The following is a 72,089-nucleotide window of genomic DNA, read 5'->3' as shown; positions in this document are numbered from 1 at the left end:
AATTGTTTCATTTTTTAGTTTTTAGTCCTTAATCCGACATTACAGATATGATCAATATGGTTTGTTTGGTATGAACACACTTTGGGATGTGAGTAGGTTTTTATAAAGTTTCAAAACTCAACTACTCAAAATTTACATAAATTTCAGAAGCCATGAAATTCAACTATGATGTCTGATTTTGCAAAACATGACTTGTAACCGTGGAAATCAGCACTGTCCACACTGACCACAGTAGGAGAAAATAATTTCTTGATATAGGGATGATGATCCGAAGGCAGAAGTTTTATTTCAGCGTGACACATAAGCAAATCCCCTAACAGTTTGAGAGCAGATGAGTTCATGTTGTATATTCCCGATTTTTTCCTTCACCACACATTTCACTTCATCATTTGTTTGGGCCTCACTATCACGTTCCCTGAGCAAGACACACACTTCTCAAGTTAGTTGTGTGGTGGGGATTGAAAACAACCAACAATCATATATTTAGATATGCGGACATTTTTATGCAGCTGCGCTGCGTGCACAGGTTTACTGCTGATGACCATCCATCTCAACATTTCTCGAGATGCACACTACTCCCATGTCATGAAATACATAGGTGTATGGCCGTCGAGAGGGTCGATGCATGACCACCCCTAGCTAATCAAGATTGATATATAAATATAGAGTAGGAAGTAGCTGCCTACCACCTTTGTAGCTTACTACTAACCTATCAAGCGTTTTTTTTTCATGTTAGCGTTTATAACCGATTCCGACATGCAGATAGAATTTTATAAAATTTAAAAATAAATGGTATAAGATTTCATAAATATGCAATGCTTAAAAAATCATATTTTTTTGTGAAAACATGATCAAGTATCAATTCTTAACAAATCGCACAACTGCAGGGTCAGAATTGCAAAAAACAACTAGAAAATACCCATTCACTTATGATAGGCTTGGGGTAGCCTAGAAAAGTGGTAGGCTATGTATGTGTGTGTGAGAGAGACCTGCCTCAAGCAGGCCGGCAGGGCAGAGGGGCTTCCAAACATCTTGAAGAGTTGGAAATAACATGAATCCCAACTGCTTGTTTCGGCAACCAATGGAAACCTTGTTTCCAACCCAACACAAGGTTCTCAAACAGTCTTAATGGTACTCGAATACTGGATCCACTTCCCAATTATTGACGTGACTCTTTGACCACCAACGAGCTTGCTAAAAGTCCCAATGATGCATTTTGTTTTTTAGTTACTGATTAAGTTATTCAAGCAAAGGATACATGTATGACTACTGTACATCTATAAAGGGTTTGTAATTTTATAAAAGATTACTCCAGGAGCTGTTGACAGGAACAAACATGCATTCTGCAACTTAGCTGAATGGATGAGAGATTGATTAGATTTGACTCAACCTTCATCAACACCCTAAGCTCATTTCTTATCCACGAGCTCCAAATCTGGTTGCTGCTGCCTTGTTGGAGAATATGGAAAAATGACTCCCGCGATGTTTCCTGGCCTCACTAATCTGTAATCATCAATGTTTCTTCTAATCCCTAGGTATGTGATAATAGAAAATAAACTCCATTTTTTATTATTGATAAGTTGATAACATGCACAAGTTCCTGGTCAGAAGGTTACCTCTATAAAGTCTTGCCTCCAACAACTATTCTTCACAATCTCGTCAAAAAAACAAAACTATTCGTTACAATGAGAACAAACTTCAATCTACTTAGACGACCAATAGCATGGGGTATGAGCCCACAAACAACGCAAAACCATGCGAACATTTGACTAACCTCATGGTGGACTGTGTGGACCTTGTTGTACATTCATGAGTCAAACAAAACCTTACCTGGACATTTACAAAACAGAAAACATCCAACGTTAATGAGAGAGCTAGCTCCTCTTTGGGGTCAAGAACAAGAATAAATATATAGCAAAGCATGCTTGAGGGCATACCCGATTCAAAAGAGTGAAGCTAAAACAAATGCAATCTCAAAGCAATAACAAGAGTGAGCATAGAAGCAAAAGGTATGTCATGTCAAAAAGGACTCGAGAAAAAAAGTGAGGAAGAAAAGCAAGAATGAGAGGCACTAAATGAGCGGAGGAGCTCCCTTCAGTCCAACCGGTGGACGATGAAAGCGGAGGAAACAGCACCCGCACCATGCATCTTGCCATGCCAAGAACAACATGCCATCCATGTCCATTTCTAAGCTTAACCAAAGGCATGGGGCGGAGGCTCTAACCGCCTCTCCGCTCCCTAGATTGGACTGAATGGAGCTCCCTGTTCCCCTCACTTCCTCTCCCTCCCTGCACACATTACATGTTTCTTTCAATCATGATTGCTTCTTTCATGCGACACCATTTGAAGCATATATGAGTGCATGTGCTTGGCTGGTGGTGCACATATATATAGAACGGAGAGAATATATGCTTGATCCAAACCATTGTTTCCCTCTTGAGTTGCACCTATCACTCCCTTAAATAAAGTGGGGTTCCACTGAGATCTTGATCACAGAGAAGCGCATCTTATCGGTGTAAGAGGCAAACAAGCACGAGCATTGGTGCTTGCCCACAACCAAAATTGCGAAAGATTGCAGAGCCACAGGCTGTGATCATTGAGATCATCATTCAAAATCCTCCACTCCATGCCATAAAGGGCTAAAGACAAACGCCAATGGCAGGGCTCATAATAAAGAGCTCACTGGTTAACACACTGCAGCCTGCCTCGGTGCAACAGGCTAATAGCTAGGCTGGTTATTTAGCAAGTTGACAGAAACACCGGTCAAGTTTTGAACACCAAGTGGTGCACTAATTCATGAAAGAGAAGCAGTGATGATGGTGTTTACGTTATCGGATGGCGAGACGGTCTACATCGCCCTTTTGTTTGAAAATTAAATGGTACTGTCTTTGACCGAGTTGAGGATCACATCTAATCCGGTGGTTCCACGTTCATCCATCTTTTTATTGATGTAATGTCTCATCCTGTCAAGTGGGCCCCAGAATTAACATCTCTTTACCCTTGAAATATCCAAAGTACAACCTGCGCAATCGGGTAGAGCCAATGTACTTTGGATATTGGACCGCTCAGTTTGTCACTCTAGTTAGGGTTTGGTTTTTGGTGAGTTAGCTTTGACAAGCTAGTCTCGATTCATTAAAGATTACATCCTTATCCGTGAAAGATTTCGCATTATTTGGATTAATTGATTTGTAAGCAACGAGCCGTAGCTTCTCACCATGGTCCGATCATGGAAACAATTGCAAGGATTGGGAAGTAAATGGTTGATTCAGCTCAGTTTTCTGCTATTGTATCGTTCCTGACCAACATTAGCCTTAGGGCGCCTTTGTAACGCGGAAGGGGACTCGGTGACACCTTCCTTGCTGGGTCCCCCTTTTTCTGTATGGGAAGGAAACGCTTATCATAATCTTGTAGACTCCTAGACAATGGCTTTCATTTAATCGATCTTAAAACTTGTTCTAAAAGTACTGGCTTAAATGGATCCTAACCTAAGACCAGTCGGTGAACATACTGGATCTTACTACCCTACCCCCCACAAGGTCAAGATTTCAAAAGGCATTAACATGGCACTATACCTGCGCAAAAGTTTCCTTGAATACAACCTCCTAGAAAAAAGATAAAAGAAGGCACATTTGGAGAATGGATTCCTCTCTAGCAAACCACGGACCGACGTGGGGGATCTCAGATCACTTTTCCAAAATGATTTGGCAGATCGCTTGATCTGCTCTTTGGCAGGTGGACAGTTTCTCTGCCAGCATCCTGCAGATATGTCATCATTAAAGTTTTACAAGATTCTATGATATGCCAGCATTGTACTTTTATTTATACTGATAACTTGATTTCTCTCTTTTTAATTTTCTTTTTGGATTTTCGTGTGCTTCTTCGTAGATGCTCATTTACTCTAGTGCTCGGCTGTTCAAGCTTGGCTTGGACCAAGTTTGAGTTAGGCTCGGCTTGGTTAGGCTGTAATATTTATTTTATAAAACAAATATGAATGAATTTTGATGACCTCGTGATGAGATAGGATGAGGTTCGAGGGACCTTGGATGCTCTTCGTCACTAAGATGAACGACACCCATTGTTTTTTTTTTCTGCAACTGTAACATGAGTTATACTGTATGAATGTACCAAAGGGCTTGTCCGGTAGGAGGAGCTAGTGCACGTCACCTTGTGTTGGGACGTTGCAGGTTCAAAACCCAATGGTATAATCGTATAACTGGTAGAGGTCGGTCCAACCCCAGCTTGCTTTTCAAAAAATAAAAAATGTACACATGCTATCAAGGGCGAATCAGGTGCAATCACGTTGCACACTTTCAGTGTACCACTGCACCTGGTTGCGCTCCATTTTTGGCTGACACTGTCAGGCAGGTGCAGTGGCATACTCAAAGTGTGCAATGTAATTGCACATGATCTGTCGTCCATGCTATCCCGAGCTTTATCAAATCAAAGTTTAACCACAATCAAGCTTCGATTTTAATAAGCAAACCCAAACCATGACCGAGCTGAGCTTTAATTGAGCCAAGCTTGACCAACTCGGATTGTTGGGCACGCCAACTCATGACAACATATCTGAAAAGGACATGATTCGCCCTCCTACAAACCAGTCTATGAGAGAATTAACTTTGTGCCATTCATTGAAGCTATGTCACACCATATTGAGGAAGCAGATCAGGTCATGCTGAACATGAGCATTTTTAAAACACTATAGCTACAACGTCGGCATGTATGCAAACAGACGGCCACGATGTTGGCATGAGCAAAAACGCTCATGTTCAGCATGACCTGATCTGCTTCCATATATTGATGGCTAGTTTTTCATGCATGCATTACATGACAATTCAAGATAAAGTCTCTCATAGACTGGTTTGTAGCTCACATCTACAAGAACCTCACATCTATCCCTCCGGCCCTCCAAAACACTATTCAAAGCTGTCCCAATTAAATCAGGGTGACTGTTTTGAATTGCAATGTTATAGTTCATGTATGCATTTTCCAAAATTTGCAACCTACTTATCCACTCCTAGTCCTCCTTGGGCTGATAAAAAAAACCCACCTCTATAAATCTCCATTCATGGTCTTTAAGGGGGTGTTTGTGTCACGGAAGAGAAATCCGCGGTAGCTTTTATCGTGGAGCTCTCTTCTGCAGAAGATGAGTCCGACCCCGCCCCGCACCACACCCACCAGAACCATTACCGTGGAAAGGGAATCCAACGTTGAAAACAAGCATTCTCTTTCCACGGGAAAAGAGGAGCTCGTGTTTGTGTCATGGTAGTGGGGCCCATGTAAATGCACGGGGTTGCATGCATTTTCACAAAAAGCCTCAATTTTCCGTAACATGCAAACGCCCCCTAAGAGTATAACCAATATACCATCTCTGGTTAAAGATCGCATGAATATTCTTGTGGCAGCCTCTTTGAGGGGGTCCAAGAATTCCAGATTCCACCATCGGGTTGGAATTGTATGATTTTTTTCCTTCAAACGTCTTGATTATTTATTGCGCACCTGTTACCTCCTTCATAACTATTATCACAAGCGACCATCCATCATATCGATGTTCTTCAAAGGTCGTATGGTTACATAACCACTAAGGTTTCCACACTACTAAGCTGAAAAGCAACTCATTGGATTACCCCATCAATCAGAATGATTGGCCTCAACTTGAGAGGAAGAGCTGGTAATAGGCACAAAACCGTCCATTCTGGTTCTACATTTGTATAAAGAAAATGCTTAGCCAATTCCATGCATCTAACCAAAAAATCTTTTTCCATTCAAATTTTCTATCTTCTTGGTCATTCTCGATTGATCCTTCTCCCATTTCCTTCTATTCTACCAATGAACGATGTTATCGTGAGCTGTGAGGACCCTTATCTCTCCACGATTTGAGGAGTCCATCTTCAGCAAGAGTGGTTATCGTTTTGGATTTTATTTCCACAAAATGTGGTGCCAGCATTATCGTGTTTCCTATCTTAGCTATTTCATGTTTCATTTGGTTGAAATTATGTCTATCTCTAGCAAGACCTAGCTGGTATTTTCTATATATATTGTGTAAACATGTATCCAACCAGGTGATAAATAAAAGTTTGAGAGAGAGACTGTCAATTAATCTCGTGGATGTAGGCTGTCATAGCTGAACCACATAAACATTTGTTCTTGTGTGAGCGTGTTTGTATTCCATAACATGGTATTAGAGCGAAAGAGCGAAGCTCTTTGCTGTGATTAATGAGCATTAGATCATATGGCAGAAGACGCAGGAGTTACTGCAAGTAATACTGATCATGGGTTGACTTCTTTTAGTGCTGCTGATGCCAAGGTTAGTTGCCATGATCAAAGTCATTTTCTTAAAATCACCAACACTCTGTTATTAGGGACTGACTACCTAAGTTGGGCTAAGGCCATTAAGTTGTTTCTTAGTGGTAGGTCCAAATTAGGGTACAATCACTTAAAAAAACCAAAAGCCTGGATCCCGTCTATAATAAATGAGAATCTGAGAATGATATAGTAATGAGCTGGATGCTAAACTCTATGAAATTGGTCATTGCTAAAAGTTTTTATTTATGAACACCATAAAAGAAATCTGGGATGCGGTTAAAGAAATCTATGGTGAACAATTCAATCTCACAAGAGTTTATGCACTGCAACTGGAGATTGCTAAATATACCCATGATGACAAGCCATTTAGTGTGTACATAGGTACACTCAGAGAAATGTGGGATGAATTAAGTCAATATTGACCCCCGATCGGTGACATTCTTGAAAATAATTTGAGAAAGATAAGGTTTTGAAAGTTTTCATAGGTCTTGACCCTGACTATGAAAATCTGCAAAGCCAGATATTGATGACGATGCCCATGCCATCTTATAACTCGGTGTGCACTATGATCCAAAGAGAGAAAAATCGCCAGAAAGTCATGAATCTGGCTCTTAAAAATAAAGAAGAATCGACAAAACAAATGACATGTCAAGTTGGCTTCAAGAAAAATCAAACTGAGTTACCAAATAGCTTTATTCAAGATCGTCCCAAACCAAGGCCGAAACTCAAGTGCACCTATTGTAAAAAAATGGGTCACTCCAAAGATCGATGTTGGGATCTTGTAGGTCGCCCTAACCATGACAAGGAGACTAGCATAAAGAATGATTTGGCAATTTTTATCACCAAAGAAGACTTGATACATTTTTTTCAATAGATGACTAAGACAAACTTAGCATCTACCACTCCCATCAGTGATGCTCCTACCGATCAACAAGGTAAAATTCATGCCTTACTTTCATGTGTTTCAAACAACGAGTGGATTATTCTGGAGCCTCAGACCATATGACAAACCATGATGACGGCTTGACTTTTTTGAGTAAACCGGTATATATTGCCGATGGATCAATCATGTTGGTCACAGGCACCAAGAATGTTAAGCTCATAAATCAAGATATTGTTTCTAAAGCTCTCATTGTTCCTAAACTTGCTGCTAATCTCATATCTGTGAGTAAGATCACAAAAACTCATGACTGCTTGGCTATTTACTTTTCAAAGGATATGGTTTTTCAGGATAGGAGAACGAAGAAGGTGATTGGTAGAGGTATCAAACGTGATGGATTATATATCTTCAACCAACTGACAGAAGCATTGTTGAGTTGTGCTCAATCAAGTAACGTTTATAGCCTTTGGCACTCTCGTCTTGGACATGCTTCTTCTAGAATCATAAAATTGTTGCTGCTAGAATTAAATAATGATAGGTTATCTTGTGATGCTTGTGAGTTCGCTAAAGCTAATCAGCTTCCGTTTTAAAACTTGTCTAATAGAAGTAACACATTGTTTGAATTAGTTCATTCTGACATATGGGGTCCTGCCCCCATCAACTCTGTGTTTGGTTTTGAATATTATGTTACGTTCATTAAAAATAAATATCGTGTTACTTGAGTATATTTTTTGAAGCATAAGAATGAGGTCGCCAGAGTTTTTAAAATCTTTTATAATCTTGTTTTTAATCAATATGACTGCAAGATCAAGCGGCTGAGGTCTTATAATGGAGGGGAGTACATTAATGAAGTTCTTGGTGAGTTTTTTTACTCAGTAAGGGATATTACCTCAAACTACGTGTGCTGAGACTCCCTAACAAAATAGGGTCGTAGAAATAAAAACGGTCACCTCCTCAATGTAGCATTCCTCAACAATATTGGACTGATGCTATAGCTACAACTTGTTACATCATAAACGATGTTCCAAGCTCTAGTTTAAAAAATGGAATTCTTATGGAAAGCTTGAGAAATCAAAAAATTTCCATAAATCATTTGAAAGTGTTTGGGTGTAAATGTTTTGTTCATCTTCAAGACAAGTTTCGAACCAAACTTGAGAAAAGAGTTGTCAAATGTGTTTTTGTAGGATACTCGTCCTCTAAGAAGGGTTTCAAATGTTTCAATCTGATCACAAGAGAACTTTACACATCAAGAGATGTGAGATTTTTTTTAAATGAACCCTACTTTCAGTATCCAAATAAGGGGGGGAATCAACTAGATATGCCAAGTCCCATCCCAAGTTCCATCTTACCGATTCCTGAGGATCTTATTGATTCCGGTCCCAACGGTTCAAGACCTAATGAACCAGTTGACTCTTCTATCCAAGAATTCGGTCTCATACCAGATCCAAATGTCTCTTCTACAAAACCAAATTCTGAGCCTAACCTAAACTCGAGTCAGTCTATACCTTCGTCCAATCCAGTGCAAGAAATTGGTAATACTAGGAGATCAACTTGACCCACTAGGCCTTCAGTTAGACTTAGTGATTACTACTCCTATTGTACCACCGAAGCGCCTAATGCCCATTCTATAGAAAATCTTTTTGACCTCTCCAAAACTATCCATGTCTTATCGATCATACCTATCTAAGACCTATTCTCATCATGAACCATCGAGTTTCAAAGAAGCTCTTGAAGACCCTCAATGAAAATCGACAATGAATGATGAGTTAAAAGCCTTACTAAAAAACTCTACGTGGACTCTTGTTGAGCTTTCTCAAGGAAAGAAAATTGTGGGATGTCAGTGGATATATAAAATCAAATATAATAGTGATGGCTCAGTAGAAAGGTACAAAGCAAGACTTGTGACAATAGAGTATACGCAGAAAGAAGACATTGACTTCACTGAAACCTTTGCACCTATTACAAAGATGAGTTCTATCTGTATCCTTTTGTCAGTTACCACTAATAAGCAGTGGGCATTTTCCAATTAGATGTGAAAAACACATTTCTTTATGGTGAGTTAGAAGAAAAAGTGTATATGGATTCTCCACCTGGATATAAGTGTGATCTTGAGAAAGTATGCAAACTCCAAAAATCTATCTACGGTCTCAGACAATCTCCTTGGGCCTGGTTTGCCAAACTTAGTGAAGTTTTTATTAAAATAAGATTTAATCTTAGTACTGCTGACTATACCATGTTTGTGCATCTTTCTTCTCAAGGCACGGTGATTCTATTAGTTTATGTTGATGAGATAATTTTGACAGGAGACAATAAAGCTATGACACAAAAAACAAAAGAGATCTTACATGCCAAATTCAAAATCAAAGACCTTGGAAGACTAAGGTACCACTACAAGAAAAACATGGATTAGCGACAGACATTTGCAATGGATTTTTTCTGTCGTAAATGTGTGATGGATTAGCGAGAGAAAACTATTTGTCGTTAACATTCAAAATATTTGCAAAATTACTGACATAAATCTCTCTCTCGTAATTCTGTCGCTAATGAGCGACAAATTAGCAACAAAATTTTTCCATCACCAAACACTAAAAGAAAAAATGTTAATTACCGACGAAATTAGCGAGGGAATTATTCCCTACCTAAACCCTCGCTAATTTTTTATTTAAACCGTCCCATCTAAGGTGCGAAATTTTCCCTCTCTCCTCATTCAAATTTTTTTGATTTAAACCGTCTCCCACCACTCCCCCTGCGAGGTCATCCACTGCTTCAAAGAGCTCGATTGGCTCTGCATCGAGCTCCCTGATGACAAGCTTGACGTTGACGACGACACCCTCCTCAAGTGATAGACCAAGTTCGGGAGCTCACTCGAGAGTTGCGCCATACTCGTCGCCCCCTCCTTCCGCTGCTGGCCCGCTATTGGCTACGATCTCCCCATCGATCCCGCCATTGAAGCCGAGAGGGACCCCAATTACGGCTCTGAGGACCAAGGAGGCATCCCGGAGTCATTTTACATGAACGACGAACTGAAGCTGCATGTCGTCTGGACAATCACCTCACTGATCACTGCCTCCGCCGGAGAGCATGTCAGCTCTGTGCAAAAGACCCCGCAGTGGCGGGCCCACTACAAGAAAATTGTTAATTAGCGACAGAAATTTGCGACAGATTTTTTCCGTCGCAAATTAGCGACAAATTAGCTAGAGAAAACTTTTTTCATGAATCCGTCGCTAATTAGCGGCGGATTAGCGATGAAAGTTGTTTCATCGCTAATCCATCGCTAATTAGCGATAGATTAACGACAACAAATTTTCGTCGCTAATTCTCAATACAAGAAAACCATTTTAGCGAGGGAATTTTTCCGTCGCTAATCCGTCGCTAATTAGCGACGGAAAAATTCTCTCGCTAAATCCCTCGCTAATTTTCGATTTAAACTGAGCACGAAATTTTCCCTCTCTCCTCGTTCGAAATTTAAATCGACCGCGCGATTTAAACCACTCTCTCCCCGTCAAAGAGCGCGCTGGAGAGCATGACGGCGATGAGGCAGATTGTTGGAGGACGGCGATGACGGAGGACGGCGACGATGGAGGACGGCGACGACGGAGGACGGCGACGCCGGAGGACGACGACAATGGAGGACGACGACAATGGAGGACGACGACGATGGAGGACGACGATGACTTCGGAGGACGCCGTTTCACGAAGGACGGCGACACCATTGGACGGTGACGACGTCGGAGGACGGCGACGGTGACGACGGAGGACGGCGACGAATTCGGAGGACGCCGTTTCACGGTGGATGGCGACGAGGCTGAGCAATTGTTGGAGGAAGGCGACGCCGGTTCACGGAGGACGATACAAGTCTGTGAAATGCCTGTCGGGTGCAGTATAAGTCCGGCTTATTGCTGCCGGAATACCGCCCGACAGGGATCAATTTTTTTTTATTTTTTTTTTTAAATTTAGCGACAGATTAGCGACGGATAATATTCGTCGCTAATCTGTCGCAAATTTGCGATGGAATTAACGACAGATAAGTTTTTTGCCAATTAGCGAGCAAAAATTCGCGATGGCCTCTATCCATCGCTAATCCGTCGCTAAGCCGTCGCTAAACTGTTTAGCGATGGCTTCGCGATGGATTAGCGACGGATTTAGGTCGTCGCTAATCCACAGGTTTCTTGTAGTGGCCGGGCCGCTCAGGTGCAATGCATGTGTGGTGCGGTACAAGTCCGGCCTATTGCTGCCGGAATACTGCCCGACAAGGAGCAATTTTTTTAACTTTTTTTTTTAATTTAGCGGCGGATTTTATCCGTCGCTAATTTAAAATAGCAACGAACTCGCGATGGATAATATCTCTCGCTAATTTAAATAATGATGTATTTGCGACGGATCATGTCCGTTGCTAATCTGTCTCAAATTAGCGATGGACATAGCGACAGATAAGTTCTATCGCTAATTAGCGACTAGGATTATGCGACAGATGCTATCCATCGTTAATCCGTCGCTAAACTTTTTAGCGACGGATAGTGTCTGTCGCTATTCCACATTTTTCTTGTAGTGTACTTTCTTGGCATTGAAGTTGTTCATTCTAACAAAGGAATTTTCTGTGCCAGCGAAAATACACTTTAGATCTTATTAAAGATATTGAAGTGATTGGGGCAAAGACAACAGACACTCCTTTTGAAGCTAACTGCAAACTAAGGAAAAATAATGAAAAAGGTGTTGTTAACACAGAGTTTTCAAAGACTCGTGAAAAAGTTAATATATTTGACCATTACTTGTCCTGATATCACATATGTTGTAAGTGTAATTAGTCAATTTATGCACCAGCCATGATATGTTCATGTTGAAGCTGCTCACAAAATTCTTTGATATCTTAAAGAAATCCTAGACAAGGGGGTTCTTATGAAGAAGAATGAATCTTGACATCGTGGGATTTACTTACACTGATTGGGCAGGAGACCCTAATGATAGAAGATCTACTATTAGATTTTGCTCGTTTGTTGGTAGCAACCTGGTTACCTGAAAGAGCAAGAAATAGTCTGTTGTTGCTAGATCCAGTGCTGAAGCGGAGTACCATGCCATGGCTGCATATACTTGTGAGCTTATTTGGATTAAGACTCTTATTATCGATATGTGCATTAAAATCACTCAATCGATGGAATTTAAGTGTGAAAACATTGGAGCTAATCCAATATTCCATGAGAGAACCAAACACATTAACGTCGACTGTCATTTTCTGCGGGAGGAGATTCACGCTAAAAAAAGTTTACATGTCATATGTTGAAAGCCAAGAGCAGTTGGCTGATATATTCACCAAGTCTCTAAATCGTGAGAAGCATCACAAGTTGAGCTGCAAGATGGGACATATAGACATTTGTGCACCAACTTAAGGGGGGGAATGTTATCGTGAGCTGTGAGGACCATTATCTCTCCACGATTTGAGGAGTCCATCTTCAGCAAGAGTGGTTATCGTTTTGGATTCTGTTTCCATAAAATGTAGTGCCAACATTATCATTTTTCCTAACTTAGCTGTTTCTTGTTTCATTTGGTTGAAATTATGTCTATCTCCAGTTATTAGTTACTGTTGACCTTGCTAGTATTTTTTAGATATCGTGTAAACATGTATCCAAGCAGGTGATGAATAAAAGTCTGCGAGAGAGACTGTCAATTCCCATGGATGTAGGTTGTCATAGCCGAATCACGTAAACATTTGTTCTTGTGTGTGCGTGTTCGTAGTCCATAACACGATCTATAATAATTTGCAAATCCAAATCGGCTAATTGTTTTTTGATAACGGTAGCTCCAATAGATATTTCTCAATTTCTAAATGTATCGAAGCCTTGAGTAGTAAAAAAAAGTGGGATGTTGTATTTTGGGATTGGATTTCATAAGTTTTTAATTTTAACAGCAGACCATATCTTAGAGACATTGTTTCATGTTGCTACCTCCCTTCCACCTCGAACTGTTACACGATTCCATACTTGCCACTTTCTAGGAATAGATAAGAAGAGGAATTTTCTTTCTTTTTGTAGGCAGTGCACCAGTTGGACAAATACTGGTCCCAACCTCTTAAGTCTATCATGGGTTGCTGTTGCCCTGGGGTAGCAATTACCTTTCCAAATCTCCTTGTAAATGGGAATCAAAGGGAAGTTTTCTTTGATAAGGTTCCAAGCAGGCTTTAGGGAGAAGCTTTTTTATTCAGTCCAAATCAACTAGTCTTGGCCTTGGGGATCCCAAACTTCAGATTGAATAGAATGAAAATTTGAGTCTGGGAGTCGCAAATTGGGGGATCTAACAAGGCAGCAAGGTCAAACTTCTTGAACAATAAGATCATCCAAGTAGTCCCTCTGCATACTATCATACATCACTAAGATTGCGTTAAGGGGGAGGTGTTGGTATAATAGTCCTATGGAACACCATGGATCAAACCAGAAGTTGATCCTAATCCCATAACTTATCTTCCACTTGACCCTTTTAAAAGATTTGAGGCACCCTCTCTAAACCTTCTCAACCCAAAAGAGACCATCTGGTTGGGTCGGGGACACCATATAGACTTTGATTCCAGGTACTTGTATGTGACAAGGTCTATCTTGGGATTATTTTACTGGGTGAAAATGGATGATGCCAACTTAGCTAATCTAGCGACATTAGTTTCCCCTAGTCTCCTAGTCTCCTAAGCCCCAAACCCCCCTCTTCAACAGGTTTACACAACTGATTCCACCTGAGCATATGCATATGTTTGTGATATTCTGAATCATACCATAAGAATCTCAGAATAATGAACTCCATTTCCTTTAAAGCTGTTGTCAAAATTTTAAAACACAACCACCAAAATAAAGGAAAAGAGGATAGGACGGACCTTATGAGGGTGATCCGTGCTGCTAGTGAGAGGAAACGCCCATCTCAGGTAACAATCTTTGTATTGAATGTCTTGATAAAGGTTTATGCATAGCCTTCTTCAAGGTCCCATTCAATAATGGCACACCAAGGTGGGTAGGATGGTCGGCTTCCAACCACTCTTTTGCTGCTGGTCCACAATCCTATGCCTTCAGAGATTAGAAGGCACGAAAACAATCTTCTCCTTGCTTACTTGTAGGCATGATGCCTTTTAAAATGAGTGCATGACTTCTATAAAATTCTTTATTGATTGTTTCTTGTCTCACAGAAAGAATAGTGCATCATCCGTGTATAGCGAGTGATGTTATTTAAATCCTCTCACTTTTATTGCTGCAATTGCTTCCTCAGCTTTTGCTTGGTATAAAGCTCTCGATAGTCGCTCCATTACCATTAAATTAGTTTAAATGTGCATTATGTGAATATCTAACTTATTTTTCTATAGATGATGTTTCGCCTGCACATGACCCACCTACAGCAGCTATTCATGCATGTCATGAGACAACGTCGGATGTAGAGTCTTCTCAGTCTGACACACGATGACTCATTCAAATAGTGTATATTGATAGTCGACCATAAGTATTTCATTTTCACTTATCCAATACTTATCTTATAAATAGTGTATATCGATAGTCAATTGTTAATGTGTACCAATTCATATGCAGTGCGAGGTTCGAGCCACAAGAAGTAATACGAGAAATTATGCAGTCACTAGTTCAACATCTTTCAGGATCGATCACTCAATGGAAAGAGTACTTGAAAGAGGTGTTGGACAGATTGTGGTCCTCCAAAATCCATTGCTAAATAGTGTTGGATTAGCGACAACAAAATTCTATCGCTCATCCATCGCGAAGTTACGACGGAGTTTGAGACAAAACGTTTTCGTCGCTAATCTGTCGCTAATTAGCGATGAATTTTAAGACAAAATTTTTTCGTCGCTAATTCTGCAACTAATTCTAATTTTAGAGATTACTAGTTTTCTCTAGTTAATCCATCGTAAATTTGTGATGGATTATTTCTGTCACAAAATTTTATCGCTAATTAACGTTTTTCTTATAGTGCTCGTTGTTGGAACTCTTGGATCATCTTCATAGCTCCACATGTACATGTTGATATCTCATCCCACATTCCTTTCAACTTGGTGAAATATGTCACCGCCGAGGATTGTGCTTGTCTCAAGTTGATAATCTCTGGTTGGATCGGATAGATCCTGAGTGTGTTGGATTGAAAGTAATGTTCTCAGAATTCTACCAACTTTAGCTGCAGACTTCGTGTATATCACACTCGTCGCAAGATCCTTCTACATTGAGTTCAATAACCAAAAAAACATCATGTTGTTGCAACGCTCTCACAGCAAAATTCATAGCCGTAATATTGGGTTTGGTGATGTTCCATCAACAAACCCCAATTTGTTCTTGGCACTTAATGTCGTGACCATTAGCCCCCCTACTCCACGTGGAGTAGTTATTATCGGTAAGTTGCGATGAGACCAGTGAGATTTCAAGATTGTCAAAATGATGGACGACAAATGGGTGCGAGGTTGATTCTGTCAACCCATTTCAAGACATATCATTAGTATTGCTGATGTTTTTTAATGTCATTGGTGATGGAATCATCAACTAAACCTTAGGGATTGAAATGAGACGATGACCAGTAGACTAGACATTGTGAACCCCAGCTTAAATCGAGTAGATCTCGCTCGATTCTAAAAGGAAAACTGACTGAATGATTGCTGGACACAACATGCGTTAATTATGATGAGGTCAGATGAATTTCGATCTACTGATTACCAAGATGGTTCAGATATGCTCTAATACCTAGAAAGGAAAACACGATAGAGTTGAAAGGGTTTCACGATTTTTTTACTCAATTAAAATAAGAAAACAAATGCTACATATAGGCAGTTGTGATTCCTTGAACCCAGTAGATTGCCTCTACAATATCGACCTCTATGACTGGTAACTCCCTCTTTCCTTAAGGATTTACCGACTATGGAGAACAATAAAACAAAATGGAAACATAATCAGAAATGTTAGCGGTAAGTGACATGGTAACTATGTGATATTGCTAACATCCACCCTAACTCCTTTATGCACCTCATTTACTAACTCTCTAACTTCTCCCAACTACCTCTGCCTGAGATTGGCTTGAGCGCACTGATGTAGCAGAATGATTTGATAAGATTCGTACCTCTCACAGCAAGAGGGAGATCCTGAGGGACACCCTTGCGACTCTATGGCAACTAGGGATGGCAGTGGACCGGGGGAAAGCCGGGCCCCACCCCGCCTCGCCCCGTTTGGACCGGGGGGATGAAGGGTATGAAACGGGGATGGAGGTGGGGACGAAGGTTAAAATCCATCCCCGTCCGGGGGTGGAGGCGGGGATGGACGTGCACTCTTCCCCGCCCCGCCCCGTCCCCGCCACGACCACTTTTCCCCGCAATATCCCCGCCCCGCCCTGCCTCATCCCCGTTTGAACCGGGGATGGAGGACATGAAACGGAGATGAAGGCGGGGATGGAGGATAAAATTCATTCCCCACCGGGGATGGAGGCGGGGGTGGAGGATAAAATCTTGAGGCTGGGCGGGGGTGGAGACCTTGTCCCCCGCCCCGCCCCACTGCCATCCCTAATGGCAACTCTCCCCGCCTCTATGCAAGTTGTCGGTGAGAACTCGTTCTCTGCCATTAGGCCAAGTTGAGCTTGTGGACTTTTTCTTTTGTTGTTTTGTTGTTATTTCTAGAGGTAAGTTTCACTAGGGGGCGTTTTTATGTCATGGAATGGGGGTGCCGCACCCCCTTTCGGTTGATTCCACTGCTGCCCCTCGATGTGTGTTCGAGGAAAACAACCCACTTTCGGTGACACACAAACGCGCCCTAGATGGGCAGCGCCTCAGAAGGATAGTGTTTTCTTTCTTCCCTTTTTTATAGTCCGCGTTTTTTCCTTCGCACTCTCTTTCATGGGACATAAGGACTTTCTTACATAGAGTGTGAACCAAACATGTCTATCAAAAAATATATGGTGGGACCCATATAATAAATGCAAATTTTTTTTTGTCACAATGGGTTCATACCCTCTTCCTAAGATGCACTTTTCCTTCAAAATGACCCTTTCAAAGGAAAGAGACTTCCCTTGAGTGGGAGTATAACAAACACACCATAGCTTTTAAAGATAAGCCACGTAAGAAAGGGTGGTCGTGGTGGGGCCTCACCCGGGTTTTCCAAGCTTTGGAAAGGGTTTTGCGTCATAAAAAACAAAAAACAAAACAGACGCCGAATTTGCATCAGTTAATCTAAAAAGAACTAGTAACATGATCGAGTGAGACATCACAAAGACATACAAACCCGAACTCAAACTTTCAGGTATTTCATTGTAATATGAGAAATAGAATTAGGATGACTCTGAAACAGTAAAACTGTTCTTGCAACTATAGGTTGAAATTAAAGAATGAATATGTCGCATAAAAAAATTTCCCTGAAGATAGAGAAAGAGTAAAAAGGAGATTGAGAAATAGTGGTAAAACCATAAAGATTAGTCCTTCACTAGAAGAATAAAAATTGGAAGTACTATATATCAGGAAAAATATGTTCAAAAGCACAACTAAGAACAAAAATTTGCTAAATGTTATTCATCACAAAAGCAGCTACTTCATTCACTCTGTCAAAGAGGGGACCGAACGTGATAATTAAAAAGCCATATTCATATGGTGCTTACACAATTTATAAAATAGTTTACTGTCAATGTAATCCTACCCAAACCGGATCGTGTCATACCCGACCCATTGACACCCTTAGGTGTGGGCCATGAGGGCACCACACACTCCTGGCTATCTCAAGTTGAAGAGAAGATGAGTTTGATGCTCATGAGGCGTGTCCCTTGCTGCAAGGCTGAAGCTGCGGACCACTTGTTAGGCAAGTTGTCTCCTGGTTCTTAAGTTGAAGTCGTCAATAAACAGACTTGTGTAAATTATAGTACCTGCCGGTAATCAGAAAATTGGTATTCTCCCGTCCTGGAGAGTAAGCCTTTTTTTTTCTCATTTCCATGAGGATTGATCAACGATCGAGCATATTGGGTATGACCCTAACCTGATAAGAAGCAAGAGGGAAACTTTAAGAAAGGAAACTAAGTGGAAGTGGGCTTCCTATAAAAAGGAATCAATTTTCCCATATTTTGGAAGTGGGTTTTCCAAAGCCTCCCTAACTTTCCAACAAGCGAGAAGTTTTCCGCTTCCAAAGAGTTTCCCGTATAGCAAGAAGCTTTTGGTAACTATGGTTCGGTCAGAACACAGAACGACGCCCCCCATTCAAAATGTGCACCATAACTCCAAAATTACTTTCCAGACATGAGCCAACGTACTGATATATGGGCATCATATGCTTGTTTTGAGAGAGAGAGAGAGAGATTTTCATGATGAATTACAGAAAATATAATTCCTAATTAAATTTCCGTCTTCTTACTCTTGGATAGTCATGCCGTGGGAATAACCTAAACGAAATTCGAACAGGAGACCCCTTAGTTATGATAATATTGCAGATTAACTATTCAGCCATCTCGTGCAACCCCTATTGTTAAAATGACATTCAAGAATAAGCTTTTGCAGGCACCAAAACAGACACAATATCTCACAGCTAAACACATCTGCGCTAAACAAGGACCATCATTCTCCAGACTTATTTTATATTAGTACAACCTTTCCATGTACTGTAAGAACACAAGTTCGCAGTATCTATAATTAGTCTTTGTTCCATGGTTAGTAACTTAGTCAGCACTAGAACTTCAGTGGCCACGCCAGAAAGATTGCAAATCAGATGGAACGAATGCATTTAAATACCCATCGATTGCTTCTGCTTGCTGATGATAGTTGCTCATCATGTTCACCTGCGTTGACCTCAATATGTTTGAACTCGACGAAGAAGTAAAGTTTAGGTTAAAGAAGCTGTCATTGCTCGGCAGTGAAGAGAGAGGATTCTGCATTTCAGTCTCCCTTCCAAACGCTAAACTTGTATCCGAATTTAAGTGGTTACCACAAGCAATATCTGTGGTGATGGTGCTGCTGGTCGTGTTGTTAATATTATTATGTCTATTATGATCGAATTTGGATGCAGTTGAATCTCCAATTATCCTGAATATCTCTGATAAATCTGAATTAGATTCCCCCAAGTAATCATTTTCCAAATGTTCTATTTGTCTTTGCTCCATTGTGAGATTGGTTGCATTGGATGGAGACGTCTGTAAAGGTGGGAGGGCTACCAGCTTCCTACCACCACGGCTCTTTTGAAACACCCTACAGACCACCCATTCCTCCTGCAAGCAATCAAATAATGAAAGAATTTAAGATGTTGATAAAACCAAGTGTTCAATGGATTCTTTTGTGGCACATATCGACTGGTAAACGAGCCAAACAAACTGAATTAAGAGCAGGCGTTCAAGCCTCATTCATTCCTGTGGGGTGCTTAGCCGAGCTTGAGTTCATAGCTAACCAGAGTTAAGTTGAGCTTGAGCTGGCTCATTAATTGAAACAATATGTTTTTTGAAATTGAAACTAATTGAAAGTAGGCCCTAAACCTATTAAGCCAAGCTCAACGGACTCGTTTACAAAATAAATTCATTGTTTCAAAGGTGTAACCAATAGGATTTGAACTCTAAACTTGTATTGCTTGCAAGCCAGACACTTCAACCATCTACACTTTATGATATAAAATATATACATAATAGATTTATTACTAGTGGCTCTGCTTGGCACATACCCATTGTTCGTGTTTGGCTTGCCGAGCTTATTTAATGAGTTTGAACATGCTCTTTACGATACGAATACCAGCCAAGCCACGAGTGGCTGGCCTCGTTTTCCTGCCCTAGCTTGGCACATACATACCTTTGGGAGTTTAGAAGGAAATTTGGAAGTGAGCCGGTATTCATGAATGACCCAGTTGGTCTTCAAGCCCTTGGGAGCTCTCCCTTTGTAGAAGACCAGGGTTTTCTTCATACCCACAAGCACTCCTGTTGCTGTTGATATTTCTTTGTCTTTGCCCGTTGTCTTCCAGTAACCTGCTTCTGTTGCTCTGTTTGTCCTCAGACCAGTTGGGTACTTTCTGTCTCTTAGGCTAAAGAAATACCAATCCCTCTCTCCCATGCTGGCTTTGCCTGCACCACAAAACCATGGTGCTCAATTCACTTCAGTGATTCGGCAAGTATGAGCCTTAATCAAACCAAAGGAAAACAGAGAATTCAAAATTTCAAATTCAACTAATTGAAAATTAAGACTAATCAACAAGTTTAACCACATAGCTAGTAGTAAACTAAGGATAAAAAAAGAACTAAAAATTAAAATGAGGTTATGCAATTACCAGGCAAATCCCAAGGCTCGCACCTATTGAGATCAACGACGTTGATGGCTCTGGCAATAAAACTAGAATCTGTTGCCTTGTGAGTGAGATAATAGGTAACTAGTTCCTCATCTGTCGGGTGAAATCTAAAGCCAGGAGGAAGGTTCACCATTTTTTGGGACCTTCTCTTGGAAAGTTGTGGCCCTAGTCCACAGAAAAGCAAAGGAAGAAGGTAAGCTTAGTGATGATGAATGGGACAAAGCCTGAAGTAGGAGATGTTGGCTGTATATATAAATGGTGAAATGAGGAGAGAAAGGCCACCCACTCTCCGTTTTCGTTGGCAGCAAATCTCCTAATAATCTGATCTAACACTGAAAAAGATGGTGTGAATCTATTTCTGGTCCACCAACAAACAGTCATGTCATAATCTTATGTGAGGGGGAGCGGTCACACCCACCACCAACGCTTCTTATTTCTTTAACACGCTATCGATTGAGAGGGTGCCTGATCATGCGAAAAATCAACGATACATGCGTCACTTGCTGAGCTGACATCTGCTGCTGCTTTTTTTCAATATAAATGGCCATCCCACATTCATCCTTTAAAGCCGTCCGATCAACGATTCTCATTAGTCCATATTTCTGGTCGTGGACTAATTATAATTAACTTTCCAGTTGCATCACTTGAACGGCCAGGATCAATATGGGTACTCTGACGTATGACGTCAGAGGATAGGATATCCTTTTTTTTTATGTGAGAACTGAGAAGAGAGAGATTTGGCAGAAAGTTGGTGAAATTCAACGGGAACCAAACACATGTTCAGGTGTCGACACGTCTTTTATATATCTTCTATATCACCAATTTTTGGTGATAATGAATATGACCGATTTTTTTTGAAAGGAAAGCTGGGGTTAGGCAGACCTCTACCAGACACCATTATCAAAATAAACAAAATTACAGTAAATGTTATATGTCCCTTCTATCAGGGGAACCAATCTCGGGGTGGCCCTTCCAGGACATGACAATACCCACTTAGCAATCTTGGATAACAGTTTCGCTGTACAGTTAGAATTGTATTTAGAACTTTGTATAAAACATATACAAAAAAGGTTTACCGTATCGAAAGACCTGACTGCCATGACCCCTCCCTCCCTTCTAGCTCTTCTCTCGTTTTAGCCACAACATCAAACGTACCTGATTCCATAATGACTTTGTGCCTTAGGATCAATGATGTTTAAGACTTTTAGCCAACCACACCATTCCATGGCTTTTATACCTTTGTTGACTGAAAAGAAGCCAGCTCTCAAAAAGTGACCCACATGGTTTCTAATTGTGTATCCAAAATGCCATTGTGTAAAATATGATGCAGAAATTTACCAAAGTCCAACTCTTGATGGGAAACCAACAAACAAACGCTGCCACCTTATCGCTATAGCCTCTTCTGAACTCTGAAGGACTTTCAGAATTGGCCCCCTAATGTTCCACATTAATACCTTCATTGGAGCTAGTCTGGCGAGGGAAGAAGAAGCTGCACAAAGATTCAAGAATGATAACTTTTTTGGAAGCAGGGTCCTGAGATTCCGTATGGATCTTTTCTACCATCTTTCGAACATTCAAAGGATCCCGATGATTAGTCACCCATTCTTTAAAGTCAGTAGTGTTTGATATTTCTCTCATAAATAACTTCTTGAATGTATGTATGCCCTTCTTCGATTTCTATTGTCATTGAAGGTTGTGGTTTGAAGTCCAAGGAGATTTCCATATGAATGCGAGCGAACTAACACATTTCCTTCATCTTAGTGTAGGTGTCTATGCATGTGTATTTTCCTTCTAAAGTCGTTGCAATACCTTCAAATGCAGCTCTAGGGACAACTCCGGTAGCTGGAACCACGGAAAAACTTTTGTTGTCACCTCTAGACGGATTAGAGACCACAGTTTTCATGTATTGTTCTTTTGACTGAACGAAAATTAGAAACAACTCGTCCTTCAAGATATGGACAAGGTCCTTCCTGGCATCAGGGGTCATTGAGCATTTAGGGCTAGGTGAGCCTCTTGTCTCCAAAATCTCCCAGAAACCCTGCAATAATTGTACACTTCGGGGCCTCTCTATTTGCAGGTATCTTAACTTTTGGTGTTTCATAAGGAGATTGAGCTTTAAGAGAAACGACCGTGTTAGCAAGGAATTAAATCCTTCCTGCCTTCAACCACTCTCGTCCAAGAGTGAACCTCTGGGATGTTGCCCGATGAGGCCGCACAGCTCCCAACATTAACTGGGTAGTGGGTGATGGTTGGAGCTGTTGCATTAATCACCACAGATGGACCTAATGGGGGCCAACCCCTGGGACGAAGCCGTTTCCTCCATCGCCTTCCTCCATTACAGTTGTCTCAAATCATCCATAGATTTTTTTGGATTCAAGAGATCAATGACTGTCATTAGCGCTCCTGCTGATGACGCCATCTGGACATCAGTATAGGCCCTGCCTGTTGCACAATTAATGAACGATGGGGGATAAGGGAATGGATAGTGGCAAGGACAAAACACTGGTTTGGCATATCATCTGATCCATTCTCGAGAATATTTTGGACATAGCATTTTTTTTTGCAAGGCAAGCTGGGGTTAATTAGGCAGGCCCCACCAATTATTATTCAACGAACCACTGGGGTTTGAACCTACAACGTCCCACCACAAGAAGACGTTTGCACTGACAGCTCCTAGCAACCACGCGGATTTCCCGTTGGTTTGGAGTCTGGACATAGCATTTACAACAAATGAACTTTTTGCACCTAAAAATTATAAGATGAAGGCATTTTCTGTGGACTCGCATCATATTCACCTTCACAGGAGATTAATGTATGCTGCAATTAAGTCATTTATACTACAGTGCTTTGTTTATTTTTATTTCTATGGCATTCCTTTCTTGAAGACGGCCTTAAAGTGTGAAGGGGGTCAAAAGTTTTTAAGTACAATCCCCCATTCAAGAATGGGACTGCAAATCCTGTCTCCCAAGTTCAAATCAGAATGTCACCTGATCATGGATCGGAATCCTGCTTCGATGATCTAAGATAACTAGCATGATTCTTGCCCACTGAAAACAAAGAATTGCTGATATTTTATTTTATTCATTTTCAGAATCAGCTTCAAAATGTGCAAGTTCTATGAAGGAACGACTGTAAATCTTTGCTTTGAGGATTAGGGGCTTTATATAAAAGACTATAATACTTTACCCTACCAATACCCTAATGTGTCCAAAAAGATTGGGTCAGAGGAAAATGCCATTTTAAACTTTTATCAAAAAATTGCTTGTGTAGATGGGGATGCATTTTTTCCTGAGTTTTTATGTAAAGAATTACAAGAGAATTTTTTAAGCAAATATGTGAATTAGGAAGTACTAGTAGACAAAATAAGTAACAGAGACCTGAATCGTGATATACCCTAGGACAATAGATTTTTGTAATCACGAGATGTATTGGTCGTTGCCAATAATTTGATTGGAATGAAATTTAAAATAGATACATTTGACAATATGAATCACTTGAAAAATAAATGTACTTTTTTTAGCAAATCTGTTACAGGATCAATTTGGATTGGCTTTAGTTCACTTGGAAAATGTGGTTCGGTGGACTATACGTGGAGCAATTCAACATAAATTGAAACAGACTCCTCATAATTTAGTAACTTCAACTTCATTAAAAAAACTGCATTAACAACTTATAAATCATTTTGTGGCCCAACCTTTATTTCAAGTATTGGATCGAACTAATCCATTGACACATATCTCGTGCAAAAGTTGACTTATTTGAGACTCGGGGGATTGACAGGACAAACTGGTCTCAGACTTGATTTTATGATTGTAAAGGACATCTCTCTCTCTCTCTCCATAGTCATAGGTTATGTAAAATAAAGATATACAAGCCCTTTCTAGAACATCATTCTTGACATCACATGACCATACCCGTTAAACTGCCCCCCTACATGATTATACTAAATCAATCTATCAAGTTTTAACTACAATATTTTGATGGGTATTATTGCTAACTACCAAAAGGAACAACTACCAGAATTGATCATGACGTGAATGCTGATTTGCTGATGGGACTGCTGATCCGTTTCCCTATAATAACGGCAAATTTTAACGGGCATTAGCATATTTGGAGATCTTCTTTCAATTGAAAATTGAGAATGGTGATGATATATTATTCCTAAAAAAAGAGAATGGTGATGATATAAAAATAAGAAAAAGGGAATATTCCATTTAATGTGCTACCTTTTGCTTTGTAATCTAAAAAGAGCCCCGAGCTTTCTGAAAACGCAATTGCATTTTAGGACCCAACTTTAAACATAAACTGTCAAATAAGGGCCTGAGCTCCATAGAATGTCACTTTTAACCTTTGTTTTGAAAAGATATGTTTTGCCTATTTTACTATGCAAAGGGGGGCAGCTTAGTACCACTCATGGTTAGACCGAGTTTTTACCTAGTTTCTCCAATAGAGGTATCTGTTTAATAGATTCAGTGAAAAAATGGCCTTCAAATCTTTTTCCAGAAAATATGAGATTTATTTTGAAAAATCAGGCGAATGATGAGAAGCTAAACGGAACTTTTCCTTGAAAAGGAAAAAAGGAAATTTCCATTTGGAGATCTACCTGTTGCCAGCAGTGGCGTAGCTAGGATTCATGTGAAGGGGGGGGGGGCAAACAGGGGTGTAGCAAAAAAAAAAACTTGGTGTGATAGTGGGGGGTTTGGGGGAAGTGTCCATGATTTTTTTTTTTTGAGATAAAATAAAAAATGGCTACAATTACTAATAAAAATCTATTTCATATGGACAAATCAAACTATTTGCTGCAGTCAGGGCTGGGCTAGGACTGGACTGGGCTAAACAAAGTGGATAAAAATCTATTTGATATGGAATCAGGGCTGGGCTAGGACTGGGCTTTTAAAAAAAAAAATTAACTGCTACAGCCCTGTCCTGCCCCCCCCCCGCTCCCCCTCTGGTTGCCAGATATACCAAAAGAGTCTCATCAGAATCAGAGAACAACAAAGAGAAAGAAAGAGAACACCAAAGAGAAGGGCGGTCCAGCCAAGCATAAAGTTCCTTCCGTCAAGAATCCAAGACAGACCCGGCACTGTCCAGCAGAAACAGCACCCGTTCAAAACAGCTCCAACTGAATGCCCTTGTGCTGCAGCAAGCCAAACAGCTTGACAGAGACCAGCATTCCGACCTGCTTTTTGGCACTTTTCATCCTTAGATATGTTTTTCAGGTTTCCTCTGTCTGACAAAGAGAAAACCAGTTCGGCCTAGCATAAAAAGCCATCTCAGGACTCAAGTTTTTTTTTTTGACAGAGAAAGCTGGGTTAGGTAGACCCTTACCAGTTATACAACCATATACCATTGGGATTCGAACTTGCAACGTCCTAACACAAGGTGACGTGCACTAACTGCTCCTGCCAGACAAGAGGAGGCCCCGATGGTAGGACTCAAGCTTTTAGTTTTGCAGAGGGACCTGAAGTCAAGTTCATGGTTTAGATGCATCTAAAATATCAATTTGAACCTTTGGTTTGAAAAGGTGTGTAAACCTCCTCCGACGATTTCGTCGGAGGGGATGACCGTTAAAAAAAAAGAGAGACGGTTCCCTATTTAGAAAAACCGCCTTCGATAAACTGAAAAGGGGTGAGGATAAACCTCACCCCCAAAATTCGTGGGAGGGGGTGAGGTTTATCCTCAACCCCCTCACCCTACGTGAGGGCTATAAAAACACTCACGCAGGCCCTCTTCCCCCACCCTGCATCGAGAGTGAGAGAGAGAGGAAGCGGCAGAGAGCGAGGGTGAGAAGAAAAAAAATGTAGGGCACTTACCGGATTTTGGCACCGGCGATGAGGTAAGCCTCCATCTCTTCTCTTCTTTTTCTTCTTCTTCTCTGTTTTCCCTTTTTCGCTCTCAACAAAGGGGGGACGACAATCGTGGCTGCCAGTGAGCTTCTGTTAAACGAAAAAAAAATAGAGGTTTAGGAGCACGCGAGAGAGAGAGAGAGAGAGAGGAGGGGGGCAGTTGGACGACGCCTGTGGCCAACCCCTCTGCATATGTGAAAACAGAAAGGGCTCTTCCCCTTCCACTTTTAAGTTTTTTTTGATAGGGGACCGGGTCGGTTCAGGTGTGACCCGGACTGAACCGGGTCGTGCTCGAACCGGGTCGGTTTGGGTACGACCCAGACCGAACCTGTCAGCCTGGGCCGCCCCCAGACTGAATCAGATATTAAAAAAAAAGTTAAACCAGTTCAGACTGAATCGGTTCAGGTTGAGCCGGTTCAAACTAAATCGGGTTCAGATCTGGTTATTTCAGATCAAACCGGTTCTAGCCAAACTAGTTCAAGTTAGGTCAGTTCAGACCGAACCGATTTGGATCAACCCAATTCGGTTTGACTGGGTCTCGATTCTCAATTTGGATCTAGTTTGAACTGGATCAGAGCAATTCTAGATTCAATTAACTTGGACAGATCCAATTAGAACCATATTCAAAGAAATCTGAGTCTGGATACAGATTGACTATTCTGGATCCAAAATAGAATTGGATTTGGTTGAGATCAGTTCAGAATCCAGATCAGAATTAGATCTGATTGAATCAGTTTTAGATCCAGATCAGAACTAGGTCTGGATCTGGATCCAGTTAGATAGCTTTGGATCCATATCAACATTAGACCTGAATCAAGTTGGAATTATTTTTGAATTTTAAAAATAAATCTAAAATAACCAAAATACCCTTAAGCGTACTTGAGATATATTTTTGGTAAAATGAACATAACTTTCAACTCCAAACTCAAAATTGAGTGAGGTTTGGTGCGTTGGACTCGTATTGTAAGGAGGAATCTACTTGTCCATTGATTTTGGTAAAATTAGTAACACAAAAATTGAGGTCTCATGAGTCAATTTAGAAGGGTTATTTTGATAATTTTATGAAAATATAAAAGGTTTTGTGCATTAATACAAATATGCTTATTTGATGACCAGACTCTACTATCAGGATACCATGAAACTCGATTACAACTAGAGCACAGTATTCACACTCGGGGTAAGGGATATTATAAGTAATTTTAGATGTGAATAAACATTTTTATGTTGCACGTTATTGTAATATTGTAAATTAGCATGATAGCTTTTGAGTGAAAACATGATATGCATTGAATAACCCTGCATGATATTCTGAGATGATTGCATACACATATGAGTTATGATGTACATGTTAATTATGGTATGTCATGTATATTAGAAAGTTATTATGTTTGTGATAGCGTGTTAGTGTGATTGATAATAACAGGTATTGTGATGAGATTGTGTTTAGATTAGAGTCTTATTTATTCTATTCATGTTGTATGCAAGGATATATTGATATTAGCATGCATAACCCCTTAAATCCTAGAAGTGGTGACCTGTGGTAAGGGCTACCTGGTTCGCGGCTAGAGTACAACCACCATGGTGAGTGGGCTGCCAGTGATTTAACGATATGAAGACCCTATATTTTTGTGTGCTTAGTGTGAGTCCTAATATTATCATGAGATTAAAGAGTGAGATCTGTCATGGTCAATTCACGATATCACTCATGAGAGATCGAGTGAATTACGAGTTTGAAAATGTGGTTCAATGTATTGAACTTAGATTATAACTTAGGATTACACTCACACAGTGGTTGGGACTCCGAAGGACCATGAATGGTTGAGAACCATCATGGTTCGGATGTAGCATGAACCATATCGAGATTGAAATTAAGCCTGACCTCCTGGTTAGCTACTAATAGGGTTCCCTTTTTATTTCACTGCAGTGCCTGGTGGTTCGAGGATCACTGGAAGTGTATGGTTTATTATTTGGCCAACATGTAGATTTGGGGTGTTCTACGCGGGTTGGTATGCCCATAGATGACTATGCTCGGTATAGCCGACCTAGGATTAGTTTGGTGTAACAGAGTGTTTAAGAGAGTGAATGGGGGGTAATTAAAACATACAAACTTGTGTGGTGTGTCAAAAACTAAACTCGGACTAGGGGCTTAGAGACTACTACACTTGTAAGTTTAAATGTTTATTTACTTATAATTATTTCTTACTAGGTTGTAGACTCACCCTCTTGTTTAATTACAGTTGTAGGTTTTAGGCATACTAGCACATACAATACTTGATCAACTACTTATTCATCAAAGCACTTGATAGTTTTTATTTCCTTGTCATTGAACATATATGTAATTGTTACTCTCTTTTGTTATGAATGATGAACTATGTAAAGAAAGTGGGTTATTGAAATAATAATAATAATAATAATAATAATAATAATAATAATAATAATAATAATTTAGCCATGTTTTCTCTGTATAAACTCTGTACATTTTTCCTCTAGGAAGTAATGCCAACTAAACTCGAACGTTTGAGGTCTTAGATTGAGGTGTTATAAAATAGTATCAGAGTCAGGTTCACATAAAGAAGTTCATCATTTATAACAAGTTCAATGGCATAAAATATGATATAAGTCCTTGCTCGATAAAAATACACTAGTAACTAGGTTGTTTTATGATTAGGAAATAGCTAGCGAGCGCAACAAATATGAAGACTCTAGAGTATAAGACCTTTCGGAGCCACCTGGCATAAGAAAAGAGGAGTTTGTCACTGCAATGGTGATGGCCACTGGAGTCATGGCAAGAATGACTCAAATAGTTAGAGATCTAACACCACGACCCCCACCGATTTATATCATAGCCGAAGAGAGATACGCTCATCGAGAGGACAATCCTGACACTACTCAGGTGTGATAGACACAGTCTTATGGTCAAGAGACTCACCGGTTCCACCATCAGAGAGCTCAATCAGAACGTGATCGGATGACGAGAGATTGGATGACGGCTCGAGGAGGAGTCGTAAGAAGAACATCCTCTAGCGCAAACTTTGTATCTCAGGGAGCATCTCGTATGACCACTGCACTGAGATAACATATGTCTCGATCCAGTTATGCAGCTGCAATGAGTGCATCCAATCGAGGAGCTTCACATCTAGTTGGAGAGTTTCTTTCTGAAAAAACTAGGAGGGCACCAATTCAAGTCGATGAAGCAGCATGGCAAGATGCTGAAGCAAATAGGAGTGGACCAAGATTACGGCAGGGATGGACAATATTGGGGAGTTTGAGAGAAGGAGACAAGAATGAAGATCCCACTAATGATCATGCCTCACCTACCTACACTCCTGCTTCACCGACCTACACTCCTGCTTTGCCTTAGTATGACCTAAATGCTTCTCCTACGACTCACCTTAATTAAACACGAAAGAGTTCAAGGAGAGAACCAAGCTTTGGATGGACTGAAGAATAATATAGCAAAACATTTAGGAATACTTAGCTTATTTAGTTTAATTTAATTATCTTTTATCTGGCATTGTTTTTTTTTTTTTTGCTTGCTAGAATTATATTTCCTTTTCATGTAATGAAATGAAGAATAAAATAAATATTTTCCTATATGAGTGTCATAATTGTTTGCCTGTGATGAAAATCTCGTGCGAGTATAAATAATGCAAATGAGGATAAGTTATTTACATGATAATTTAAATGTAGCATACATGGCCACTCATAGGGAAACTCTCTATCTATCTAAGGACTCTATGGCTGCAAGAAGAGAAATGAGTTTGCTCGATACAACAGTTGGGGATGGAGAGCGTCTTGTTAGATCATCTTGAATGGTGCCTTCATCATTTGCCACCTTGAAAGGTGTGTAAGTTCGTAGAGCACGTTCATCTCTTCGTACTCCTGAGAGGCATGCTCCACATGAGGGTGGAGAAGAGAGTATATGGACATCCCTCAAGGATCGCCAATGGAAAGCATCGTAAGAGAAAGCACAAGGATACTGCTAGAGTATTCCACGAACCACATTCTATATGAGCTCTTGCAAATGACTCAAGCTCAGCAAAATCAACCCCAACCGATTATTTCTGTCATCCCTTTGTGGGCCAAAAGATTTAAGATCATGCAACCTCCACTTTTCGATGACACTACTGATGGTGTTGTAGCAAAGAATTGGCTCATATAGGTGGAAAAGGCCTTAGATGCTATTCACTATCTAGAGGATCAGAAGATATGGAAAGTTATATCGAATTTGACCAGCGATGCAAAGCACTAGTTGAGGTCAATAAGGGATACCTTGGAGCAGGACACGTATTTGCCTTAATCTACTTTTATGAGGAGATTATATAGGCAATTCTTTTTTAAGTGCCAAAGGGTAGAAAAGAAGGAAAATTTCAGGAAGCTAAAGCAGAGCGATATGACTGTAGCCCAGTATGCAACTCACTTCAACTCTCTTTCTCATTTCTCCAAGTCCTTGGTGGCAAATGAGAAAAAAAAGTGTAAGTGATTTGAGAGAGGCTTGAGACCCAGAATTCTGAGGTTGGTAGGGCCACAACAGATAAAGAAATACAGTTGGCTCATGGACTACACCTCAAGGTATGAATTTTGGGAATTGAGGATGAAAGAGAAGCCTAAGAATGAAGATAAGGCCAGGCATAATGGTAATGATGTGGCAGAGTCCTCTAAAAAAAAAATTAGAATAAGGAGAGATTTCAGTGAGAGCACAAGAGACAATACGAAAGTCAAACCTCTGGTCAGAACCAGGGTAAGCAAGTCAAGAATGTGGGAGGCCAGCAAGCTAAAAGGCAAAAGATCCAAAGTTATCCCAGTCGGACAGCGCATCCAGGACTTATGGTCTCCAGAGGCACGAGGGCAAATGTGACCTAAAGAATGTCAGGTGCTTCAACTGCCAGCAGATGGGTCACTATGCCAACGACTGCACGTAACCTGATCGAAGAAGCAGTGCACCTCTGAAGCAAAATCTCATGGTACCAGGTCGTGCTTATGTGGCTGGCTGCTCTTGAAGAAGCTCTTGCTAGCCCTGGAGTGGTTGAAGGTACACTCCTGATTTCTGGTATTCTAGCACATGTATTGTTCGACTCTGGAGCTACACATAGTTTCACCACCTCAACTTTTGGGAAACGGTTGTTCCTTGAACCTTCTCGATTAAGTGTTTCTTACTTGATAGAAATACCTATAGGCGAGTCCACCATTGTGGACATGGTATATAGCAATTGTATAGTGAAAATAGAAAATTATGAGTTGTCTATGAACTTATTGCAACTCGGTTTCAAGGACATATACATTGTTCTTGGCATGGATTGGTTGTCGAACCATCATGCCACCATTGATTGCAGAAAGAAGTGTATCAGTTTTCAAACCCCCCAAACTCCAACTTACATATATCAGGGTGTTAGGAAACTACCCAAACCAACGATCATATCTTATACATTCAAGAAGGATGCATGGGATTTTTTGGCCTACATGAAGACTGAAGAGAGAGACGACCTCACCTTATCTGATGTGGATATAGCTCGTGAATATGCTGATGTTTTTTTAAAGGAACTTTCAGGTCTCCCACCCGATCGAGAAATTGAATTTCAGATCGACCTTATCTCAAGGATAACTCTCATTTCAAGGCTTCTTATCGGATGGGACCTTCAGAGCTTAAGAAACTCACGTATTATCTGCATGAATTATTGGAGAAAGGTTTTATTTGACCATCAGTATCTCCTTGGGGTGCTCTAATTATATTCATCAGGAAGAATGATGGATCACTACGGATGTGTATAGATTATCTATAACTGGATGCAGTGACCATCAAAATTAAATATTCATTCTCGTGGATTGATGATTTGTTTGATCAACTTCAAGAAGTTGCATGTTTCTCAAAGTTGAATGTGAGATCGGGTTATCAACAACTGGAGATTAAGAAAGAAGATGTGACTAAGACAACGTTCAGATCAAGATATGGCCATTATGAATTTATGGTTATGCCTTTTTGTCTGACTAATGCACTAGCAGCCTTCATGGATACAATGAATAGGGTTTTCAGACCATATTTGGATAAGTTTATGGTAGTATTTGTTGATGGCATCCTCATTTTTTCCACCATGAGGGAGCAATATGAAGAACACCTGAGGATAGTTCTGCAGACACTAAGAGAACATCAACTTTATGCCAAATTCTCTAAGTGTGCCTTTTTGTTGAAACAAGTATCCTTCATTGGACATATTTTTTCTAAAAACGAAATCACGGTAGACCCTGCGAAGATTAAAGCAGTCATCAATTGGTCTAGACCTAAGAATCCTACTAAGATTCATAGTTTCTTGGGATTGGTGGATACTACTGACGATTTATGGAAGGGTTTTCTCTGTTGGCAGCTCCAATGACAAAGCTCATGAAGAAAGACATAAAGTTTGAGTGAAATGACAGGTATGAGCAAAGTTTCCAGAAGATAAAGAAGTGTTTGACCATTGCTTCAGTGTTGGTCTTACCTTCTGGATCCGAATGTTTCATTATTTATAACGATGCCTCTTATAAGGGATTGGGTTGTATTCTGATGTAACATGATATAGTGATAGCTTATGCATCTTGCCAACTCAAAACACATGAAGTCAACTATCTGACACATGACTTGAAGCTTGCAGCTGTCATTTTTGCCCTTAAAATATAAAGACACTACTTATATGGTGAGCAATTTAAAGTTTTTATCGACCATCAAAGCCTCAAATATTTGTTTTCACAAAGGGACTTGAATTTGAGGCAGAAGTGCTAGCTAAAATTTTTAAAAGATTATGACTTTGAACTGAAATATCATCTGAAAAAAGTGAATATAGTCCCTAATGCTCTTAGCGGAAAGTCATGAGCATTAGCCAGACTCGCAGATTGGGGTTCATTTTCTTCGATCGTGCATCAGAAAGCAAAAGCTCAATGCTTACTAGGTCGGTTATTATTTGTGCAAACTACATTGAGGTCAGAATTATGGAAGCAAATTAAGGAAAAGCAACCCTTAGATCCAGAGTTGGCCCAAGTGTGGCAAAAGATTTCAGAAAGTGAGGAGTCAGACTTCAAAGTTGATAATCAAGGACTTCTCAAATTTTGTAATAGAGTGTGCATTCTTAAGGATAATCAGCTCGAACATCAGTTATTGGGCGAGGCACACCACTCTAGACATGCCATCCACCCGGGCAACACTAAAATGTATCAAGATTTGAAAGATATGTTTTGGTGGAGTGGAATAAAGAAGGATATTGCTGAGTTTGTAAGTAAGTATCTGGTGTGTCAGCAAGTGAAGATTGAACACCAATGACCCTGTAGATTACTGCAACCACTTCCTATACCTGAATGAAAATGGGCAGATGTCACTATAGATTTTGTCTGAGGACTCCCAAGGACCAAGAATGAGGTGGACTCAGTATGGGTGATTGTTGATAGGCTAACTAAGTGAGCTTACTTTTTGGCCAATAAGATAACTCACTCTTATGACTAGTTGGCCCAATTATTCATTGAAGAGATTGTCAGACTTCATGGAGTACCTGATTCGATTATTTCGGATAGAGAGTTGAAGTTCATGTCATGATTCTGGCAGAGTTTTTAGGAAGCTATGGGGACGCAATTAAAAATGAGCACAATATTTCACCCTATGTCAGATGAACAGTCAGAGCGAACCATTCAGACCCTGAAAGACATGTTAAGAGCATGTAGTTTAGAATATAGTGACTCATGGAATAACATCCTACCTCTGATGGAGTTTGCCTATAATAATATTTTTTAAGCAAGTATAGGCATGGCTCCGTTTGAGGCACTATATGGTCGACGGTGCCGAACACCCTTGTATTGGGATAAGGTTGGAGAAAGAAGATTGTTAGGTCCTAATTTGGTGTAGTGGATGGCAAAACCAGGTGAGATTTATTCGAGAGTGTCTTCTGGCAGCACAAAGTTGATATAAAAGTTATGCAGACCAAAGACGTCGTGAGTTAGAATTTGAGCAAGGTGATCATGTATTTTTGAAGATATCTCATTTTAAGGGAGTGATGTGTTTTGGTCGAAGAGGAAAATTGAATCCAAGATATATTGGACCCTTTGAAATACTCGTGAGAGTTGGTCAGACGGCATAAAGACTGACTTTGCCACCTTCTTTGTCTTGAATTCGCAACATATTTTACGTATCTATGTTGCGAAAGTATGTGCCTGATCCCTCTCATATACTGGATGCAGTTGAGTCAGTATTGAAAATACAAGATGACTTAAGCATGAGTAAAAAGCCTATAGAGATCTTGGATGTGAAAGTACAAAAACTGAGAAACAATGAAATATATGTGGCATTAGTTAGATGGAGTCATCACAACAAAAATGAGGCTACATGGGAGCGTGAATCAAACGTTTGTGCATAATTTCTATAAGTGTTTTCTATTTAGATTTGGGATAAATCTTCTTTTAAGGGGGGTAGAATTGTAAACCCCATCCGACGATTTCGTCGGAAGGGATAACCGTTAAAAAAAAGAGAGAAACAGTTCCTCATTTAGGGGAAGTGCCTTTGATAAACTGAAAAAGGGGTGAGGATAAACCTCACCCTCAAAATCCGTGGGAGGAGTGAGGTTTATCCTCAACCCCCTCACCCTACGTGAGGGCTATAAAAACCCTCACACAGTCTCTCTTCCCCAACCCTGCATCGAGAGCTAGAGAGGAAGCGACAAAGAGCGAGGGAGAGAAGAAGAAAAAATCATAGGGCACTTATCGGATTTTGACGTCGATGACAAGGTAAGCCTCCATCTCTTCTTCTTTTTCTTCTTTTTTGTTCTCTTTTTTTCATTCTCGGCAAAGGGGTGGCCGGCAGCCATGGCTGTCTGTGAGCTTCTGTTGAACAACAAAAAATAGAGGTTTAGGGGAGAGAGAGAGAGAGAGGAGGGGGTTGGCCGACCGATGCTGGTGGCCGGCCCCTCAGCCACAGGGAGGAAGGAAAGAGAGGGCCAACAGTGACTGACCCTCTGCATATGTAAAAATGGAAGGGGCGCTACCCCTTCTGCTTTTAAGTTTTTTTTGACAGGGGACCGGGTCGGTCCGGGTGTGACCCAGACTGAACTGGGTCGGTCTGAGCACGACCCAGATCAAACTGGGTCGGTATGGGTCATGCCCAGATCAAATCAAATATTAAAAAAAAAAGTTGAACCGAATCGGTTCAGGTTGAGAAGGTTCAGACTAAACCAGGTTCAGATCTGGTCAGTTCAGAATGAACTAGTCTGAACCAGACCGGTTCTAGACGAACCAGTTCAGGTTGAGTCGGTTCAGACCGAACCAATTTGGATTAATTTGGGTCAGACTGAACCAATTCAATCTAACTGGGTCTCAGTTCTCAATTCGAATCCAGTTTGATCTTGATCAGACCAATTCTGGATCCAGTTAACCTCAACAGATCCAATTAGAATTGGATCCAAAGAGATCTGAGTATGGATCCATATTGACTGTTCTGGATCTAGAAAAGAATTGAATCTGGTTTAGATCAATTCTAGATCCAGATTAGAATTGGATCTGATTGGATCAGTTTTAGATCCATATCAAAACTGGGTCTGGATCCATATCAAAATTGGGTCTGGATCCAATCATACTGTTATGGATCTAATCTAATAGTTCTGGATCAAGATGAGTTATGGATATGATCGAGTCAAACAGCTTTGGATCCAGATCAGCATTGGACCTGAATCAGGTTGTGATTATTTTTAAATTTTAAGAATAAATCCAAAATACTCTTAGGTATACTCGAGATCCATTTTGGTAAAATGGACATAACTTTGCACCCTGATCTCAGAATTGAGTGAGGTTTGGTGCGTTGAACTCATATCATAGAGAAAAATATAATTCTCTATTGATTTTGGTAAAATTACTGACACAAAAATTAAGGTTTTGTGAGTCAATTCAGAAAGTGTATTTTGGTAATTTTATGAAAATATATGAAGTGTTGTGCATTAATACGAATATGCTTATTTGATGACAAGATTCTACAGTTAGGGCACCTTGAGACTTGATTGCAATTTGAGCATAGTATTTACATCCGAGGTAAGGGATATTATAAGTAATTTTAGATGTGAATAAACCTTTTTACGTTGCATTTTATTGTAATGTCATGAATTAACATGATAACTTTTGAGTGAGAACATGATATGCATTAAATGATCATGCATGATATTCTGAGATGATTGCATAAACATCTGAGTTATGATATAAATATTAATTATGATATATTATGCATATTAGAAAGATATTATATTTGTGATAGCATGTCAGTGTAATTGATAATGACAGGCTTTATAATGAGATTGTGTTTAGAATGGAGTCTCATTTATTCTATTCATATTGTATGCAAAGATATATTGAGATTAGCATGCATAACCCCTTAAATTTCAGAAGTGGCAGCCTATGATAAGGGCTACCAGGTTTACGGCCAGAGTGCAGCAACTATGGAGAGTGGGATACTGGTGATTTAACGATGTGGAGACCCTATATTGTTGCGTGCTTAGTGTGAGATAAGTGTGAGTCCTAACGTTATCATGAGATTAAAGAGTGAGATCTGTCTTGGATAATTCATGATATCACTCGTTAGAGATTGAGTAAATTACGAGTTTGAGAATGTAGTTTAATGTGTTGAACTTAGCTTATGACTTAGTGAGTGTCAATGGTTGGGACTCTAGAGGACCATGCATGGTTGAGAACCATTATGGTTAGGATATAGCATGAACCATACACTACACGAAAAAATGTTAATTAGCGACAAAAAATTATGATAGAAATAATTTGTCATAAATTTATGACGGATTAGCCAGAGAAAACTAGTCATCCCTAAAATTAGAATTAGCTGCAGAATTAGCGACGAAAAAATCATGTCTCAAAATTCATCGCTAATTAACGACGAATTAGTGACAAAAACATTTTGTCTTAAAGTCTGTAGCAACTTCACGATGGATGAGTGACAAAATTTTTCTGTCACTATGCAATTGCTAATTTGCGATGGAGTTTGAGACAGAATATTTTTGTCGCTACATTTTTGGTAAAACCCTAATGCGAGCCCCTTTCTTTTTCTTTTTGTTTCATGCCTCGCACACAGCCTTAGAACACTGCCTGGCGCTTGAGTTCTCTCCTTCATCGCCTCTTTCTTCCCTCACTCCATCTCTCTCACCACCATGTGCCGCCGTTGAGAGCCCCGTCTGTGGTGCCACCTCGTCCCTCTTTGTTGTTGCCTTGCCAGAGCAGCGTCCTCCTTCCTTCCTTGTTTGTCGATTGGCCAGAGTCGGGTGCCACTATGACCACCACCGTCTGCATGCCATCACCATTATCACACCCAGTGAAGCTGCAGACCACCCCTCCAAACACCACCATTGTCTCCTTATTCCTTGCTGCCATTGACCGTCAGCCACCCGCTCTTTGATCGGATCCTAAACCCTCTCCCTCGCTCGACTCTCATAGTCAAACTGTCACTCACCTTGCATGTTGTCATGCACCTAATGTCGGTGCTCTCCCTCTCGCCGACCCCTTTTTAGGTAACCTCTCACCCCCTCTCTCTTTCTCTTGTGTCTTCTTCTCCTTCTTTTTCTTTTATGTGTCATTCTTTTTTGGCAAACCATGGCCGTCGGCAAGGGCTAAAGCCCCTGCTAGTTTTTTTGACAGGTCGGCAGGGGAGACTCCCCCTGCCGCCTGTGACAAAGTTTTCAACAGAGGCTTTGGGCCCTTGCCTTGTTCCTTTCGACCAGTAGGGGCTTTGCCCTTACTGCCTGGGTGTTTCCGGCATGCGGGGGCAAGGCCCTTGCCCCACCCGTTCCTTCTTTTTTGCCAGGGAGGGGTCGAGTTTCCTCCCCGTCTTCTTTTTCTTGGGTTTTGAGGGAGGAGCTCAGCCCCCTCTCGTTTCCCCTTCTTTGTAAGGGAGGGGCTGAGACCCTCTCCCTGTTCTCACTGTCTTCTTTTTCTTGGGTTTTGAGGGAGGGGCTCAGCCCCCTCCCATTTGTCCTTCTTCGTAAGGGAGGGGCCGAGACCCCCTCCCTGTTGCTTGGGTTACGAGGGAGGGGTTCAACCCTTCCCCCATTCCTTCTTTATTTTCATTTTGTCGGCAGGGGGCGGAGCCCCTTGTCCTTGGTTCTTTTAGTCGGTAGGGGGCGGAGCCCCTCCGCCCCCTGTCCACTTTGTTTCTCTGGTCGGCAGGGACTCTGCCTCCCTGCTGTTGTCTTTTCTTGTCGGGCAGGGAGGGCAAAGCCCTAACCTGAGTGGTTCTTTTGCTGACACGGGGAGGGGGCTCTACCCCCCAGTCGTGTTTCCCTTTCGTCAGGCAGGGTGGGGCGAAGCCCCTTGACTATGTCTTTACCTTTGGTTGACAGTCTTTGTCATTGTAGGTGCGTAGCAGAGCAAAATATGTGATGCTTAATGCTAAGAATCGCTTGCTACTTAAAATGCCATACGAAAAGAAACAAGAAAAAACCAAAAGCATGCAAATCAGATAAATACTCATGGTGAGTAAGTGATGTAAGTGCATCACATGTTATTTACTTTCTTGGATGCAACACTTTTCTGCTCACACACTCACTTAGTTGTGCATATGTAGGATTGTTTTGCTGAAGTTTGGAGATCATGCTGAGCATGATTTGAATGTATGGGAATAAAAGTGCTCTTATTTTTGTAGTTTGGATTTTATGGTAGTAATTAGCGGGATATTGGAATGTGTTTATTGAAGATATATGTTTGACATTGTTGTGATATGAATGATTGAATGTATTACAATGTTTGACATGACTATCCATGCTTGGATGAAATTATTTTTTATTTGATTATGCATTCCATGTAAAATTGTATCATGAAAATATGCTTAAATTTAATCTATCGTGTTTATGAATGTGATTTTATCTTTCTAAATATTCTTGTGATGTGTGTAAATATGATGTGATGGTGTTACATACAAAAATATTGAATTATCAATGCATGCATAATAGTTCATAAAATTGCATTTTATGTTAAGGATGTTTGTGGTAGAGAGGGGAAAAAATTTACGCATTAACTGAAACAAAAAAATTGCTCACCAACAATCACCAAACAAGAATTTCTAACAGATTTGTAAACCACAACAAAGTGTTAACAAACTCAACACAAGCAACAAGCAAAATAAAGACTTTATGACCTACAATATGCAAATTATAACATACCAACAAGGAGAAATCAGTCAATATATATATATATATATTTATATATATATATATATATATATATATATATATATATCAAATCATTACATCCACCATCAATGCATGATAAATTAGATATTTCATTCATCATAACATTATTATGATTCTCTTTTAACTGGTTAAGATAATATATGTAACATCATAGGACAAAATGATTATAAACCGTGAATAGATTTACTGTAGGATAGTTGATAATGAGGTATCGCTTGAATATATAGATGGTGTTGACAATTTTATTGAATTTGCAACGACAAGTGTCAGTACAGTGAATCCCACAGGTCGGATCAGGTACCCCTGCATGATGTGTAAGAACAATCAATTTATAGAACCTCATGGTGTTAGACATCACTTATACAGGAAGAGTTTTATCAGTAGTTATCAAAATTAGATATTTCATGGTGAAGAATTTTAGAACAATTTTGATGCATGGGTAGATGTGGTGCACAATAATCCATATGTGGATTTGATATTTGATGTCGTAGGACCAAAACTGGGTTCTGCTATGGGTCCTAGTGATGTATCAACTTGTGTAGATAAAGAAGCAACAAATGATGCAGCTAGTAGATTTTATGACTTACTTAGAGATGTTGATGAACCAATGTAGAATGATTGCGAGAGTCACACTATCTTGTCTGCAGTTCTTCAACTACTGAATTTGAACTCAGAGTATAACTTGAGCCAATTATGTTTTAATCGTTTGTGCTCTATTGTGAAGAGTATGTTGCCTAAAGATTAGAAATTATCATAAAATTTCTACCATGCAAAGGTCATGGTCAACGCTTTAGGTATGGGGTATCAAAAGATAGATACTTGTCCAAATCACTGCATGTTGTATTTTAAAGATCAAGAAAATAGAAGATCATGTACGTCATGTGGGCATCCTCGGTTCAAGCCAAAGATAAGGGACAATGCTAGCACGAGGTCAAAAAAAGTATCATAAAAGTCACTCTGCTACTTCCCTCTCACCCCTAGATTACAATAACTGAATATGTCTTCGAGGACAGTTGAACACATGAGATGGCATATAAATAAAGTTCGACATGATAAAGACAAGATCACGTATCTTGTTGACGCAGAAGCTTGAAAGCACTTTGATCGTACTCATCAAACATTCGCAATGAAAGTAAGAAATGTTAGGCTCGGTTTATGTACATATGAATTTAATCTATTTGAGGGTAAATCAACCACATATTTGTGTTGGCCGGTATTTGTCACCCCATACAACCTTCCTCTAAGCTTGTGTATGAAGCGTCAAAATCTTTTCTTGTCTCTATTGATCCCTAGAACGACGTCTTCTGGCCAAAATCTTGATATATATTTAAGGTCATTGATTGATGAACTAACAATACTGTGGGATGACGGTGTTCTCACGTACGATGCCCATAAAAAACAAAACTTCAATATGAAGGTTGATGTTCTATGGACAATTAGTGACTTCCCTGCATATGGTATGTTATCTGGTTGGAGCATACATGGGAGGTTGGCATGTCCATACTGCATGGAGGATACAAAATCTTTTAGATTGACGCATGGAAGGAAGCCATATTGGTTTGATTGTCACCGTTGATTTCTACCCAGCGACCATCCATTCCAACGACAAAGGAATGTGTTCTGAGCAGGCACAATTGAAATAGAAGGTCCACCTACACGGTTGTCTGGCACAGAGATTTTAAGACGATTACGATACTTTCTATATAGACTGACAGATGCACGTACTGTGTCGTCCATCCTTGGATTTGGGAAGGATCACAATTGGATAAAGAAATCTATATTTTGGGAAATACCATATTGACTGACTTTATTGATACGACATAATTTGGATGTGATGCATGTGGAGAAAAAATGTGTTTGAGAATATGTTTAATACGGTAATAAATGTCAAAGACAAAACGAAGGATAATCTAAAGGCCCATATGGATTTAAAAGTAATATGTAAAAGACCAGAATTGAAACTCCAAGAGTACAATGGCAAAGTACTGAAACTAAAGACAAGGCACATCCTTGGACCAGATCAAGTAAAGCAGGTATGTCAGTGGTTGAGACAGTTGAGATTTCCAGATGGATGCTTCTCTAACATTTCTCAGGCTGTGAAGATAGATGAGAGACAATTATATGGGTTGAAAAGTCATGATTGTCTTGTCATCATGCAATGGTTGATTCTCCTAGCATTTCATGACATGTTAGACAAACCTATATGGGGGATATTATCCAAGTTGAGTTGTTTTTTTAGAATATTATGTGCATCAGAAGTTGTAGTAACTGAGGTAAAGAATTTTGAGGATTTTGTCATCACTACTATTTGTCAGTTATAGAAAATATTTTTGCCAACATTTTTTGACGTTATGGAATATGTGATCATACACTTGTCATATGAACTTAGGGTTCATGGTCCTGTGCAATATCGGTGGATGTACCCATTTGAAAGATATATTTTTATTTATATTTTTCTCTCTAATGCTATTTAAAATTTATTGTATTACGAGATGTATATTATTGACAGATGCATGTTTGACCTCAAAAAAAAAAGGTTCGAAATAAAGCAAGAGTGGAAGGTTCAATTTGTGAGGCATACACTTTAGAAGAGATTTCAAATTTCTCATTTATATACTTTGAGCCTCACATTATACTTGCCCAGCTCATAATGATGATGGAGAACAAGTTATTGTGGCTAACAAACTATCGATATTTAAATCACTTGAGACTGCATTTGGCAGTTGTCGGTCAAAACTCTTGGAAGATCGAGAGCAAGACGCAACACAAATCTATATCCTTTTTAATTGCTCAAAGATCGACCCCTATATCGAGTAAGTATACATAATATGTTACACTATGTTCTCTATGTATATGGTTCAGTAATATAATTATTTGTTAAGTGCAGATAATTTGATCTGGAGTTACGAAGAGAACTTTCATATCTCACTGATTCAGAAGTACAAAAAGAATATGAAAATAAGTTTGGGGCATGGTTGAAAGAGTTGGTAAGGATGATGACATGCATTCTTTCTGTGTAAACAATAATATGTTACTTAATTGGTCGTGTTTACAGTCATTGTTTATGCTTGTAGGTCTTCCATGGTGATGTTAATGACCAAGGAATATGTGATTTATAAAATAGTTTGACCAAAGTTGTGCAATGTTACAATGAGTACATTATTAATGGTTATCGATTTCATACAAAAGACTACGGTGTAAACAAGTCAATGATGAATAGTGGCATGTGTGTCAAGGGTAGCAGTTATGGTGAAAATGAACTTGACTACTATGGTCTGCATGCACAGTATATCTTGCATATTATGTTACATTCCATGCATACTTAGCATGTACATGCACAGTTCATGCATAGTTATAAAACTGATTCATGTAGGACCTTTAAATCTTTACATTTCATGTATATGTCATGTTCATGTTTAGATCAAGAGTTATGTAATTGATTCAAATAATATTTTTACTTGTTAGAATATGGTTTATGGTGGTTGCAGTGGATGAGGACCAAGTGGAGGTCGTGGGACAACATTAAGTAGATGTCTTTGTGTTATATTTAAATATAGCATTCATTATGTTTTTGCTTATATGTTGATATAAAAATTGTTACTTGTTAATCATCTTCATAGGATCCTAGATCAGTGATAGCCAGTCTCAGGCTTCGTCTTCACGTAATGCTTTGATAGGTTTATCATTTAAATAATTATATACTTGATTAGTTTAAATATGCATTGTGTGAATTTCTAACTCAATTTTTTATAGATGGTGTTTCGCCTGCACATGACCCACATACACCAGCTACTCATACACATCATGAGTCAACGCCGGATGTTGGGTCTTCTCAGTCTGACACACGATGACTCATTCAAATAGTATATATCGATAGTCGACCATAAGTATTTCTTTATTACTTATCCAATACTTATCTTATAAATAGTGTATATCGATAGTCGATTGTTAATATGTGCTAATTTATATGTAGCGTTAGGTTCGAGCCACAAGAAGTGATTCGAGAAATTAGAAAGTCACTAGTTAAGCATCTTCTAGGACCGGTCGCTCAATGAAAAGAGTATTTGAATGAAGAGTTGGACAGATTATGGTTCTCATTCATGGTATATAATCGTTTATCATAGCTAATGTGTTTCATATTTAATTTTTTGTTATAATCAAGTGTACTAACTTTCTGAAATTATTTGTAGGCTTTGAATTGCTTCGCGACTGTGAATGAAGAGTAGGACGCGAAGCTAGTATGGCAGAAAGTGGCTGTCAGTCGATTTGCCGACATGATTCACAATATGAAGACTGCAACAATAAAAGCAACTAGTGGGATAGATGATCCACTGCAGTGGAAGGGCCATGGAGGGGTGGAGCCCCTTCTTTTTTGCCAGGGAGGGGTGGAGCCCCCTCCTTGTTTTGTTTTGTATATATGTGTTTCGCAGGTACGTTGCTGAGCTAATTGCGCGATGCTTAGTGCTAAGCATCGCATGTGACTAAAAATACAATGCAAAAAGAAATAAAAAAATGCAAAGGCAAAAGCAATTCAAATCGGGTAAATACCCATGGTGAGTAAGTGATGCAAGCGCATCACATGTTATTTAATTTATTAGATGCAACACTTTTTTGTTCACACACTCACTTAGCTGTGGATATTTATGACTGCTTTGATGGAGTTTGGAGAACATGCTGAGCATGATTTTAATGTATGAGAATAAAAGTGTTCTTATTTTTTGAGTACGGATTCCATGCTAAGCATAGTAGTAGTTAGCGGGATATTGGAGTGTGTTTGTTGCAGGTACATGTTTGATATTGTTTTAATATGAATGATTTGAATGTATTGCAATGTTTAATGTGTCTGTATCTATGCTTGCATGAACTTATTTTCCATTTGACTATGCATTCCATGTGAAATTGCATCGTGAATTTTTTGTTCAAATGAATGTATCATTTTATGTAATGTGATTTCAAATTTTTAAATATCCATGTGATGTGTATAAATATGATGTGATGGTGTTACACACGAAAATCTACGTATTACTTTAAACAAAAAAATGCTCACAAACAATCACCAAACAAGAATTAATAAATAAATTAGATATTCGTTTCACCATAGCATTATTAAGATTCTCTTTTAACTGGTGATGATAATATCTGTAATATTATAGGATAAAATGGTTGCAAACCGTGAATGGTTGTATCATAGGATAGTTGATAATGAGGTGTCACATGAATATATGGATGGTGTTGACAATTTTATTGAATTATCAATGGCAAGTGTCAGTAGAGTGGATCCCACCGGTCGAATTAGATGTTCTTGCGCGATGTGTAAGAACAATTGATTTGTAGAACCTCATGGCATTAGACATCACCTATACAAGAAGGGTTTTGTTAGTGGTTATCCGAATTGGACGCTCCATGGTGAAAAAATTTGAAATAATTTTGACGCATGGGTAAATATGGTGCACGATAATCCATATGTAGATTTGATATTTGATGTCGTAGGACCAAAAATGGTTCTTTTATGGGACATAGTGATGCACCGACTGGGGTAGAGGAAGAAGCAACAAACGATGCAGCTAGTACATTTTATGACTTACTTAGAGATGCTGATGAGCCACTCTAGAATGGTTGCGAGAGTCACACTATCTTGTCTACAGTTCTTCAACTACTGAATTTGAAGTGAGAGTATAATTTGAGTCAATCATGTTTTGACCGTTTATGCTCTATTGTGAAGAGTATGTTGCTCAAAGATGAGAAATTGCCATAAAATCTCTATCATGCTAAGGTTATGGTCAATGCTCCAGGTATTGGGTATCAAAAGATAGATATTTATCTCAACCACTGCATGTTGTATTTCAAAGATCAAGAAAATAGCAAATCATGTCTATCATGTGGACATCCTCAGTTCAAGCCAAAGACAAAGGGAAATGGTAGCACAAGGTTAAAAGAATTGTCATATAAGTCACTCTACTACTTTCCTCTCACCCCTAGATTGCAACAACTTTATATGTCTTTGAGGACAACTAAACAAATGATATGGCATGCAAATAAAGTTTGACATAATGAAGACAAGATCACACATCCTGTAGACGCAGAAGCTTGGAGGCACTTTGATTCATCAGAACTTCGCTTTGGAAGTGAGAAATGTTAGGTTAGGTTTATATACAGATGAATTTAATCCATTTGGGGGTAGATCAACCCCATACTCTTGTTGGCCGGTATTTGTCACCCCATACAACTTTCCTCCAAGCTTGTGTATAAAGCATCAAAATCTTTTTTTATCTTTATTGATCTCTGATCTGACGTCTCTGGGCCAAAATCTTGATGTATATTTAAGGTCATCGATTGATGAACTGAAAATATTGTGGGATGACATTGTTCTCACATACGATGCCCACAAAAAACAAAACTTTAATATGAAGATAGGGATGGCAGTGGGTCGGAGTGGGGGACAAGGTCTCCACCCCCGCCCCGCCTCAAGATTAGAACCTCCATCCCCGCCTCCATCCCCAACGAGGATGGATTTTAACCTCCACCCCCGCCTTCATCCCCGTTTCATGTCTTCCATCCTTAATTCAAACGGGGATGAGGCGAGGCGGGTATGAGGTAGGGAAAAGTGGCAGAGACGGGGCAGGGCGGGGATTGGGGTGGGGAAAAGGGTACGTACATCCTCGCCTCCATCCCCGAACGGAGATGGATTTTAATCTTCGTCCCCACCTCCATCCACGTTTCATACCCTTCATCCCCAGTCCAAATGAGGCGAGGCAGGGCCACGCTTTCCCTCGGTCCACTGCCATCCCTATATGAAAGTTGTTGTTCTATGGACAATCAGTGACTTTTCTACATATGGTATGTTATCTGGTTTGAGCACACATGGGAGGTTGGCATGTCCGTAATGCATGGAATGAAGTCGTGTTGGTTTGATTGTCACCGTCGATTTATACTCAGCGATTATCCATTCCGACGACAAAAGACCATGTTTCGAGCAGGCACAACTGAAATGGAAGGTCCACCCACAAGGTTGTCTGACATAGAGATTTTAAGAAGATTGCGATACTTTTCATATGGACTGACATATGCCCGTAGTGCGAGGCCCTTTATTGGATTTGAGAAGGATCACAATTGGACAAAGAAATCTATATTTTAGGAATTACCATATTGGCCGACCTTATTGATATGACATAATTTGGATGTCATGCATGTGAAGAAAAATGTCTTTGATAATATGTTTAATACGATAATGAATGTAAAAGAAAAAATGAAGGATAATCTGAAGGCTCGTAAGGATTTAAAAGTAATATGTAAAAGAGCGAAATTAGAACTGAAAGAGTACAATGACAAAGTACTGAAACCAAAGGCAAGGTATGTGCTTGGTCCAGATCAAGTAAAGCTGGTATGTCAATGGTTGAGACAGTTGAGATTTCCAGATCAATGCATCTCTAACATTGCTCGGGCAGTGAAGATAGACAAGGGACTATTATATGGGTTGAAGAGCCATGATTGTCATGTAATTATGCAATAGTTGATACCCCTAGCATTCCATGATGTGTTAGACAAACCTATATGGAGGGTATTGTCTAAGTTGAGTAGATTTTTTAGAACATTATGTGCATCAGAAGTCGTAGTATCTGAGATAAAGAATCTCGAAGAATCTGTCGTAACTATTATTTGTCAGTTAGAGAAGATTTTTTCATCAGCATTTTTTTATGTTATGGGGCACGTGATCATACATTTGTCATATGAACTTAGGGTTGGTAGACCTATGCAATATAGGTGGATGTACCCATTTGAAAGATATATATTTTTTAAAATTTTTCTTTTCAATGCTATTGAGAAATTTATTGTAATCTGAGATATATATTGTTGACATATGCATGTTTGACCTCAAAAAAAAAAGTTCAAAATAAAGCAAGAGTAGATGACTCTATTTGTGAGGCGTACACTTTAGAAGAGATTTCAAATTTCTCATCTATGTACTTTAAAACTCACATTCCAACACGCTACACATGCCCACCTCGTAATGATGATGGAGAACAATTAACTGTAACTGACAAATTATCTATATTTCAACCACTTGGACATGCATTTGGCAGTTGCCAGTCAAGACTCTTGGAAGATCGAGAGCAAGATGCAACACAAATCTATATCATTTTTAATTGCTCAGCAATCGAATGTAATACTAAGTTTTGTATGTGCATACATGGTTAGGTAAAATAAGTTTTTGTTAAGTGCAGACGATTTGATCTGGAGTTGCGAAGAAAACTTTCATATCTCACTGATGTAGAAGTACATAAAGAACGTGAAAATAAGTTTGTGACATGATTGAAAGAGTTGTTAAGGATGATTGTATACATTCTTTTTCTATAAACAACAATAAGATACTTAATTAGTCGTGATCGCAGTTATTGTTTATGCTTGTAGGTCTACCATGGTGATGTTAAAGATCAAGAAATATGTGATTTACAAAATGGTTTGTCTAAAGTTGTACAATGTTACAACGGGTACATCGTAAATAGTTATCGATTCCATACAAAAGACTATGGTGTCAACAAGTCAACAATGAATAGTTGCGTGTGCGTCAAGGGTAGCAGCTACGGTGAAAATGAATATGACTACTACGGTGTTATAGAAGAAATAATGGAGTTGACTTACTTAGGCATAAATAATAGCTTGGTATATATTAAGAGTTGATATGACTCATATTACATATCAGTTTGGTATACAGACCAACTTCATTTGGGTTTCCTAGACCGAGTCTGGTCACTTTTGAAGGAGATAGAGAGTCCTAAGCTTTCTATCTCGACCGTTGAAACAAACTGTCTCGGTTTGGGATTCTCAAATCGAGTTTGGCCATGTTTTGGGTGAGACAGAGAGTTTACATCTCAGTTTGGTATAGCTCTCTATCTCGGTTCACAGAGACATACCAACTCGATATAGGTGACCCGAACCAAGCCTAGTCAAAGGTACGAGCGAGAAAGAGAGTTGACCAATAGATCAAACTGTCTCGGTCTGGGTGAATCCCAAATCGAGTTTGGTCAAAACTCAAAGTGAGATATTGAGATGAACTCTTTGTCTCGATTTACTAGATAAATAGACTTGGTCTGGGTTCATCCAAACTGAGTCAGGTCTAGAGGAGATGAGATAGAGAGCTATCATCTCTCTGTTTTGGCTCATTAAGGGACTGACTCGGTCTGGGTGCACCCAAACCAAGTCGGGATCACTTGAGGAGGTGAGACCGAGAGCAGTGCTCTCTATCTCAGGTTTTGGGAACTGATTCAATCAAGACTCTCGATCTGGACACAAACCCAGACCGGGTCCGATGCATTCGTGCCAAACCAGTTTGGTCTGAGTGAGATTCAAATCAAGTATATATATATATATATATATATATATATATATATATATATATATATATATATATTATAGAGTAAACTGATCCAGATCTATATATACATATGGTTTGGGTCTGGGTCCTTATTTGGATCGGATCCAGATCTATATATACATATGGTTTGGGTCCAGTTTGAATCCAAATTCAAATCGGATCAGATTTTGATTTGTTAGAGACCAAACCCAAAATGAACCAGATACAGTTCAGTCCCAGATATTGAGAGTGGATCTTTTTTCCAATGTGGGATCCAAACTAGAAAAGATTTGGATTTGGATTCAGTATAGAAAATAAGAGTATGGATCTTGGTTTCAATTCCAATTTAGACCCAAATAGATCAGACCGGATTTAGATCCGGACTGTTTAAATCTGAGAAAGGACCAGAGAGTGTATTCATTTGAGTCTAGTTTTTTGTTGAGCCCAGGTCAAGCTGATTCTAGGTCAGGTTAAATGAAACCAGATTAGTCAAAAAGAATAATAGAGTATAGGATGGTGGGGTTGAGATTTGAACCTCCATGATCTCATGTGAAAGGAACTACTCCTTATCAATAGGTTAATCTAGTCTAGTTGGTCAAAACGTTGCAAACAAAATATAATTATACTTGTTTTGGGTTAGATATATAGGATTTGTATTTGGGTCAGATCTGCTTCAAAATTGAAAATTAGATCAGGAGGGTTGTCTGGATCTCTCAAGAATCTTGTTATCCTGATCTCGATCCATTTGAGATGTGAAATAATTATGTTGCCCTTATTCTACCTATTTCGGTAGAATGGGACATAACTCTTCACTCTGATATCGGATTTGGGTGATTTTTAGACCCTCGAACTTATCTTTTTGAAAATGATCCATTGACATAAGACAAGATAGCGAACTCCGAGAGGTTGAGATTAGAGTTTGGCAAAAAGGCCTATGCGTATTTTCATAATTTTACATAAGTAGATACTTTAATAATATTTTAATAATTATTGGAATCTTTTCTTATTTAATATCAGGGTTTATAGGAAGACTGAGGTTGTTCTTTAGGTTAAGATTTTGGCGATTCAATGTAAACGAACATTTGCAAATAACTCGCTAGAGAAATAAAATATAGGTTTGTTCATAAATGCATTTTGTTTTGTGATTTTATGTAATATAAGTATGTTGATTATTTTATGTTATGAATAAATAAATGAAATTGCATGCTTAGAAATCTATGTTTCTAGTGTCTTCAATAAGTTGCATAAGGATTGTGACACATATTACATGTTATTTTAAGTACTTGATTATGTCATGTAAATGCTAATAGATGATATGACTCATATCGTGTATGTTCTTGTGATAGAAAGAAGAATAATGTTTTTGATACATATAATATAGTGCAGAAAGAAATGTTTGGCGTTGTGAAAGGAAATAAGAGTTTGAGGGTTCTTATAAAAATGACTTATTCTGAGAATATCACACTTATACCTTGGGAGAGGTATTGTAAGTGTCGTGATATGATGAATTGATAATGTGCCGCTGTGATGGATTGATATCCCAAGAACTAAAGTGTGTATTTGTGATTACATGTTGAACATTAGTTAGTGAACATACATTTGATATTGTATAATACACTAATACTAGGAAATAAATAATGCACTAGGGTAACAACAAAGAGAATGATAAAGAACTTTACTAGGAAGGACATGGTCTAGGACTTTATTTGAGGTGTGTGTACCTCGTTTGTGCTTGAAATTTTTAAGAAATTCTTAGGTAACTCTTAGGAGTTAAAAACATTGCCTATTAGACACATGTTGGATCTATCATAAACCATAAACCTTAGGGGCATATATAACTCTTCGGACACCTTGGATCAGATATAGCCTCTTGAGCTTTTTAGCTAGTTAATGACGAGCATTTTGGGTTCTCCAGCTTGCAACTGGTGTGCAAAGCTGCAGTGATGAAAAGTTTATATTGTGGGCCAATTTGAACTATGTTGTTGTGAGTGGTTCATATATCTGACCAATAATGTAAACTCTAAAGTTGTCTACATAGGTTGCTATGCCTCATAAAGATATTTTTGAAGTAGCTAATTAGTGTAGAGTACGGCATTGAGAATGTTTACTTTGAGAATGAAGAAAGAACAACGTTAAAGGAGAATAAAATATATAAACAACATGTATGCTTAGTCAAAAATTTAGAGTAAGAATAAAAGCTCAGAGCTTACTACAGTTGTAGTAGTCGTGTCTTATATTTGTTAATAGAATCTTACTGAGTTTTAAACTCACCCCCATTTGGTTACAATTGTAGGATCCGAAAGTACTGTTACAAGGATGACTTGACTTGTGAACTCAGACTCGCCTGCTGGTGACCTGAAGTACTTTATTTTATTTATGCATTTCTTTTTAACATTTATTGAACTTTTGATAAACTTGGATGGTCAGTATATAACGGTGAATGAATGTTTGGACAATGATAATGAGACCTTATCATATAAAAAAAATTTATGGTATGGTTTTTGAGGTTGTTTTGGTAATTTTTCTCTGAGAAGCCCTGGTTCGGGCCATTACACTAGGACCCCTATCCCCATGACTTATGCTACGTGTTGGCATGCAGAGAGGGGCGATACCCATGGGAATCAAACCTTGACTGTCCATCTAGCAGCCAAGGCCCCAATCCACTACGCCAACCCCCATTGGGGGCTCCTAGGTAGTTGCCGCTTCAGCTTGCGGAAAGGGTGACTTCATCAATAGATTGTGTTTGATGTAAACCTTGAGTTCACCTGTTGCCGGGCCTACATTTCAACTAAGTTTGTCCTCACAAAAAAGGGCAAGAAATGGAAATCCAACGATTATCTCAAATATCATACCATTTGGATCACAAGATAATCCAAGCCACACAAACACCGCATGCATCATGCAGAAATATGATGCGGGAAGGGTCAAAAAAAAGAAGAGGCCCGACAAGTTCCATAATGGCTTATATCACTATCAAGCCCCAACAGAATCCAAGGGCCCAAAGGCAAGATCAAGAGGATCCCCACCTCTTGAGCAAACAAACACAGCGAGTACGTAACGAAATGAAAAAGTATATGGAAAGTATCCCTGAGGATAACATGCCCAACCGGCACCATAGGGTCAGGACACAAACTTTTTGGTTGTTTGTCCCGCCCCACTGGTCCCTGCACAACAGACAACAACCAACCAGTGAACCAAGTTTGGCCACGCCTTCCAACACCTCTTTCCATCCAATCTCTCATCCTCAGAGAACTAGAGTATCCAATGTCAACTTCTCGGAGCGAACCGTTCTGCTTCTGGCAGGTCGTGTCGACCTGGGTCTTCGCAGCCTAAGCGATATACCTATGTAAATACCAAGAGGGGGCTCAGCTTGTCTGCCAGGAGTAGTCAGGGCACGTCATTTTGTGTTGAGACGTTGCAAGTTCGAATCTCAATGGTATAGTGGTATAACTGGCAGGGGTCTGCCCAACCACATCTTTCTCTGTCGGTCAAAAAAAGAAAGCTATCACTATGTAATTTTTTTTATTTTTTTATATATGATACAAGTAACTCTCGTCAAGAACAGGTTCAATTACCCCCTCTCAGGATGTTTAAGAGTAGTAGGCATGAGTTTAATTTTAGGGATGGCAGTGGACCAGGGAAGAACGGGGTCCTGCCCCTGCCTCGCCCTGTTTAGACCGGAGATGAAGGACTTGAAAGGGGGATGGAGGCGAGGATGAAGATTAAAATCAAAACGTGTGTCGGGGATAGAGGTGGGGATGGACTTACGCTTTCCCCTGCCCTGCCCCATCCTGATCTCTGCCTTGCCCCGTCCCCAATCCTTCTAAGAACGGCAATCGACCAAGGGAAAATGGGGTCCCGCCCTGCCTAGCCTTGTTTGAACCAGGGATAGAGGTTAAAATCCAAACCTATGCAAGGATGGAGGTCCAGATTTTGAGACGGAGCGAGATTGAAGACCTTGTCCCCTGCTCCGGTCCACTGCCATCCCTGTTAATGTCTCGCAGATCAAACTCGTGGCAGGTATAGAACCCAGTCCATTATCTTGACGTTTATCCCCATCATGAAGTGAGGCCTATTACACCATTGGACTAAGCAATGGTCGTCCAGATAAAATTAATGCGTAGCATTTAATCTTGTTCAAAAAAAGCACAAGTGTCCAATAAATGACTTAATATGTAAAATAGTACAGTGCTTATGAAGTAAAAGTTGACGAAGCGAAATGAAGGTCAGGAGGTAAAAAAAGCCATTTGCTTACTTGAAGGATTTTAAGCCTTTTTTCCGAATAATACCGATGAAAATGGCTTTTAAAGAAAAAAAAAACATTTCCTAACATGATTTCCAACATCAGAGAAAAGTTTGATTCCTTCCAAAGGAAGCAAACTTTTCACAGAGATTTAAAAAACATGAAAGAAATGTGTTGATTTCACATTTTTGAGGTCTTCAGATGCTTTCCATAAGTATGACTCAATTACAAAACTTTGTTGGTGGAATAAATGTTGAGGAAGTAGTTTATGCATTTCGAGAAGGGGTGAGACCTCCACACCTTTGTATTTGCACCAAAAACAGGATGTGGTAACCACTATAGAGATGGTAGCTGCCAAATCCAGGAATTGGCAGCTGCCACTTTTCCAACAGCATAAGCTCCCTTCGGCTACCACGGCCCAATCAAGGGCTAAAAACAAAAAGATTTGAATATTTGGGGGAAATTCCAAATCAAATGGAGAGCGTAAGTTATTTTCCCTTTGTGACAACTTCCTTTAAAAACCCAAAAGGGCCAGCAATTCATTACCACATTTGGGACACGCAAAAAGTAAACGATGGGCCCCAATCTGAAATTTGTTTATTAAAAAATACAAAACAGAAGGGGACCCAGTGAGTCAAATTGAAAAGGACACATATAGCCACTCAGATTGACCCATTCCCCACCTTGGAATGATATTAACTGCTCGTCCAACACCCCACCATTTCTCGTCTTGGCTAATCAATCATATTAACTGCTCAATTATGAGCAAGGGAAAAACCCAAAGCCCAAAACCAATCACCACCCATCACAGAATCCGACGTTGACAAAGCATCAAGTTAGCCAAACGCCATGAATATCGAATCCAACCCACGATGCACGACCCGATACGCCGGGACCACCCTCTCGTCCAAAAAGCGACGAATAACATAGCTGGACCGGTTAGATGATACGAATCACAGAATAATATCATAACCAAGTCATTGGATTCTTGACATCCAATGGCCTCCAGAGACGGAGCCTTCAGATCATATATTACAAACGGCAACAAAGAAGAATCATTACAACTACAAATATCATAACCAAGTCATTGGATTCTTGACATCCAATGGCCTCCAGAGACGGAGCCTTCAGATCATATATTACAAACGGCAACAAAGAAGAATCATTACAACTACAAATATCCATGGATAGGAGGGACAGAATTCAAATTTCAAAACTGACTAAACCAGATTGAATATTTACAACAATGGGCAACACACAAAAGGCAACAACGAAGAATCATTACAACTACAAATATCCATGGATAGGAGGGGACAGAATTCAAAATTCAAACTGACTAAACCAGATTGAATATTTACATCAATGGGGGCACACACAAATACAAAAGCAAAAGGAAAAAGACTCAAAACCCTAGACGTAGTAAAAAAAATATTTACAGATTGGGCCGCGGGCAGAGACGAACAAAACAAAACCAAAAGCAGCGAACACATAAATCATAGCCACCTAAAAATTTCCCCAAGAAACGGACCCCTAATTTCTAGTCTCATCCTTCAAAATCTAAACCCTAAATCTCAGAAGGAACCGAACCCCCATCTGTCAAGAAGAGGCATCCTTTTCCTCTTATTCAAAAATCTCATCTACATATTACATACATATACAACTTGATGATGAGGGTCTTAAGAATATACACGGGCAATAGCAAAAAACAGACTCTACTTTAAAACTTTTTCCTTTCGTTTTCCTTTGATTTTGATGGTCGAATTTGTGATGACGAACTCTCTCGCTGACCTTAGAGGGTCAAAACTCAGGCGGTAATTAGTGGATGGACGGATCAGGCCATGGCCGGGATGCTGCACCTCCCGCGGTCACGATCCAGGCAGTCGAAACCTTCGATTCTGACGGCCGCGGGCTTGTGACCGAACGTGGCCCTCACGCAACCCTTTCGAGCGGAGGAGGAAGAGGCCGAGCAAGAGGAAGGTGAAGCGGAGGGAGGGGACGATGTCGGCAGCGAAAAACCGGCCGAAACCGGAAGGGGCACAGGGGAGAGGTCACCCCGACCCTCCGTAAACCTGGCATCGTGGACCAGAGGGTTGGCCGTTCGGCCTGGCGGTGACCCGCAGAAGTAGGGAGGCGAACGGCAGAACGACTGGTCGCCACCGTAAACTCCCTGCAATTAGCAACGATTCCAAGCAATCGATCAAGGCTTAGAGACGGATGAAGAAACTTTTTGCAGAGAAATTATATCGAAGAAAAGGGATACCTTTGCGAAAATGATGTCCAGAAGTTCCAAACCCGCCTTCGAATCGATCTGGTCTGTCGGATGGCTGATTAAAGTCAAGATTATCATGGATCAATTTCACAGAGAGAGAGAGAGAGAGAGAGAGAGAGAGAGAGACCTTAGGTGAGGATGGAGGGGTCGCACGGCACCTCCAACGAAACCGTGGCTGATGATGGCGAGACGTCTCGGCTTCGGGCAGACCAGGGGTCCCCTGGAGCTCTCCGGAGATGCGAAAGGCGTCATCAACCTTCCAAGATCAGCCATATCTTCGAACGCGTTGAACTGGCGCATTTCAGAGACCGATCGACACGAGAAGATGAAAGATCGTATTTTTCCTTATATATGTACAGGTTAGAGGTGAGTTAATTAGTTTTATTTACAAACCGACCATCAGGTTCCCTCCAAACGCACCTGGTAAAAAAAAACACGAGATAGAGTTTCAGACATCGTTCCAATGCATTCAAAATCAGCTCATGGAAAAGAATCCCAGCAGAAACCAACGAATTCCTCCCAGAGCTTCCGCGGAACCAAGGAAACCACATTTGATTCCACGAAAGATCTCAGAAAACCGAGATCTTCTAACAGAGTTCAGACAAAATAACTCATAAAACACTAGATCTACAAATTCCCAGCGATATCTGAACAACTAGGAAACAACTCGCTAATTCAAAGCAAGCGGAGCGCATCGAGGCTAGATCTCACGATCAGAACGCCCGAAACTCTTAAGAAACGTTCCAAATGCTCACAAAGGAACGGGGAATCGCCAAAGAAGGAGAAAATTTCGAATTTTCGGGAAAAAAATCTTCGATAAAAAAAAAGAAGATAAATAAGAGAGGGAAATGGAGGTAAGGAGAAGAAGCATACCTCTCTCTTCTCAACGAGACATGGAAAATAAAATTAGATAAAAAGGGGGAAAACGGGTATGTGGAGGGGATGGAGGAAAGAAAGGAACGCGTGGGATGGTGGGTGAGATTTATAGGAAAAGAAAAGGACACGTCAGAGAGAAGGAAGTGTGAAGAAGCAACGCCAGCCGTTCGATTGATTGAAATAATTTTTTTTTTAAATTTTTTAAAAGGCGTGCGTTTGCGTGGTTCAGAAAAGAGGCACAGTTCATTTACAGCGTGACATTTTAATATTCCCCTTAAAATGAAAAAGGTAAAAAACGCTCCTCGCATCACGCGTTGATTTGATATATTGAAATGGGGAACCAACGGACCACAAAATTTCTTATCGGTTTTTTGAAAAAGCACAAGGAAAAAGTAAAAGGCATTTTTTGGGTTTTGCAATTTGGCAGACTCGGCACCTTTCCACGGTCTGTTGGATATTTGGATCTTGTTTTTTTTCCTCCAGCAGATAAAAGAAAGAGAAAATTAGAAGAAAAAAAAAGCCGCTGCATTTTTGGGTTCCATGACACGGTGGACATCTCCTCTCTCCCAATCCAAACCATAGGCTCGTCGGTTACGGGACGGAACACTCTCAGGGCAATCATGTGCTTAATGCACAAATTTTATGCCATGTGATTGCACCCGAACCAGACTCCCATCAGCTCAGTTGCGGTACAGCTAGACTAATAATTCCGGGGGCGGGGGACCTCGGCGCGCATTGTGAGAGAGAGAGATGACAACGAGAAAGGTACGATACGATTCTGTTATACGAGTGAGATGGTGACTTCCAGTTACAGGATACATTTTCTACTATTTTAATTTAGCATTTTTTTATTTCTGTTTATTTTGATTTAGTAGATTTTCTTTGTACTTTTGTTACTTTGTTTGTGTATGTGTGCTTTTTAGTTATTTATTTATCTCATGGTGTCCTTGCTCAAATGGATCAGGTCCGGTTTCATGGTGACCAAGAGAAATCCGACTCATTTTGGGCCAAAAAAGAGCAAAAAGTGGATCTTCCCGGGACCAGCCTCACCCACTGAATGAGTTGCCTGATTCTGGACTTTGAAGTCACAGACAGCCGAAATTAATGCTTCGGGACTTGGGAGCCCCACTGCCCTAGGCTGGGCTAGGCTGGGCCAAGTTAAGGCTATCTATCCCCATCGGATCCTCACCCAAATCTCTAGGCACCAGATTTCCTTGGATAACGATAATTCTGCCTGGATTGGTGCAGTGTATCAAGTAAGGTCCTATTCCTGGATCCGAACTAGGGCTATCCACGGGTCAAAGATGCACCAGATCCAGGTGGGTCTAAATTGGGTTCAATTTTCTGATCATGGTACTGCACTCAGAGCTGACTGGACCTAACACAGGTGTAAATCCAGAGCTCGGTGTGAATATAGAACAAAAACGGGTCAGCCCTTTAATCGAGTTTGACAATTCCGGTTTGGGTGAGCCAGATTTTATGTTTGTGATTGACGCTGTTTGACAATTTGGGATTCAAATCCAAAACAACTAGCCAGATCGGCTTGGACAACAGACTCAAAGGTTGGACCCAAGGAAATGTCCAACTCCCATGTGATTGACCTGGACCTCACCCAGACACTGGTTGGTTCTCCTTTCTAGATCCGTATCCATCATTTCTTCCCTAACAGATTAACAGGAATGAAACATGCACTAACTCATCAACACCCGTTGCACATGCCTGGTCACATTAGGCCACTCTTCGTACACATTAATGACCATTGCCAGACATGCTGTGTTTGGGCCCCAATAAACAAGCTACCCAAGCTAGGTCCGTTACTCCGTTCCTCTTAGTTAGATCCGACCCGGGACATGAAAGAAGAAAATTTGTGGGACACAGTCAAGTCAGCTGGACTACATCACTGCAGGTTGAATTGGGATCCTTATCCAAACACAATTGATTTCCTGCTAGTGGTTCTGATGGCCAAGGATTTAAGCTAGAGCAGACACAAATGCACAGTGAAAAGACAAAAATATTTTTTTATGATAATAAACTATGCTTGCAAGTGAAAAAAAAGTGACATGGCATATTTATAACTATAACATTTATTTGAAACTAAATTATTTAAGATTTGCAAAGTATCATGCATGCATACTTCAAAATTTAGTTTTGTTTAATATAAATATCAAAAAAGTATTTTTAATGAATAATGGAGTGTGATTGAATTTTAATCTTGAAATGCATTCAGCAAGCAAGACGTGACAAAAGAACACAAAAACTACAAAAGACATCATAAATGTTTTAAAAATAATTAAAAAAGTACAAGTCACTCAAAACGAAAAAAAATATCAAACATATTTAATAAAATTTATGTTTTTCATCAACAAATTTTCATCTTAAAGTTAACAAATGAAAGCACTAATCCAATGAACAAAACATAATTAACACTAATAGTAAAACACTAAAGTTCTCATGTATGCTAATTAAAACAGAAAAAACCTTAAAAATCAAAGTTTTAACAAAAGTCAAGTATTCAATATTCATAACTAATGTTAATTAAAAAAAATACATAACACTCTAAAAGTATAATTCAAAAATTCATGTCATTTAAGCAAATATAAAATTGAAACCTTAATTTTAGTTATACATTTATGCTATTCAAGCACGTAGAATCATGTTTAATGTTAATTAAAAATATAAAAATACCTAAATTAAATATTTATCTTATTTAAAAATAAAATAAAATTTTAAATGTTATTCATAAAAATATAAAAAATTTAAAACCTAATTAAATATTCATGCTATTTAAAAAAAAATTAAATAAAAATCTCAATCTTGGCAAACAGCATTCATAATTATCATACACAAGCTAATTGAAACAAAAAATAACAAAACTCTCAAATTTCTAACTAAAACCAAGCATGTAGATCATGTATAACGTTGACTAAAAAATATAAAAATACCTAAATTAAATATTCATCTTATTTAAAAACAAAACAAAATTTTATATGTTATTAAAAAAACATAAAATAAACTCTAAATATTTATGCTACTTAAAAAAACTAAATAAAACCCTCAATCCTAACTAAGCTAATTGAAATAAAAAAACAACAAAACCCCCCAAATTATTGAAATGCAGCTATTTAAAAAAAAGTAAATAAAAAACCTAAATCATAATCCTAAGAAACAACAATCATAATTTCATGTTCTAATTGAAAAAATATTAATTAAAGAGTCTAGGAATGAGAGAGGGAGAGGACCTCATCCTGTGTGGTGGGCTTGCACTGCTGCGATGTGAGGTTACACCATCATGGGGAGGGTCGGGGGAGAGGGAGGGCCAAAGGGTGAGAGGGGGTGGGGGCCCTATTGGCCCGCACAACTTGCTCTATGCGGTTGCAGGGAGGTTCGAAGGGTGAGGGCCTTTGCAGCTGTGCAGTAAGGTCGGGAGGAGGGTGTGCGCACATGAGAGAGAGGATGTCAACCCCCTTTGGGTCAGGCACAATGCCCACCCTGACCTGATCAAGGTGGGCACTGCCCATGTTTTAGGTAAATTTCAGCAGGTCAGGGTGGGCACGTGCCAACCCTCCCATTAACGCGGCTCCGCCACTGCTCTAAACCCAAACTGCACTTTAAGACTTTGGTCAACTGCTATATCTCAAGACTGCTTGTCTCTCAAGACTCTGGTTAAGCCATGGGCTGGTGCCCAAATTGGTTCGTCTTGTATGGGTCTCATACTGTTGAGTGATCACATGTGCACCCCAGTGCTAAACCAAGCACTTTAGCATTCGAGTGCTCATTTTTGCTTTGAAATGTTTGTTATTTTCAATGACGAACAATGTTTGCTTCTAACCTTGCATGTGTGATCCACGTACTTCCATTTAGTAGGAATTGGCTTTTGAATTGCAGGAATCTGATGCAGGTAAGAGGATTTTTGGGTGTTGCAAAAATCAACAAATGTAAATACACCAAATCTTCTAAATTAGAAAAAAAAATAAAAGTTTATCTAAAAAACACTATCAAGAGTTGATTCTAACTGTATCGATCATGCTGAATTCAATTGAGTCAAAACGACTTGCATCATGACACCCTAAATACAATCAAATATAACAAATAACACTACAAGAAAAATGCTACTTAGCGACGGAAATTTGCGACGGATTTTTTCTGTCGCCAATTAGCGACAGATTAGCGAGCGAAAACTATTTGTCGCTAACGTTTGAAATATTTGCAAAACTAGCGACGGAAATATCTCCATCGCTAAAGCCGTCGCTAATTAGCGAGGGATTAGCGACAATATTTTTTCGTCGCCAAAACACTACAAAAAAATGCTAATTAGCGACGAAATTAGCGAGAGAATTTTTCCGTCGCTAATTAGCGACGGATTAGGGACGGAAAAATTCCCTCGCTAATTTCGTCGCTAATTTTCGTCCCACCTGAGGCGCGAAATTTTCCCTCCCTCCGTTCAAAAATTTTCCGCCCTTTGTTCCCCCCCTGTTCAATTTAAACCATCCCCGAAGCTCCGCTGACGACACACGCACAAAGAGTCGATCCCCACGAGAAGTCGCAGATGGAGCCGCCGTAGCTTCGTCGGAGTCGAGACGTCAAGGGGGCGACGAAGAGGAGGCGTTGGGGAGCCACTACAGCCTGCCGGAGTCAAAGAGAGTGGCGACGAAGAGGTGGCTGCTGTTGGGGAGCCACTGGAGCCTGCCGGAGTCGCGAAGATCCGCGCGAAGTCGCGAAGAGCCTGCCGGAGTCGCGAAGAGCCTGCCGGAGTTGCGAAGATCCGCGCGAAGTCGCGAAGAGCCTGCCGGAGTTGCGAAGATGCCGTACTCATTGCTCCTTCCCCTGCAGCTCGCGAAGATCCACGCAGAGTCTCAGCTGAAGCTGAGTGCCCCCGTCGTGAAGCTCTTCGGCTGGTTCTCGTGGCAGACCTGGAACTTGAAGAGAGGAGCTCCCCCCGGAACGCGCCACTGCCGTGAAGCTCTTCGGCTGGTTCTCGTGGCAGACCTGGAACTTGAAGAGGAGCTTCCCTCGGATCCGCGCGGAGTCGCAGCTTGCCGGAATGCGCCGGTTCTGTGAAAAAAAATTGCTCCTTGTCGGAGAACGCGGCGGCAGCGAGCAATTTCTTTTTTAATTTTTTTTTAAAAATTTAACAACGGATTTGCGACGGATATTATCCATCGCTAATTTAAAATAGCGAAGGACTCGCGATGGATCATATCTGTTGCAAATTAGTGACGGACTTAGCGGCGGATAAGTTCTGGCACGAATTAGCGTCAAAAAATTCTCGATGAAAGTTTTCAGTCGCTAATCCGATGCTAATCCGTCGCTAAACAGTTTAGCGATGGATTAGCGACGAATTTAGGTCGTCGCTAATCCACAGGTTTCTTGTAGTGTAAGCATCCTTTTTTTAAAGACCATGTCATTAAGTTTTCTGGCTTTTTGACTTCATTGTTCGTGGAAAATTACAAGGATACGTTTGTTGACATCATCTCAAACCCAAAGATCTGATGTGATGTGGGGAGGCGCTGATGTAGTAGTGCGGGACTCATGTTCAAAGTAATCAAACAATGTATCTATCCTTTGAGGATTAAGCCACATTTTAACCCTTTAATTAGCAAATATTTTTACCTAAACTATGTATTTTGATAACTTAGGTGCTATCAAACATGGGCTAAGCTACATGACAATATTAGGATAAGTTAGTAACTTTACACATTATTTTCAGGCCACTATCTTCGAAAAGATCAAAAAATTAAAATCAAGTGACGTGTCATCCATTCAATGGAAATCCACAATAATGCACGTTGGTGGCACTAAAGAATTTGAGTTGTTTGAACTTTGAACAGCAAGTGTTATTCTTTTAATTCCTTTTTCCTTTGTTTTACTCGAAGGCATTTTATTTAGGGTAGAAGATCAGAAGAGACACATGGGCCCCCAATGAGGAATAATGCTTTGAATCATCAAAATACGACTATAGAATCCATTTGGTGAAGCTGCACCAATGTCTTATTCCCTCTCTGGCCTACCAACATGCATGTTGATTTCTCTAATGTTTTCACACACCAAGTATTTGTATATTATTTGGGCACGCCATATACCACGAAGTTTGAAGATTCCTATAAGCCAACTTGTGTATTTGCTTGACAGGCTTCATTATTAGTCTATATTCGTGCATGTGATCACGCGAGGGGGCTCATGAGCATGCATTTTTACGTGTGTATATGTATACATATTGGATTAATATTTGCTAAAATCAGTTATATCTATGATCTACTTAACAAAGTCTATGTTTTTATTTTTTGTAATTTTTTTTTATGTATCTAACCTCATAGATGTGATATACATGCTCGATTTAGTAAGAATTGACTTTGGATTGCCTAAATCTGACGTGTATAGATTTTTCTAGTAATGCAAAATTCGACAACCGTAGATGCACCAAATTCTTGACTCAAAAAGCATGTTTTTCATTAAAAAAAACATGATACAAATGTCAAATTTCCACTTAATCGACCATGCTAAATAGATCTATGAGGTTCTATTGAGTCAAAATGACTTTCATAGTGAGATTTCAACTAGATCGTAGGTACAACCGGTTGTGTGGTACATACTTTTCCATAATTCTATACAACCAAATGAGATATAGTATTGGTCTTCAATTTATACTTATGTAATCAAAACCTGACTAGCTGAATTTTGGGAACCACTCGAAGACTTTATCAAATTATTCTTGAAAAAGCACACTACCAACGGGGGGGCTCCGCTTGTATGGTAGGATCTGCTAGTGCAGGTCACCTTGCGTTGAGTCGGTGCAGGTTCAAGACCCAATGTTATAGTTGTATAACTGGTACCTAATCCCAGCTTGCCTTTAAAAAAAACAGATTCATAAAATTTTGGTACTACTTAAGGCTTGCAAAATTGCTAATTGAGTTTAAGCTTATCTATTCAGGGGGCTGTTGTTTCTAATTGTCCATTCAACGTATAGCTGGTGTACTTAAACATTGATGAACCTTAGGGGTGGCAATTTCTGACACGACCCGCCAACCCGACTCTTAGGCGGGTTCGGGTTGGGCTTAAGCCAACCCGTTTAATAAACGGGTCGACCCGCGTAACCCGTTTATTAAACAGGTCGGGTTCGGGTTGGGGGTATGCCAACCCGGCTGACCCGTTTAATAAACGGGTTAGGCGGGTGGGTCAACCCGCCAACCCGTCTGCCCGACCCGTCAACCCGCCAACCTGACCCGCCAACCCGACCCGCCAACCTAACCCGCGAACCTGAAAACCCGTTTACCCGACCCAACCCATTTATTAAATGGGTTGGCGGGTCGTGTCGGGTTACCCGTTTATTAAACGGGTCGGGTTCGTGTTTGCCACAGCCGACCCGTTTAATAAACGGGTTGGGTTCGGGTTGAGGTATGCTGACACGCCAACCCGACCCGATTGCCACCCCTAATGAACCTACATCCGTAGTTATTTTTATGCTAAGTGCCCTATCATTCATATCGAGTATGGGCAACCGTATTTAAAAAAGAATGCCAATAATAAAAGTATTTAAAATTTGACATCACTTTAAACATGTTTGAGCCTATTACTTTTTGGTTTTATGAGCTTGTCTCCTTGCAAAACTTGTTGATATAATGTTTGCTTCAACTAACCAAACCTCAATTTTGTAAAGGCTAGAAGTTTTTAGTTGTTTGTTCCTCTCTCTCTCTCTCTAATATATATATATATATATGAAAAGTAGTGGCTGCTTAATCCATAGCTGCCTAAATGGAACACACACTTGCTGATCGTTCATCTGACAGGCGTGATGGATGGTTAGCATGCAAAAGCTGTTTAAAACACAAAAATTAACCTATTGGCGATACTTTTGAAGCACCGCTAAAGGTCACAGTTCCGCTGGAACCTTTAGCGGTGTTTCAAGACACCACTAAATGGCCCAAAGGGAATATGCATGGTATTAATGATTTGTGTTTTAGCGGCGTTTTGAAGTGCCACTAAAAGTGTTTTTTTGCACATTTTTTGCGCAAAAAAATGCTGATGCGGTTCAGATTAAGCAGCTACCACTCACTTTTATATATATAGTGATTGGTAGCTTCTCACAAGTTAGGTGCCAAATGAGCGTACCAAATAGGTTTTTCAATCTTTTTTCAATTTATTTATAAAATCTGACTGTACAGATGTGATATATGTACTTGATTTTATAGGGATCAGCTCGATTTTGACACATGGATGGTTTTTTATAAATTTTGAAAAATCAACTATCCAAAATCTTTGTAAATTTTTAGGCTCCAAATATCATTTTTTTCATCGAAAACAAGTGATCCAGGTGTGGATTCATCCTAAATCGGTCATGCCTAACACATTTATGAGGTCTGAACTGTGATAAAAACACAGAAGGGCAAAAATACCCATTTAGCATGTCTCATTTAACACCTATTATGTGAGCAGCTACCAATCTCTCTCTCTCTCTGAGAGAGAGAGAGAGAGAGAGAGAGAGAGAGAGAGAGAGAGAGAGAGAGAGTTAGTATTTGGTGCTATTGAAGGAATAGAATTATTGAGCAGAGAATCATAGGTTCAAATTTTATTAGACTTAATCTTTCCGCATAGTTTGTTTGCTAAGGATCAAACCTTGCATCATATTATTTCCTTTTAAAAGCATATTTTTTTTAGTCAAGAAAATTTTAGTGCATTGTGGGGCATTGATTTTTGAAGCTCTTGAAAAACCTGTTTACATATCACAATCACATGCTTCAAAACTCATTTTGTACTAAACAAACCTTGTAAATTGCATCCATACGATCCAATCTACAAACAAAATCTAAAAAATATGTAAAGAAGGTTGTTTATACTCAATAATTCCATGCATTTAATAGCACCAAATATTAAACTGAATTTGGATGCCTTGTTTATTATCAATTTTAAACAAAAATAAAAAATAGACCTTAGATACTTGGTTCAACAAGAGTTATTTATATATTTAGTTCCCAAAGCCCTTGCTAGAAAAGAATGGAATGTTTATAAATTATAAATTATGTTATAAGTTGATTGTTAAATAAAAAAGGGAATCCACATATTTTTCATAATTAGAGGCTGTTATGATTAAAAAACAAAAGTAAAAAAGAATTATAATCATGAGAAATTAAAAGGCAAGACCAACTCAAGAAAAAAAAAATTGAAACCATTATGGTAACACATGACACTATGAAATAATGTCATTTCCATGGGAAAGACATGCAAAAAACATAAGAAAATAAAATGATCTAAATTAAGGATAAAAGAATAATTTCCTCTAGCCTACCTCAACTAAATCTGCAAATAAAAATACGATTTTGAAATAAAGTGCAACATTTTTTTTTCCAATAAGAAAGCTGGGCAGACCCCTACCTGTTTATTGAAAGATCAACGAAAATGAATTTGGCGGGGGGGGGGGGGAGTTGTATACTTGAGATCCATGTTCTGAGATACTATTGACTGTCGGACTGAATCTGCTGATTGGTCTTATGGCGATGTTGAAAACATTCAGATCTCACCAATGTATCATTTTCACGTAAAGGAGTTTTGGTGCTATCAAAAGCACCAGATTTGTGAAACATGAAGCTATTCCATATGCCCCAAGGGGTTTGTCATAGTGGGAAGGGGCCTTGGCTACTAGATGGGTGGTCAGCGTCCCCGTTCCCATGGGCGCCAGCCCCTTGCATATAAGAAATGGCAAGGATATTATGCCCTTTATGCCAAAGCAAGGCAACTCCCTGGAGGAAAGGGGTGCACTATATATGGGTTTACACTGTAGGAAGGCGACCATAAGTACAACAGGCATAGTTAGCACGACTAGCTCTCTTATCGCGTGGGTGGTTATCCTACTCATGAAAAAATAATAATAAAGAGAAACATAACTGATCCTAATTTATGAGATAAAAAAATTCTTCCTCCGATTCGCTCAAACAAGATCTAGAAAAAAAAATGAAAATCAAAAGAGAAACTCCTACCGATAATAAGGCATTCATGCTCTTGCTACTTTAACCTCTAAAAAAGCCTATTTCTAATTAAGTTAATACTTTCTTAATTAGAAAGAGATCATGCTACTAATTACAAAGGCAAATACTTAATTAAGTAAATTATTTATTAAAAATTTCTTGAGTCCATATCTATGTACACAGCATTGACTATATTTTTTTATAACTGAGGGAAAACCCTAGCTGGAGCCCCCCAACCATCCTGCCTTACGTTCATTGACTATATTTGTCCCGAACCAAGCCTTCGAAATGGAGCATGTGCAGTGCGGAGCTCTATTGAGTAGAAAATGCATCGTGTAGGAATGTGTAGTATGTGTTGGCATGATCGGTTATGTGTGGTGGTAGCATGACATGTGATAGACAATTGTATCATCATTGGTGCAACGATGTGTGGTGACACAGACGTGGAACATTGTTTGGTTAAACAGTGTCAATGGATCATAAGATGTTGCCTTTGAAGATTCGGTTAAGGACCTCTCGACTTATATAAGTTGTTGATGCATAACGTTTAGATGCACAGATGTGCTTGTGGGTTACAACTAATTATTCTAGGGATCACCTTAGGTGATTCCAATCGAGTATGGTGACTCGAGGATAGGTGAGAGAATATTTAGGTACCGACGAACGAGTTTGTGTGGTGTTCTTCGCTATAGCATGTAATCATCAACTAGTCTTTGGATTGGGGGTTGAAAGATCTTGTCCATTTAGTGGCAAGGTTATGTTGGAGGTATACATATGGAGTCACGATACACTCCATAGCATGCGAGGGTAAGGCATCCGTGCATTATTTGGATGTGCTAACGACTATGCACGTAAGTGGTATGTACCAAGTGAAATGCATATTTGGAGATATGTGTGATTAGTTTCCGCTAGGCAGTTATGCACGGGGTAGTTCATAAGGTCAATGAAATGATTCGGCACATGAAAAAGTGTTGGTGTGAAGCCTTTGGCCATTACAGACTAGGCAGTCTGGTGCATCGTGGGTCTGCAAAAAATTTTATGCATGTGACAATATTAACTTTGCTTTTTGAACCACTTTTGAATTCTTTTTGGACAATGTGATAAGCCCTAGTCAAACTTTTTTATATGTAATATATAAGACTTTGACCAACATGTTTGACCCCGTTTAATAGGAATAAATTTGATTACTTTGTTGATGTAGTCCTTGAAATAAGCTTTCCAATGACATAAAAATCATAACTCTATTTGTTTTGAGGATCTGAAGATCTCACCTAATTATGATATTAAAAGAAAGGTTATTCATGCAGGGACAGAATATGAATATGTCCTTCGTATATGTGGTAACCTTCAGCGACCTATTGTGTGAGAGTGGTGGAATGATGAGGACTAGACCCCTCAAGATCATGCTTGAGTTAAAATCAACATATGCAGTTTAGTAGGTAGGCTGCACTATTAGAGATCAGTTGGGTCAGTTTGTGAAAGCAGGCTATTTTTATGATGATTTTAACCAATCGGATCGAGAGTGGAACTAGGGAAGGGAAGGATCCTTCAAGGAGTTCTCAATTTTGCAAACATTTTGGTGGTATTCTCAAGAAGAGATAGTATTTCTCAAATCAGGTCATGCCTGAAAGGAAAAGGACTATCTTTGGACCAGTTGGCTTGTCTAGTGGATTTATTGTTGTCTTTTAATAGAGTCAAAATCCGTTATGTAAGGAAGGTTGATAACAAGACTGCCAATGTCTTTGCGATGCTTGCGTCCTCTGTTTCTGATCAACAGTGGATGGATATGCCTCCTGGTTTAAGGCCTTCTTTGTAGTTTGTCTTATTTTGTTTTTCTTCTCTTATTAATAAACAAGACTATGCCTAACCCCAACTTTCTTCTTCGAAGAAAAATCATAGAATCCCGATATCAGATGGCAAACTTATGCCTGGTTTCAATACGCAGTAAGATAAATAGGAAGATATGAAGGAAATGAAAAATAAATAAGGAAATGCTTACCTTGGGCATAGGGATCTTTCACTACAAGAAAAATGTTATTTAGCGACAGATATTTGCGACGGAAACAATCAATTGCAAAGTTATGACGGATTAGCGAGAGAAAACTATTCATCCCTAAAATTGAAATTAGTTACAGAATTAGCGACAGAAAAATTCTGTCGCAAACGCCATCGTAAATTAGCGACAAAAAAATTATGTCTCACACTCTGTTGCAACTTCACGATGGATGAGCGACACCATTTTTTTGTTGCTACTTCATTGCAAATTTGTGACGGAATTTTGTCGTCGCTAATTCATCGCTAAATTTTTTGTAAAACCCTAATGCGAGCTCCCTTTCTTTTCCCTTTCCGTTTCATTCATCGCACACTCCCGCCCTTTCTCTCGCCTCGTTGCTTGCCCTTCCTTCTCCCTCTTCTGGTGACTGCCTCCCTCTATGACAGCTTCGCCATCACCACCTCGTTGGTCATCCAACCTTTCTCTTGCCCCCTCTTGCTCGTCTCCTCTCTCCTTCCTTCTTGCTTGTCTATCGATGACGACGCTGGTGACCTCCTCCCCCAGGTACGTCTCCTCCCTTCCCTTCTTCTTTCCTCTCTCTCTCTCTCTCTTTCTCTCTCTGTGACCCAGCAGGCCAGCGAAAGGGGTCGGGACCCCTCCCCCCCCCCTTCCGCCTGTTTTGGAGATTCTGGCAAGGGGCTTTGGCCCTTACTTCATTTTTCAGAATCTGGCAGGGGCCAATGGCCCCTACTCTGATTCTTTTCAAGGATGACAGGAGCCATTGGCCCCTGGCTCCTCCTTTTCAAGAGTCGCAGGGGCCTTTGTCCCCCCCCCCCCCCCCCCCCTCTTTTTTTTCTTCTTGGTCCGACAGGTGGCCCCTATCCTTCTTTTATTTTTGGTAAGAGTCAATGCCCCTACCCCTCTTTTTATTTCTAGCAGAGGTCGATTGTGATTATCGCAAAATTTTTCCTCTCGTAATATTCTCTCTCTTCCCTCTCTTTTCTCTTTTCAACATCTATTTCCTCCTTTTGAAGGGAGAAAATAAAAGGGGAGAAAGAAAGAGAGAGGAGAAAAGAAAAGAAGAGAAGAGGAATTCTTTTGCGGGGTCTCACTTGACCTTAATTTTGAAAACATTTAGAAAATAACTCGCCTCCGTTTTGAAATATTTGCAGGAAAACTAGGATACGAGATCCGCTCGTCGGTACGAGGTTCGACCGTTCCTAGCGCCTTTACCAGGGGTAATCGAACCAAGGGTCGAATTCATGCCTTTTGCTTTGCTAAAAAATTATCTAAAAATTTATCCTAAGTCTAAATGCACAAAGAATCATGCTTGTGCGAATGCAAAGATGTATGCTCTTTTTGAAAATGTTTTGAAGAATTCTCAAGTGTTTCTGAGATGAATCTGCTGATAGAATGAAGAAATGGTTTCTAACTTAGAACTTAAAAAAAAAAGTTCTAAGTTTTTTGGAAATAATCAAGAGCTTGGGAAAGCAAATCTGAGTATTGTTGCATACTTTTTAAATGATTTTTTTTATCATTTAACCTTGCAGGAAGCAGAAAAAGGAGGTATTGTGCCTTACAAGGATGTGTTTGTTGAAACACATAAACGTAAGAGCACGAGAGAGTTCGTATCAAAGAAGGCGATAGCGACAATGGTATATATTTATTGTATTAATAAACATTGTAATATACAAGTTACTATAAACATTGTAATTCTTAATTATTAATCCATACTATAATCATTACTTTGTAGGAGTCATACGAGTAGCAGATGGTAGAGTGATATGGCGATGACTCTACTCAGCATCCGCCTTTTGATCCTACAGCATGGGTGACTACAACCGGTGAACCAAAAAAGGGTCGTGTGTTCATGTTTGGGAGTAATATGAACGTCACACCAGTCGTTGCCTCCTCCAGCCAGAGCTCTCAGAGTTCTCCCGCCAGCATCAACTCCAAGTGTCCGATTGACCCGGCTAATTCTTGGGATAGTGTTCGCTAGCTTGTTAAGGACACAGTGCATGACTATTTATATGAAGCAATTTTTGACATTGTTTGTAATGAGTTGTGCAACTCTTTTTTGGGACAGGGAAACTTCGTCTGTAGGTGCTTGTTAGGTATAAAAGTTTCATGGCATTTGTTTCATGTCGTTAGATTTCAAGCTAGTATATGCATGATTTCATCACATATGAGCATGACTTTATCACTACGAAAGTTTTTGACTGCCTTATAACACATATATGCATGATTGAATCACTATGAAAGTTTTTTGACAATATTAGAATACATATAAGCATAATTTCATCACTATGAAAGTTTTTTTACTACCTTAGAACACATATATGCATGATTAAATCACTATGAAAGTTTTTTGACAACCTTTGAACACATATATGCATAATTGAATCACTATGAGAGTTTTTTGACAACAATAAAACATATAGAAGCATGATTTCATCACTATGAAAGTTTTAGACAACCTTAGAACACATATATGCATGCTTGAATCACTATGAGAGTTTTTTGACAACCTTAGAACACATCTATGCATGATTGAATCACTATGAGAGTTTTTTGACAACATTAAAATACATACAAGCATGATTTCATCACTATGAAAGTTTTTGACAACCTTAGAACACATATATGCATGCTTGAATCACTATAAGAGTTTTTTGACAAGCTTAGAATACATATATGCTTTATTGAAGCACTATGAGAGTTTTTTGACAACATTAGAACACATATAAGCATGATTTCATCACTATGAAAGTTTTTGACAACCTTAGAACACATATATGCATGCTTGAATCACTACGAGAGTTTTTTGACAACCTTAGAACACATATATGCTTGATTGAAGTACTATGAGAGTTTTTTGACAATATTAGAACACATATAAGCATGATTTCATTACTATGAAAGTTTTTGACTACCTTATAACACATATATGCATGATTGAATCACTTTAAAAGTTTTTTAACAACATTAGAACACATATAAGCAGGATTCCATCACTATGAAAGTTTTTTTACTGCTTTACATAACATATATGCATGATTGAATCACTATGAAAGTTTTTTGACAACCTTTAAACACATATATATGCATGATTGAATCACTATAAAAGTTTTTTGAAAACCTTATAACACATATATAAGCATGATTTCATCACTATGAAATTGTTTGACTGCCTTAGAACACATATATGCATGCTTGAATCACTATGAAAGTTTTTTGACAACCTTAGAACACATATATGCATAATTTAATCACTATGAGAGTTTTTTGACAACATTAGAACACATATAAGCATGATTATGATACAAAAGACATTTATTTGACAGCCTTATAACATATATATGCATGCTTGAATCACTATAACATTTTTTACAACCTTAGAACACATATTTGCATGATTGAATCACTATGAATTTTTTTCTGTCAGCCTTAGAACACATATATAAATTTTGTTAATGTCCTTCACTTTATTTCTAGCTAGTCTATATGTAATTCATTCATGTTATTTTGATTGCCTTAGATTAGATGCATTGCATATAATTTATTTCATTATATTTTGTTTATCAATACTAACATTTTTTTTCTCTTGTATGATGCTAGAGATAATCAGAGTAGAAAAGCTTATGGAGGCATGGATGAAGGGGTAGGTCGAGACAATGAAGAAGATGATGCTCAAAATCTTGACGATGATTACATTCATGTGTTGAATTTATTGCACTTTCTTGTTGTTTCAAAAGAAACTCTTTGTAAATGTTCACTTGTAAATAATTAGAACTTGGCGAGGATTATAGTGGATCGATATATCTTGTGTTAAATTTGTTTCAGCTGCTTTGTATATGTATTTTTTATGTATACTTTGTTTTTTATACACATGATATATAAATTGTATAACGAGAATTTTTTTCTTGATATTTAT

At 39.4% G+C, this 72,089-nt stretch overlaps 3 protein-coding genes across 3 annotated transcripts; 1 reads left to right on the top strand and 2 right to left on the bottom strand.

The window, feature by feature from the left end:
* Positions 1 to 17,666: 17,666 nt before the first annotated feature.
* LOC149834178 (NAC domain-containing protein 20-like) lies at positions 17,667 to 20,646 on the bottom strand. The gene is made up of 3 exons (XM_090010005.1): positions 20,416 to 20,646; positions 19,944 to 20,212; positions 17,667 to 19,375 (listed from the first exon to the last, which is right to left on the bottom strand). Exons 1-3 carry the CDS (start codon positions 20,564 to 20,566, stop codon positions 18,848 to 18,850), a joined length of 948 nt encoding a protein of 315 aa, XP_089866131.1. The 5' UTR covers positions 20,567 to 20,646; the 3' UTR covers positions 17,667 to 18,847.
* A 10,613-nt stretch (positions 20,647 to 31,259) lies between these two features.
* On the top strand, positions 31,260 to 32,003 carry LOC149834177 (uncharacterized). The gene has a single exon (XM_090009297.1). It carries the CDS (start codon positions 31,260 to 31,262, stop codon positions 32,001 to 32,003), a length of 744 nt encoding a protein of 247 aa, XP_089865423.1.
* Positions 32,004 to 54,371: 22,368 nt separating this feature from the next.
* LOC149834176 (uncharacterized) lies at positions 54,372 to 56,300 on the bottom strand. The gene is made up of 4 exons (XM_090011267.1): positions 56,204 to 56,300; positions 55,458 to 55,750; positions 55,322 to 55,385; positions 54,372 to 55,228 (listed from the first exon to the last, which is right to left on the bottom strand). Exons 2-4 carry the CDS (start codon positions 55,628 to 55,630, stop codon positions 54,893 to 54,895), a joined length of 573 nt encoding a protein of 190 aa, XP_089867393.1. The 5' UTR covers positions 55,631 to 55,750; positions 56,204 to 56,300; the 3' UTR covers positions 54,372 to 54,892.
* Positions 56,301 to 72,089: the final 15,789 nt, after the last annotated feature.

The sequence above is a fragment of the Nuphar pumila genome, chromosome 6 (assembly GCF_984573655.1).
Source record: "Nuphar pumila chromosome 6, dmNupPumi1.hap1.1, whole genome shotgun sequence".
Classification (NCBI taxonomy): domain Eukaryota; kingdom Viridiplantae; phylum Streptophyta; class Magnoliopsida; order Nymphaeales; family Nymphaeaceae; genus Nuphar; species Nuphar pumila.
The sequence above is the reverse complement of the archived record's forward strand: the minus strand, read 5'-3'. Positions and strand labels throughout refer to the sequence as shown.

Coding starts and splice junctions, on each gene's coding strand:
- LOC149834178 (XM_090010005.1), bottom strand. CDS start 20,566: ATGGTGAACCTTCCTCCTGGCTTTAGATTTCACCCGACAGATGAGGAA. Junction 20,213..20,415: donor CGAGCCTTGGGATTTGCCTG/GTAATTGCATAA, acceptor TTTGTGGTGCAG/GCAAAGCCAGCATGGGAGAG. Junction 19,376..19,943: donor TTCCTTCTAAACTCCCAAAG/GTATGTATGTGC, acceptor GATTGCTTGCAG/GAGGAATGGGTGGTCTGTAG.
- LOC149834177 (XM_090009297.1), top strand. CDS start 31,260: ATGTGGCTGGCTGCTCTTGAAGAAGCTCTTGCTAGCCCTGGAGTGGTT.
- LOC149834176 (XM_090011267.1), bottom strand. CDS start 55,630: ATGCGCCAGTTCAACGCGTTCGAAGATATGGCTGATCTTGGAAGGTTG. Junction 55,386..55,457: donor CCCCTCCATCCTCACCTAAG/GTCTCTCTCTCT, acceptor GACTTTAATCAG/CCATCCGACAGACCAGATCG. Junction 55,229..55,321: donor TGGACATCATTTTCGCAAAG/GTATCCCTTTTC, acceptor TGCTAATTGCAG/GGAGTTTACGGTGGCGACCA.